Below are 72,089 nucleotides of genomic sequence, written 5' to 3'. Positions count from 1 at the left end.
CCTTCCTTGCTTACCTCTGTATCTGTGTCCCTCTCTGTCTTTCTCACTCTCAGTTTACTTACACTTTCTTTTTCCTTTATCCAACACACATTTAAGCTTCTTAAATTGAAGCTGAAAAATTGACTTGATAAACTATGACCTAACATTTCTCACAGTTTTCCAAAAATGTAAAATAGTATTTGAAATCTTGCATTATACAAAATATGAGATTTTCTTCTTAAGAAATATTTTCATATTTCTTAAAAATTGTGCTTTCTAGTAAATTTAATTAAATTTTATTAAAAAGAAAATTGGGGTTTAGTGAAATCAAGCAATGTATTCCGATCTTACTGAGTTAATCATTCACTTATACAAAGATTATTTATTATAACAACTAAGATATTTCAGAAAAGATACTAATTCTCATTTAGAGAAAAAAAGAAGGCTATGATCCCAGATATTTTCAGATTAGTTGAGAGGACAGAAAGGTAATTAAAAATTTAAAACTTTGTGGTAGTGCAATGATAAAAGCTTTAAAAGATTCCATACAATATACAGGAGAAAATGTGACTAATTCTACTTTAAAAGATCAAAGAATACTTGAGGTAAAATCTGGGTCAGTTTTGAAGGTGAATAGAAATTCATTCAATATGTAAGAGACAGAAGATCTGGTGATCCAGCCAGAGAGCTTGGCATGACCAAGGGAATGTATATATACAGAGCTATAATTTTTTTTTTTTATAAGGTATAAGGAGAGAGCTCCACGCACATTCAGAAACACTGAACAACATATACAGCAGAAGGTGATGACTTAGTGGGATGAGAGAAGGTGATGAGCCCAGAGAAGCACGCAGGGTTCAAGTCATGAAAGTCTGTGTCCCATAATAAGGGAGAAAAAGGGATTAACTTTATTTTGTAGGTGATGGTGAAATATTGAAAGGGTTGTGATGGAGTCAGACTGACATTTTAGAAAGTCAATATGAAGAATACATGGACAATGAATTTATGGAGAAATACTTGAGATAGAGATTTAAGATGAAAAAAAATTTCAGGGTTTGTTTAAAGCAACAATGATTAAGATGAAGACTGGAATAGATTTATTATAGTAGCCTCTCCTTAAACAGTGTTTACTATACTGAGGCAACATTCTGAGTTATTTCTCTTTGAACCCTAGAGAGGGTCACCAAAAAAAACCAAACCCATTGCCGTTGAGTCGATTCCGACTCATAGCAACCCTATAGGAAAGAGTAGAACTGCCCCATAGAGTTTCCAAGGAGCGCCTGGTGGATCTGAACTGCTGACCTTTTGGTTAGCAGCCATAGCACTTAACCACTACGCCACCAGGGTTTCCATAGATGCTAATACTTCCATTTTACAAATGGGGAAGTAGACACACAGAGATTAAGTTACTTGCCTGAAGTCAAATTGCTATCAAAGGATGGGGCCAAAATTTGAACCCAGGTAGTGTGTCTCCTAATCCTATGCTCTTCAAAACTTCAATACTAAGAGTGGAATAAACCAAAATAAACAAACAAAAAAATCCTACTGTCATGAAGTGGATTCCATCTCATGGTGACCCCATATATTACAGAATAGGGTTGGTCCATGAGCTTTTCTTGTCTGTAATCATTAAGGAAAAAGATCAACAGGCCTTTCTTCTGCAGCTCTTCTAGGTAGGTTCAAACTGCCAACCAGCAGAGTAGTAGATGAGCACAAACCATTTGCATCAACCAGGAACCTTAAACAACAGACTTTAAACAGATGATTGTCTCATAATATAGGTAGCAATGTGTAGGTATCAGCTGAAAAAAACATATATATATATATATATATATTCAACATCTGAGAAAAATAGTTAATCAAAGGCTTGAGAGTTGCTCAGATTGCCAAGAATTTTGTATGAAGGAAAAAAGAAAAGAATGAGCAGAAATAAATAAACTAGGGAGAAACACAGCAGATACACATTTTGTCCAAAGGAAGCTTTAAATTTGTAAGGAAGAGGGAGTGTTAGGGGAGTTGGGATACTTTGAATGGAGAAAAAATGAGAAAGGCACTGTTGACAAAAATGTTGGCGGCCATAGCGCTGTTTTATTTATTAATTGTTGCAGTGTGACCTGGGGGTGATTTCTATGGGAAGTAAACGAGCAAATTATAAAATACAACAGCCTGGAACTCATTCTAGATGTAATGAATTTCTGTTATTGAAAATCAAGGTATTTAATAAACTAAAGGGGTGTTTCCTTTATAAATTAGTTAAAAGGAAGAAATTATGGAAGATATCTCAAAAGAGATACATTTGACTACCTGTAGGTTTAGTTTAAGAAGTCACTTTTCAGACAAAAAAAAATTCCTTTCGGTCAGATTTATAAAGACACAATATACATACAATAAAATTCACCAATTTTAACCTTACAAGTTTAAAAAAAACTTATGAAGTCGTGCAATAACTACATCAACCATGATATATAACATACTCATCTCCTAAAAAAGTTCATTTGTACCCTTTGCAAACAATTTTTTCACAACCCCCATCCCACCCTCACTTACCCCTTCCAGAATCCTCTGATCTGTTTTCTGTCATTGTCATGTTGTTGTTTTTAGAATTTCTTATCAATAAGATCATACAGTATTTGATTTTTTTGTATTTATCTTCTTTCATTTAACATATGTGACCCATTCATACTGTTGCATCTATCAGTGCTATGTTCCTCTTTAAATTAAATTATATGGATATGCCACAGTTTATTTATTCATGAGTAGATGTATATTTTGTTTCTTTCTGGTTTTTTGCTATCAGGAATAAAAGTGCTATGAATAACTGTGCACAAGTCTTTATGTGAAGATATGCTTTCATGTATCTTGGGTAAATTCCATAGAATTGCTGGGTAGTATGATAACTGTGTGATAAGTGCATATTTAACTTTGTAAGAAACTGCCAAGCACTTTTCCAAAGAGGCTGTGCCACTTTGCATTCCATCAGCAATCATGAGAGTTCCAGTTCCTTCACATCTTCGCCTACACATGGTATTTTCAGTCTTTTTAATTCTCTTCATTCTAATGGTATCTTATTGTAGTTCTGATTTTTATTTCTCTAGTAAATAATGATGTTGAATGTAATTTCTTGTGTCGAGAAAAATCCTAAAGTTATAAGTATAAGCTCAATTTTTACTTATCCATATTTTAACTGTATAGCTACATGTACAAATAATATTTTTACTTCTCATTTGGCTTTTCAACTCTTCTGATAGACAATTTCTCTTTTATAGGCCTGCCTTAACTACAGTCCACCCTGCATCCAACCATGCTGGCTTTTAATGACACTGTCTCTGATTGGCCCACCTTCTCCTTCATTGGGATGCCTGGATTGGAGACTGCACATATATGGATCTCAATCCTCTTCTGTCTCCTGTACCTGGGAGCCCTTGCAGGCAATGCTCTACTCCTCATCCTAGTTAGAGCAGAACAGAATCTTCATGAGCCCCAGTTTTATTTTTTGGCCATGCTCGCTCTCTCTGACCTAGGCCTTTCCTTGACTACAATGCCTAGTGTCATGGCTATCTTTTGGTTTGATGTCCGCCACATCAGTCTGGATGCCTGCCTGACTCAAATGTTCTTCATCCACACCCTTTCCTCAGTAGAATCAGGTGTCCTGGTGGCCATGGCTTTTGACCGCTTGGTAGCTATCTGTGCTCCACTAAACTACACCAGGATCCTGACCCACTATACTGTTGCCTGCCTTAGTGGAGCTGCTCTTATACGAGGTGCCACTTTGCTGGCCCCTCTGCCTTTTTTCCTTAGGAACTTTCCTTTTTGTGGGCCCAATATCCTCTCGCACTCCTACTGCTACTACCCAGATATGCTGAACCTGGCCTGTGGGGATGTCACTTTCAGCAGTGTCTATGGATTGGTTTTTGTGCTCTGCACATTTGCAGTGGATGTTGTCTTCATCCTAGTGTCTTACATAAAGATATTGGGCAGTATTATGAAGCTGGGGGCCCCGGACAGAAACTGGAGATCACTGCAGACCTGTGCCTGTCACCTGTGCACAGTGTTTGTGTTTTATCTGCCCCTCATCAGTCTGTCAGTGCTGCACCGTTACACCCAGGACACTTCCCCGATTCTATACACCACCATGAGCAATGCCTACCTCCTCATGACACCCCTTCTTAACCCTCTGGTCTATAGTCTCAAATCCCGACAGATTCAGGCTGCTCTGTGCAAGCAATTTTGGGTGCAACGTGTCATTGCTGGAGAATGAGATTTTCTCTGCATCAAAAGAAACAATCAATTTAAAAAATATTATTCAGAATCTACTATATGCCAAGTAGTATGCTAGGCACCACGAACTAAGAAATGAAAAATATCCAAGTCTTCCCTCAAGAAGCACATAATCTAACCAAGGAGGAGAAAGGGAAGTGGAATATTTGAATGGTCAGAACTGTGATGATGAATGACAACTGCTTGTTGATGATAAGGAGAAATGGCAGTAGGAACCCGTGCTCAATGGTTTTTTGGAAATGTGTTGGATGAGAATTATTCTAAAGGATTAAGATGAGGAGCTTGACGCTAGACTGTAGAAGATCAATGAGGGACTTATTTTATAGAGAAACCAAGATGTTACTTGACTCTTGGTTTCCCATGCTGTTTGAGCTGAGGCATCAGAAATCCATTATTGATGATAAATTTACGAATATATGTTTGATATTTCTGACTATTTCACACAGTTGGATACAGGTTAATGTTATGAATATTCCAGCCATTAACAAATGATGAAGAAGCTCTCTGAAAAGAAATGATCTAATTCCTAAATGATAGTACGAGTAATCGTTCAAACCCAAAACAATCAAACTCGTTGCTATCGAATCCATCGAGACTCATAGTGACCTTATAGGACAGAGTAGAACTGCCCCATAGTGTCTCCAAGGGTGTAAATCTTTATGGAAGCTGGCTGCCACATCCTTCTCCATGGAGTGGCTGGTGGGTTCAAACCACAGACCTTTTAGGAAGTAGCTGAGCACTTTAACCACTGTGCTACCAGGGCTCCTAATCAACCAGAGCATATTTTAAATGTCACTCTGACATACTTACTAGGCATCAAATCATACAGAAGACATAAGCATAATACTCACATAGCTTACATTCTACTAATGAAAATCAATGACAGCAAACCATGTACCAAAACATATATAATCAATGATATTATGGGACTTGGTTAGAATTGTTACACTAGTACAGAGAAAAGTAACATAGTGAAGTCTGGCTTTGTTAGGATGTGTGACTTGGAAGAATGAGAAAGGACCCTGAGGAGAAAAACCACAGAAGCTTGAAATTTATCTCAATTCCAAAAGCATTCATTTAGATATGATTTGTTGCACATAAAAGTGATGGAGGATGTTAATTAAAAAAAAAGAATAGTATGGTCTTTGTCTTCAGTGAGACATCATTCAGGAACTGTAATGAATACCCTTAAAAAAATAATATTCTGACTCATAAGCTGTTTTACCAATTTTAAAATCTGATTTAACCTTTTTTTTTTTTTTTAAATGGTCATTTCCAGTCAGAAGCCATTTTAACTCTGACTTGCCCAAACATGAGCATAGAGAACTGTAGACAATTGCTCAGAAATTGTTCCATTTTTTGCAGATAGAAAACAGTTTTCCTTTGGGGAACTTCTCACTTATCTGTATGGTTTGGGTAAAACTAACAGTATCAGTATTCTACTATATCCCTCCTCTAATCTTTCAGCTACAGAGACATTACCAAACCAAACCCATTGCCATCAAGTCAACTCCAACTCATAATGACCCTACAGGGCAGAGTAGAACTGCCCTATATTCAAATGCCAGCTTTTTGGTTAGCAGCCTGAGCTCTTAACCACTGAGCCATCAGGGCTCCTACAGAGATTAACAACTGAATAAACAATTTTCCCCTGGAATTTTTATGCTAATGTGAAATATTTTCCACTGTACCTGTATTGTAGTCTTTCTGACTCAGAAACACTCGTGATCATCTTTCCTATCTGTATGGAGGAAGCTTGTCTACATGAAGAAAAAATGACCACAAAACAGAAATAGAAGCAAACATGAGAGACTACTGCAGAAAGAGGCATGACAGCATTGAGTCCTTAAGCTCAGGGTCTCTGGAGTCCCTTCTTTGATTCCATGAGTTATGACTTATCCTGATATTCCTCTCAAGCATGTACGCCCATAAATTTCATCTTTTTTATATACACTATTTTAGTTTGCATTTTTTCCTTATAAATAAAATAACGAGACATCTTAAGGGAATGTTCTGATTGATATGTGGTTGATTGGGACATTTATTTAGATCTGTATGGCAAATATCTTTCATCTCCTTTACCAGACAGTAGGTCTCTAAAGGGTGGCATCTTTGATTTTTCTTCATAATTGTAGCATTTGGTTAATGCTCAGAATAATTGTATAAAGAACAAGAGAAGGAGGAGCAGAAAAATATATTAGAAAAAAAGACAAACTGAGAAAAAAAAAGGGTTATACATGCTTAATGAATCAATACTTTAATGATTTATGAATTAATGTCTACATATTTTGATTAAAAATGGATGGAATAATGATTTAATATAGTGTCTAGCTCTCCCTATGGCATCAGTATGCGGAAAGAAATTGATGCCTATCCCTGAAGTGCAATGACAATATTGGGCAGATAAATAAATATAATATGCCCAATTACAAAATGGGCAAACCTAGCCTAATTTTTTTTTTACACATTTGCAAATACACACATTCCAGGAAAAAATATATAGTGAGGAAACTCTAAATATACTTTTGAACCAGAGATGGTTACCTTTGATATCACCATCTGTGTGATACAATTTACTTTTCTGAGTTTATCTTTAAATTGTCTTGTTTTTTGTCCTCTACCATGCCTTTGGCTTATAATAATAATGGCTAATATTTATTGAGCATTTACCATGTGTCAGACACTGTTGTAAACATATGACATAACATATCACATTTCTTCTTACAACAACCTTAGAAAATAGATATCATTAACTCCATGTCACTGATGAGAAAACCAATGCACAGAGAGCCTGGATCACTATTTTCCTTAGATTGTACAGTAGATAAATTACTAGTCCTGATTTTAATCGACATGCTTGTCTTTAACTATAAAACCTAACTGAACATAATATGAAGAGCTGAAATATACTTTGCATGGAAGGGCAAAGTTTAGGCGCACTGCATTGTTATATTTTTACTTTAATTTCTCACTTATTTTTAGGTTACATCAGGCTTATATATGTGGAGTCACAGAATAAATATTGTAAACAGATACATTTAAGTAAAACTTGGAAGAAAATAAACCCTCTTTTTCTCATTTGGAATATTTGCTCATACACTATATCAAACTCCCAATCAAATGTAAATATCTGTAAAACAATATAAATATTTGGTTTTATTCAGATTTAAGCCATAGCTATGTATAAGGGATTCTCACATAGAAAATATTTAGACTGCTATTTGGATTGAAATGAGCTACCATAAAGTAAATGGTATGAACCCTAGCAAAGATAAGCATGGAGTGAAAGGGCAAGAAGTTTTATAACTCTCTTTCATGGTATAATATTTAAAACTAGAAGAAAATTTCACATTTCCAGAAGTTTGTAGCAGAACCATGCAGAGACATACTAAAGGTACTACTTCAGCTGTACAGGAAAAGAATATCTGCTCCTCCTTCTTTTCTCAGCATCCCTAGTACATTTCAATCAATTCCTCAAAGAGACACACTCTTCCCTTTTATCCTACCTTAAGTGCAAACAATCTACACAGCACATTTCTAATCTGTTTTGTTTTCACACTGTACACCAGTGGATTCAGGACAGGAGTAAGAAAAAGAAAAATGTTGGACATGGTGACATGGGGGAGAGGGGAGCGGTACCTGCCTATCCTGTGGATCAAAGCTAGAGCGATAAGTGGGACATAGAAAATGAGGACAGTGAGAATATGGGAGACACAAGTATTGAGTGCTTTAAGCCTTCCTTCCCTGGATGCAATGCCCAAAACTGTCTTCGAGATTAGAGCATAAGATAAAACAATAAAGACAGAGTCAACACCAAAGGAACAGAGAACCAAGGCCAGTCCATAGATGATGTTGACACGAATAGGCCCACAAGCTAGCTTCATCACATCGGGGTGGAAACAGAATGAGTGGGATAGGGTGATGCTTTTACAGAAGGGAAGCCGTTTGAGCAGGATAGGCAAGGGGGCCATCAGTGCCACTCCTCGTGCCACAGCAGCCAACCCCAACTGAGTAATGCGGGAGTGGGTCAGGACTACAGTATAGTGCAGTGGGCTTCTTATGGCCACAAAGTGGTCAAAGGCCATGGTCAGCAGGATGGCTGACTCTACGGAAGAGAAGGTGTGGATGAAGAACATCTGAGCCAGGCAGCCATGGAACTCAATCTCTCAGTAGTTGAGAAGAAAGACATTAAGTACAGTTGGCAGTGTGGATGCTGGCATGCCTGTGTCGGTGGCTGCTAACATGGACAGGAAAATATATTGGGGTTCATAAAGGCTGGAGTTCTTGCGTATTATGTGAATGATGACGCTGTTTCCAAGGATGGCAATCACGTACATGATGCTCGATGGGATGGAGATCCAGATATGAGCATCCTCCATGCCTGGGATGCCTGAAAGAAGAAAGAAGGGTGGCTGATAGTGGGTGCCATTGAACATGGACATGATGCTCGAGCCTAAAAAAGAGAACATGTGCAGGACAGTCAAGCAGTAAAGGTCCTTCAAATTTATTCAACAGTCAAAAAGAGAGTCTAGAAGAAGAGGCAAGCTAAGAATCTGCAGCATATGGAACAAATTAAGTAGCACTGATTTCAGGTTAATTTCAACAAGCCTATATAGAACAACTGGTGGCACAGTGGTTAATAGCTACAGTTGCTAACCAAAATTTTGGCAGTTCAAATCCACTAGCTGCTCCTTGGAAAACTTATGGGCAGTTTTACTTTGTCCTATAGGTCACTATGAGTCGGAATTGAGTCATCAGCAATGGATTTGCTTTTATATATATATATATATATAGTACAACGATGTTTTAGGCAATTTATTACTGCTATCTCCTATTTTTTTTTTTTTTTTATCTCCTAGGCTACCATGTTGCTTAAACAGTAGTCTCTAAGTACACTACCACACAAATTATGTCAATGGCTAATAGAACAAATTCTGTTGTACAAATCACATGGTTCATTTAGTCAATTTATAACACTTAGTGAGACCTAGGGAAAGAGAAAGAATAGGTTAACATATTTAGAATAGTGGGAAAGTGAGGTGGAAGGCCCACAGTTATTCAAACCTGAGGTTATTCAATATGTTCTTTCTCTCTCTCTGCTGATAGTGGTCAGAATGGCCAGAGTTGAGATTTGAGCGAGGGAGTCCAAAGGTCGGAAGTTAATTGGGACCAACATCACACGTGTTTATCAGATCCACAGCATCATGCAGGCATGGCCAAATCTCTAACTCACCAAGAAGACTGCTGGACACCTGTGATATTTATCTGCATTTCTAATGTTGAGAACATGTGGGGGGGGGGAGATGGAATCATAATGAGTGTCACAAATGGATGGCTGATTTAGGCATAGCATAGTTGTCATCCCAGACATGGCATGATCATACCTCATGACTTTCTTCTTTTTTTTTTTTAATCTCTTTTTCTATATAAATAACACTTTTATTTATTCTATCATGTTTTCCATGTGTTCTATCTTTAGCATGTTCTACAGTTTTCTAACTTACCTATATCTATATTTAACATAACTTATGAATTCTGCTATGTCTCACAAGCTATTTCTTTGCCCTTTACATCTATACTCGATGAATGCCACACATTCTGCTATGTTTCATAAACTACTAGCTTATTCACTATCTATATCTTCCTTATTTGTTTTTCTTGTTTTCTGTAGCAAAGTTGAATATTGTCAAACAGTGCGGCAAATATACCTTACTACTGCTAGGGATACAAAGTTCACTAAGACATGGTTTCCACCCACACATATGCCATCATTTGGTGAGAGTGATAAACAGATTAGAGCACATAAGCAAGTATGACTAATATAATGCAATGATACTGACACAAATATATCTATAAATAAAATAGGAACAAAACGAATGAATTGTAATTGTGAGTTGCAGACAGTGATCATTAGAAGACACACTAGGATTAAATATCCACAAATGCCTTGCCCCCAGAACAATAGATTACTTTATACATTTCTGTCACATAGAATTTTGGAGAAACTATTGCAGCATAGAATCACAGCAGCTGTTTTATCAAATAGTTGTTTAAAATTGCCAGACATGAATCTATAATCCCTAATGGCTGTGGCCACTAGCTATTTGCAACTTCCAAGCAAGCATTTATCCCCCATAAGTTGTAATATACCAAGAACAGAACCCACCCTCATTTTTTAAATAAAGTAATGAAGACCTAGCAGGTAGAAATGACTTATTTAAGAATTAATTGCTGGTCGCTAGAACTATTTTCAAGCCATATTTCCTAAAATGATATTTGTTCTTTATATTACATCTTACTTAAAAGAATATCAACACAAGGCATTTACATAAAAAAATTAAAAGATTTATATAAGCAAAATTGATAGAGAAAAAATAAAGACTAGCCTTTCTTGTGATCAATAACTCTTTTGTAAATGTGCAATGATAGATAGAATCATATTAAGTGAGAGACATACAGAGTTACTAAATTTTTATTGAACACATAATATATACCAAGTATTTTTTTTTATTGTAATAGGAACTGCAGATGATAAGGAAGGTATGCAATTTATGATTCTTGATGTAAAGTTTCTTATCCAAGTTTCTTATAGATTATACTCTATCTGGTAGAAAAAGCATTAGGTCAAAACTCTGAAAAAGGAAAGAGTATATATTTCGTGGTATACATCTCACAATTAACAGTACTTTTCTAAGTATTTCCCTTCAAACTGTATTTCATTTGATCATTATTTCAACCCTGTCAAGGAAGAAGCTAGGATTTACTTTTCTCTTAAAATACCACAACAAAAACAAAAGAAAATTTCCAGGACTTATAAGAGTTAAGCAAGTTCACACTATGTGACTCTGATTCAGCCAGTATTGAAACTTACTCTCTCTGTTCCTTACTACTGGAGTCTCAGCAATAGCTTTTTTTTTTTTTTTTAATAAATTACATAGAATAAATACACATAATAGGTTTCAATGAAAGGGTAGTAAATGAGGATGTGAAAAGTCACTGAAAATCCAAGAAAAAAGTAGAATGTGACCTAGAAATTGGGAGATGAATAAACTTTGAGCAGAAGAATTTAAGGAAACTTCAGATTGACTAAATCATAAAAGCTGAGGTACAGAGAAAAGAAGATGTTTTACTAGAGGAAAGGCACTGAGAATATCCTCCTGGATGGTATGAAGAGTTACATAAGAGAGAGAAATTAAAATAAGATGGAATAGGTAGTATGAAGTTCTGTTAAAAACTAGGGTAGTGGAATTATGGACTGAAGTTGAAAAATGATGTCTAGTCAAAGGGGGAAAAGGAATGTGGATTAAATAAAAGCCTACTAAATATCTGAATGAAAGAGACCTTAGATTCAGGACAAGCTCTTCAGCAATTCTTAGTCATTAGGATATCAAGTGATAAAAGGCTAAATAACAGTGTGTAATACAGTTATTGTTGTTAGGTTCTGTGTCAAGTCATTCTAACTCATAGCGACCCTACATACAACAGAAAGAAACGCTGCCTGGTCCTGTGCCATCCTCACAATTGTCATTATGCTTGAGCCCATTGTTGCAGCCACAGTGTCAAGCCATCTCTTTGAGGGCCTTCTTCTTTTCTGCTGATCTTCTACTTTACCAAGCATGATGTCCTTCTCCAGAGACTGGTCCTTTCTGATAACATGTCCAAAGTATGTGAGACATAGTCTCGCCATCCATGCTTTTTTCTAAGGAGCATTCTGGCTGTACTTCTTCCAAGACAGATTGTTTGTTCTCCTGGTGGTCCATGGTATATTCAATATTCTTCTCCAACATCCTAATTCAAAGGCATCAATGTTCTTCTGTCTTCTTTATTCACTGTCCAGCTTTTGCATGTGTATGAGGCAATTGAAAATACCATAACCTTAGGTGAACCTTAGTCCTTAAAGTAACATCTTTGCTTTTTAAAACGTTAAGATCTTTTGCAGCAGATTTGCCCTATGTAATGTGTTGTTTGATTTCTCGACTGATGCTTCCATAGGCATTGATTGTGGATCCACGTAAAATGAAATCCTTTACAACTTCAATATTTCCTCCCTTTATCATGATGTTGCTTATTGGCCTAGTTGTGAGGACTTTTGTTTTCTTTATGTTGAGGTGTAATCCATATCAAAGGCTGTAGTCTTTGATATTTATCAGCAAGTGCTTTAAATCCTCTTCATTTTCAGCAAGCAAGGTTGTCCCATCTGCATATCACAGGTTGTTAATGAGTCTTCCTCCAATCCTGACGCCTTGCTTATCATATAATCTACAACTAGGATTATTTGCTCAGCATACATATTGAATAAGTATGGTGAAAGGATACAATCCTGATGCACAACTTTCTGGATTTTAAGCCACATGGTATCCCTTTGTTATCTTTCAATGACTGCCTCTTTGTCTAAGTTCCTCATGAGCACAATTAAGTGTTCTGGAATTGCTATTGTTCAAAAAGTTATCCATAATTTTTTTTTTATGATCCACACAGTCGAATGTCTTTGCATAGTCAATAAAACACAAGTAAACATCTTTCTGGTATTTTGTGTTTTCAGCCATGAACCTTCTGACACCAGCAATGATATCCCTTGTTCTACATCCTCTTCTGAATCCAGCTTGGATTTCTGACAGCTCTCTGTCGATGTATTGCTTCAACTGCTTTAAAATGATCTTCAGGGAAATTTTACTTGTGTGTGATGTTAATGATATTGTTTGATAATTTCCTCATTCTGTTTGATAACCATTCTTTGGAATAGGTACAAATATAGATCTCTTTCAGTCATTTGGTCAGGTAGCCATCTTCCAAATTTCTTGACATAGAGGACATGTCTGTCAGTTTGTTGTACTGTGGTGGCTTGCCTGTTGCTGTGATACTGGAAGCTGGACAAGTTTCAGCTGAGCTTCTAGACTAAGACAGACTAAGAGGAAGGACCTGGCAATCTACTACTGAAAAAATTGGCCAGTGAAAATCTTATGAATAGAAGTGGAACATTGTCTGGTATAGTGCTGGAAGATGAACCCCTTAGGTTGGAAGGCATTCTAAAAATGACAGGGAAAGAGCTACCTCCGTAAAGTAGAGTCAACCTTAATGACATGGATGAAGTTAAGCTGTTGGGACCTTCATTTACTGATGTGGCATGACTGAAAATGAGAAGAAACAGCTGCAAACATCCATTAATAATTAGAACATGCAATGTATGAAGTATGAATCTAGGAATATTGGAAGTCATTAAAAATGAAAAGGAACACATAAACATTGATATCCTAGACATTAGTGAGCTGAATTAGACTGGTATTGACCATTTAGAATCAGAATAATCACGTGGTGTACTACGCCTGGAATGGCAAATTGAAGAAGAATGGCATCACTTCATTGTCATAAAGAACATTTCAAGATCTACCCTGAAGTACAGCACTGTCAGTGATAATATACTATCCATTCAAGTTTACACGCCAAACACTAAGGCCAAAGATGAAAAAATTGAAGACTTTTACCAACTTCTGCAATCTGATGCATTGATAATTACTGGCAATTGGAATGCAAGAATTGGAAAGAAAGAAGGATTCTAGTTGGAAAATATGGCCTTGGTGGTAGAAATGACACCTGAGATCACATGACAGAATTTGGTAAGAACAACGACTTCTTCATTGCAAATACCTTTTTTCAGATGGAATACTCAGGAATCAAATTGACTATATATGTGGAAAGAGAAAAAAAAAATTTTTTTTTCTCTTATATCATCAATCAGAACAAGGTCAGGGGCTGTCTCATCTGTGGACCAGACCATCAACTGCTCATATGCAAATTCAAGTAGAAGAATAATATTAGAACAAGTCCAAGAGAGTCAAAGTATGACCTTGAGTATATCTCAACTGAGTTTCGAGACCATCTCAAGAATAGATTTGATGCATTGAACACTAATGACTGAAGACCAGAAGAGCTGTGGAATGGCATCAAGGACATCATACATGAAGAAAGCAAGAGGTCATTGAAAAGAAAGAAAAGACCATAACAGATGTCAGAAGAGACTCTGAAAGTTGACCTGAATGTAGAACAGCTAAAGTGAAAGGAAGAAATAGTGAAGTAAAAAGCCAGATGGAAGATTTCAAAGGGTGACTGAAGAAGACAAAGTAAAGTATTATAATGGTATGTGCAAAGACCTGGAGTTAGAAAACCAAAAGGGAAGATCATGCTGAACTTTTCTCAAGCTGAAAGAACTGAATTAAAAATTCAAGTCTCCAGTTGCAATAGTGAAGTGTTCTACAGGAAAAATATTAAGTGATGTGGGAAGCACCAAAAGAAGATGGAAGGAGTACACAGAATCACTGTACCAAAATGAATTGATGGACATTCAACCATTTCAGGAGGTAGCATATGATCAAGAATCAATGGTACTCAAGGAGGAGGTCCATGCTGCAATGAAGGCATTGGTGAAAAGCAAGTTCCCAGAAATTCATGGAACACTAATTAAGATGTAATACAGTAAGGAGAGACATAGTTAAAAACATCTTTAAATAAAAGAACAAACAAGATTTAATTAACTGTATACAGGGAGGAAAACCCCTTTCCATCTTTTTACACAAATATTTTGAGCCTGGTTTCTTGGCTCAAAAAGAACATAAAATGATAGTTCAAAGAATTCAGAGTAGGAACTATGCTTTCTGAAGGGAGGGTTGGGAAAAAATCAATCTTGAAACTGCTTTATTTACTAGGGAACCCTGGTGGTACAGTGGTTAAGATCTTGGCTGCTAATGAAATGTCAGCAGTTTGAATCTACCAGCCACCCTTTGAAAGCCCTATGAGGCTGTTCTGCTCAGTCCTATAGAAGTGATATGATTTGGAATTGACTCAGTGGCAACCAGTTTGATTTTTGGATATTTTATCTACTAGCATTATTCTCTAATGGCTTGGCCATAGTTAGAGGCACTAGATTGGGCATAGAGGTAGAAATTAGTTTTGGTGAAGGGCCTATCATTCACATGGAAGTGATAGTTGTAATTTCAAATGAATTCTCCCTTAATGGAAAACATGGGCAAGAGGATTAAGTCTAGGGAGTGATGTTTAATAGATATCCATATTCAGGAACCCCGAATTTCGAACTTCTAGCCTACTGGACTGTGAGAGAATAAACTTCTCTTTGTTAAAACCATCCACTTATGGTATTCCTATTATAGCAGCACTAGATGAATAAGACACTGCTCCCTGGAAATTCTATGGGGGCAGTTCTATTCTGTCCTATAGGGTTATTATGAGTTGAAATTGACACAACAGATTTGGTTTTTGGTTTGCACTTTCAGCAAATACACAATATATCATATATTTCTTTGTCAGGAGCCTCATAAGGAAGAGATAGGTATGGAATCATATTTTTTCCAAGCCAATTTTAGGATGTGGAGGACTGATCCCTTTGAATTACTTCTAGAGGGTGGAGAGGGTCTTTACTGTTTGTTAAAAGGCAGCAAATGCCCAATGGTTTAGCCATGATGGGTAACTCATATCACATATGTTATCCTCAGTTATCCTCACAAAAAAAAACATGTGAGATTCTTCTATAGTTTCATAAAAGAGAATAAATAGTACTACTTTAAAGGATCTATGTTACATTTAAAATTTAGAGAATTTAGTAAAATGATTTAACTGAGTTCCTGCCATGTTAAGGAATTAACAAATATTAGCTATGCCCATTGCCTTCGAGTCGATATAGGAAATAGAAACATGTTTGAGAAAATGAATGATGAGGAGCCTGTGGAAATGGAGATGCTTAAAAAAAAAGAAAACAGAGTAGGAAGTATATCAGTTTATGAATATTTACTTCAGTTAACTTCAGGGTAGAAGGAATGAAAAGTAAAGACTAAAACAAAGACTAGAGACAGGGAAATATTCAAGATCAAATTATTTTAACAGATTGGTTACCTCAATTTCAGCCACTATAACAGCATTTCCGCTTCCATCTTTAACCAGCCTATGCCTATTTCTCATAGACTTCCCCTGAGCTGTAATAACTTACTGCTTTCATTCAGGTCTCCGCACACAGTGTCTAAAAGAAAAATCTTAGGCAGCATTTGTGGCCAAGATACCTAAGAAACTTCCTAGCACCTGGTTGGAACTGCTTGGGGCATTCATTTCTCCTCCTTGTGGAAATGTTAAAGGGCCTTTTGTCTCTTCCACATCCCTGGAGAACTGGCCTGGCCTTGCAATGTCTTAGGAGATCACAGAGCCCCTGAGGAAATAGGTTGAGAAGCTGAAAGTCAGAAAAACAACCCAGCCAATGTCCTTTATTCTATTTGCACAGAATAATTTTTTAGCAAAACCAGTCCTGTAATCAGATTACAGAAGTAGCTAGATCCATACTGAGATTTAGTATTATTCCAGTGAGGGTGTGTGTGTGCGTGTGCTTGTGTGTGTGTCTGTGTGTGTGCGAATGGTTGGAAGGATGAGGACAAGGTGAGTTAAACATTTTGTTTCTCAAGCACCTTGTTAAAAAGAAAATGTGATCTCAATCATACTCCTAACATGAAAAATACTCATGCATTTAAGAAAATGCAAGTATTTAGAATTTAACCTACTCGGGCCAACTCTGATGGAAAAGTCACAGCATACTGGTTAGTTTTGCCTTGGGCTAAATTAAAGAACCAAAAGTCTATTGAAGGAGCACCACCCAAAACGAACAAACAAAATAGAACAGTTTAGTTATCCCTGATTCTTCCTTTAGAACCATACACTCATAGGCTATTAGAACAAAAGGAATCGTATGGATAATCTTATACATTTCTTATTTTATAGATATTAGCAGAAACATGAATTATTCCAGTTAATTCAACATGTAGGTAGTGAAATTAAAAATAAATTAAGATTTTTGACTAAGTTTATTTTTGCAAATCACCGAGGGCAGTGATTGAAAACATCAATTCTGCAACAAGACTACCTGGAGTGGAAGCTCAATTTGATCATTCACCTTTGGTGTCCTTTAGCAAATTATTTAAACTCTCTGTGCCTTTGTTTGCTTACTTATAAAGTGGAGCTGGTAGTAGTATTTATCTCATAGGGTATCTAAGAGTAATAAACATGCAAATACATGTAAATAATTGAGTGCATTTCTTGGTACATATTAAACACTATAAAAACATTACTTGCTATTACTTTTATTAAGTGATATGGTTATAAAAAATATAAATTTTGCAAACTAGGCATGTAGGATTTAACCTAAAATGTTTATTGTAAAATATGTAAATTTACAGAATACTTAAATTATTGAAATAACATAATCAGTAGAACAAACTTGGGGTCAAACCCTGACATCTCAGTCTAGGATTAGTTTAGCCAAGTTACATAATCTCTTTGAAGATTATTATCTGTACGGGAGTTAATAATATCTATTCATGCATGCATAAGTGAATATAATGCATCTATTTTATAGTAAGCAGTATAACAATGCAGGGAGCCCTGGTGGCACAGCGGTTAAGAGCTCGGCTGCTAGCCAAAAGGTCAGCAGTTGGAAATCCCCAGCTGCTCCTTGGAAACCCTATGGGACAGTTCTACTCTGTGATATGGTCACTAGGAGTCAGAATCCACTTGACAGCAACTTTTTTTGAATATAACAATTTAGTATATTTTTTTTCTTATAATGCATTTAGATAATTAAAGTCTTATTTGTCTTGATTTGTTATTTATAGAGAACTCATCTTGGAATAGCAGCAAAGAATGGTTAACAGTAACATGAGAGTCATGCTCATTAACCATAAATACAAATTAGATGTCTTTGTCAGATTGTTAGCTCCATGGCCAGATTTGGAAGCCTAGTCTATTAAGGGGATTACTAAAGTGTGAAATAAAACTACAGTTCATCTCAGACTAAGTGGGAGATTGTATCCCTTCTGTTGTAGCAGTGAGACTGAGACTCTTACAAAGAGATAATTAAAAAAAAAAACTGACTACACTCATTTCAAATTAAAATAAATGCAGATAAGGTGCTTTGTACCATTTTAATATGAATATCGATAACATTAAAATTTTGTAAAGATACTAGGGGAATGGAGAAAGATCATGTTGGCTTCAGTAATTCCAATTCAAGAAACATTCCAGAAGGAAAAAATTGGAACACTATAAGCCATTTTCTTAAATCAAGGGCTCATCGCTCAGGAAGTTTCTCACAAATTTTCAATACATTTTCTATCAGGGGGAAGAGATGTGTGTATGCATTTGTATTTTTGTTTCTCACCCATAGAAGGCAATCCAAGCAGCTGCATTAGAGGAAAGTTTGGGGTTCATAGAAACGTTACAAAAAGTATCTGTGCTCCAATTAAGCTATCCATGAGGATGAATCACAACTGGGTATTCTGTTGGGTTGACTGATGCTGGGGAGCTGCTCTGACCAAAAACAAACAAACAAACAAACAAAAGAAACCCATGCCATCTAGTCGATTCCAACTCATAGCGACTCTAGCGGACAGAGTAGAACTGTCCCATAGGGTTTCCAAGGAGCAGCTGGTGGATTTGAACTGCTGACCTTTTGATTAGCAGCCGAAACGGGCTCCATCTTTCCCTAAGATCATATACTAGTTTACTGGTTTCCTAAAAGATTCCAGCCTTATCCAAAGAAAAAATTTTGTTTTGTTTTTTCACTCCCATTCTTCACCTTCCCTCCCCACAGGGTACTATCAAATCATCAAGTAGGAATATGTAAGCACAATTACAACTCCAACTCTGATAAATTCTTCATTTGGGCAAGTTTATGTGGATATATGTTTGGGCACTTAATGTTTTATAACAGTGGAAAGAAAAGAATACTAATTTGTAAATATCCTTATAAAGCCTGATATTTTAATTGATATTATCTGCCTCTATTGTGATCCATAGATCACGGACTGGAGCAAAGAGATTATTGTAGAGAAGAACATTTCATTATCCAACATTTTATATCATTCAGAAGAAGCCACGTATGAGCAGAAGTGTCAGCTCAGGCACATTCCCTTCTCTTTGATACCTAAGATTTCTTATCTTCACGAAACCTGAAAGTGGGAATGACCATTATTCAAAGTGAAAAAACTAATATTCATTTCTGGACTTTTCGCTCCCTAGTCCCTCCTCACTATGTTTAAAACAAAAGCCCTTAATCCACTGGTTTTTGACTCAAGACAATATTCATATGTTTAGGCAGAGAGGGACTCATAAGACCGATCTGTTGAGAAAGACTATCAAATATTTATCTTATAACTCAAACCTTACCTCACTGTCAGAATGCTTCAAGTGTCTTGTTAGGATCCGTAGGCAATCTCAGAGTTCAATAGTCACTACAGGTTAGCTTGTCAGAGAACATTGATCTCCATCCACACTTCCTCATTTCTTGAGGATTGAAAGTGGAAACAATAACAGTTAAAACAAAACTCATCCAATTTTGGAGAAAAGTAATTTATTTACTTGCATGCAATGTATCTGAACTTTCAAAGAAAAGGGCATCAGAATTTGTGAAATAGAGAAAAAATTGCATGGCTGTCACACCATTTAAATCAGTTTTATTCAGAAACAGAAGTTCCTAATCTCCAAAAAGAAAAACAGTGTATCACTGTTTTTCATGTCTTATCTCAGGTTACAGAGCTTTGAGATTCCCCCTACCAGTAATTTTGTTAGTTGCCTTAGAGTTCGTGCCAACTCAGAGAGATCTTATGCATAACAGAACAAAATGCACAATTTGATTGAAGCACAAAACATGTGAATGAAAGGATTTACCTTGGAATTAAGCTCTTAAACATTCAGATGACTTCATCCCCTCCTACTATCAAATTACAACTAGGTGGGAGATCTTAAGCAAGAGCTACCCAGCTGAGCCTAGTCAATCCACAGTAATGGAAATATACAAATGTGATTTTAAGCAATTCAATATGGATTATTACATAGTAATCCATAACTGAAAAGCGTAAGTAATAAATGATGGTACCAGAACTCTAATTTGGGTCATCTGACTTCAGCATTGGAACCCATTTAGTTAAATAATCTGCTACATCTCCTCTTCATGCAAGTATTTAGCACTGTTTATTGTTTATTAAGAGTGTTATTAACATTGTTTAAAATAACAAAAAACTGAGAGAAATATAAATGTCCATCAATAGGGAATTTACTGAATAAATTATGTTACTTATATGTGAAATATAATAAAGTAGAATTTTATGGAGCCAATGAAAATTCTAATTCATATCTATGTCTTGCCACACAAATGCTCAATTTGTATATTTTTAAGTCAAAAAAGCATATTAAAAACCAGTATGATTTCATTTAATTTTGATTATCTATGAGTAGTGGGATCATAGATGACTTCCAATTTTATTTTTATTTTTCCACAGTGACTTAATGTTTTATTATGAATAAAATGTAATTATAAAGAAAAGCTATTTAGTTATTTTCAAAAGTAAAAAATTCCTAGGAAGAAAATGTTACACATATAACACACAGAAAGAAATCTACATAGCACACAAATATATAGAGATGTAAATATCTTAGACACTGCATTGATTCCATTATTAAAACAAAAGAATAACATTGCAACTACAACAAAAAATAATTTAAATTAGCAAAATTTAATATATTTATGTATGTCTCAAATTTTAAAAAGAAAAAAAATCAGGGACATGGGACATGATGATGTAGGGGGAGATAATAATATTAGGACTAAAGAATCATAGTATTAGCTGTCCCTTTAAATGGACCTCTCATTTTCTTCATTATTCAATTTGTTCCTTTTTTTTTTTTCCCCCTGCAATGAAGTGTGGTAGTAATAGTCTACATTCAGTCTGGGTCATTTGGGTAACAAGCTTCAAAACGTAGATCTTTTTTTTTTTTTTTTTCATTCCCTCATTTGAATGTTCTTCTCAGAGAATGTCTCTATAGATTGATCAAAAGATTGATGTTTAGCTTCACCTGAGTTTTAAAGAGGTTACGGCAGACGGTTAGAAAGAATTTCAGCAAGCAGGAAAGGCTGACACCTTGTGTTGTATCTCACGCTGTCACTTGATTTCCCACTAAATATCATGACCCATGGATTTCTGAGTATTTGCAACCCTAATTCCTTTCCCTTCTCTAAGCAAATTAGTTCTAATTTGTGTCTAGCATATCTCTGGTAACTGACCTTCCCTGGCCTCAGTGCTTCTCTAGTTTTTCAGGTGACTTTGTTTTGCACAATGATACAGTTGTTAAACATTCCTGATTAACTCCAATTCCTAAGGTCCATTGTGCATTCATCTAATTCATAGAAATTATGGGGTATGAGCAGATTAATGTTGTATCCGTGGAGTGGAGTGTGTGCATGAAAGAGAGAGAGTAGCAAATGCCCCAATTATGAAATTTTCTGCTTGATATCACAAGTCTCCACAGGGGCTAGCAACCAAAGCAATACACATTTCTATCAGAATACAGATAATGGAGTGCTAGCTTCACCTGGGCTCTTGAATTTAAAGACCATCTCGAGAACAGATTTGGCCCATTGAACACTAATGACTGAAGACCAGACAAGTTGTGGAATGACATCAAGGACATCATACAAAAAGAAAGCAAGAGGTCATTAGAAAGGCAGGAAAGAAAGAAAAGAACAAAATGTATATCAGAAAAAGTCTCTGAAAGGTGCCTTGCATGCCCAGTAGGTAAAAGGAAAGAAGGAAATGATGAAGTAAAACAGCTGAACAGAAGATTTCAAGGGGCCTCTCCAGAAGACAAAGTATTATAATGACATGGGCAAAGACCTGGGATTAGAACACCAAAACGAAGAACATGCTCAATATTTCTCAAGCTGAAAGAAATGAAGGAAAAATTCAAGCCTCGAGTTGCAATAGTGAAGAATTCTATGGAAAAATACTTAACAAAACAGGAAGCATCAAAAGAAGATGGAGGGAATAGAAAGAGTCACTGTACCAAAAAGAACTGGTGGGTGTTCAACCATTTCAGGAGGTAGCATATGATCAAGAACCGATGACGTTAAAGGAAGAAGTCCAAGCTATACTGTAGACATTAGCAAAAAAACAGGCTCCAGCAAATGATGGAATACCAATTGTGATGTTTCAACAAATGGATGCAGCCCTGGAAGAGCTCATTTGTCTATGCTGAGAAATTTGGAAGTCAGTTACCTGGCCAACAACTGAAAGAGATCCATATTTATGCCTATTTCAAAGAAAGGTGATCCAAGTATATGTGGAAATTATCAAACAATATCATTAACACCACATACAAGTAAAATTTTGCTGAAGATCATTCAACATGGTTGCAGCAGTACAACAACAGAAATTCAAGCCAGGTGCAGAAGAGAACATAAAATGAGGGATATCATTAGTGATGGCAGAAGGATTCTAGCTGAAAGCAGAGAATACCAGAAAGATGTTTACCTGTGTTTTGTTGACTATTGAAAGGCATTAGACTGTGTGGATTACAACAAATTATGGACAACATTGCAAAGAATGAGAATTTCAGAACACTAAATTGTGCTCAGGGGGAAACTGCACATAGATCAAGAGGCAGTCATTTGAACAGAGCAAGGAGATACTGCATGGTTTAAAGTCAGGAAATGCGTGTGTCAGGGTTGTATCCTTTAACCATACTTATTCGATCTGTATGCTGAGCAAATATTCCAAGAAACTGGACTATGTGAAGAACAGGACATCAGAATTGAGGGAAGATGCATTAAGAATTTGCAACATGCAGAATGACACAATCTTGCTTGTTGAAAGTAAAGAAGGCTTGAAGTACTTACTGATGAAGATCAAAGACCTGAGTCTTCAGTGTGGATTACAACTCAATATAAAGAAAACAAAAATCCTCACCACTGGACCAGTAAGCAACATCATGATAAACAGAGAAAAGACTGAAGTTTTCAAGGATTTCATTTTACTTGAATCCATAATCAACACCCATGGAAGCAGCACTCAAGATATCAAACGATGTATTGCCTTGAGCAAATCTGCTGCAAAAGATCTCTTTAAAGTGTTAAAAAAGAAAGATGTCATTTTAAGGATTAAGGTGTGCGTGACTCAAACCATGATGTTTTCCATTGCCTCATATGCATGCAAAAGCTGGACAATGAATGAGGAAGGCTGATGAAGAATTGACGCCTTTGAATTATTGTGTTGCAGAAGAATATTGAATATACCACAGACTGCCAAAAGAAAGAACAAATCCATTTTGGAAGAAGTACAGCCAGAATGCTGCTTAAAAGCAAGGATGTTGAGAATTTGTTTCACATACTTTGGACGTGATGTCAAGAGGGATCAGTCCCTAGAGAAGGACATCATATTTGGTAGAGGGTCAGCAAAAAAGAGGAGGACCCTAAATGAGACCTATTGACACAGTGCTTGCAACAGTGGGCTCAAGCATAACAACAATCATGAGGATGATGAAGAACTGGGCAGTGTTTTGTTTTCTTGTACATAGGGTAGCTATGAGTCGGAACCCACTTCATGGCACCTAACAATAACAACACTAATGTTTCACTAATGAAGGAATGTTTATTAAAGGACCACTTCAGAATTTATTGTGAGTTACGGATTTTGATACTCATTATCTGGGATCCCATTTGTCCCAGTAGACCATGGATGATATAATTCTGCTGATATGAGTCAGTGATAGAATAGTTTTTTTTCCTTGAAAATTTGCAAAACATGAGGTAAAATTGAAGGCACCTGGCAATGACTGCACATACATTTTATTCTATTCTCCTTCTTCTTAGCCTTTTTATTGCTTTTCATGAAAGTTTTCCAAACATGTAACAATGTATTCTTCCTTACTGCAAAAGCAGTACTTACAGTCCAAAGGAATAAAGTCAAGGGCTTTTTTATCTCAGGAAAATTACCACTACAATACATCCTTCATTACTGTAAAAGTAGTACTTACAGGCCAAATAAATAAAACTGAAGGAATTTGAATCTCAGGAATATTATCACTACTATGTATTCTTCATCATAGCAAAAGTGGTGTAAACAGTTAAGAAGCAGAAACACCTTTCCTAGAATACAGCCAACCAAAAAACCAAACCCACTGCCGTCGAGTCGATTCCGACTCATAGTGACCCTATAGGACAGAGTAGAACTGCCCCATGGAGTTTCCAAGGAGCACCTGACGGATTTGAACTGCTGGCCTCTTGGTTAGTAGCTGTAGCACTTAACCACTACGCCACCAGGGTTTCCTAGAATACAACAGAACTGCTCAAAGAGTTGCTTGCATTTAACCTGCTAGACGTGGAAGCAATGATTGTGTCCTAAGACTGAATGCAGGGTAAGAATAAATCACAGGAGTTCTGATTTCTTGAAAAGGACTATTGCAATGCATTATTCCTCATTGGAAAGGCATTATTTACAGTTCGAAGACAGAAAAGAAAGGAACAAGTAGCACCTGGAAACAACGAATGACTGAATGAAGACTGGAAGTAGCTTATTTTTGTGATAAGTACATTCTCACAAGAACATAGCAACTGGGGAACATAGCGAGGAGGCTTATCTCACAGAACTAAAGGCAAACCTGTCGAAAGATTAGAAAATTCACACATTCTGGAGGGATCATCTAAGACAATGTTCAATCTACACAAAAATGAGGCTCCTACTCAGGAGTTTTGAGTTTCACGCATTTCAAAAGGCTCCCACCTTGAGGCTAAATGCATTAAAAATGTCCTATCCCCTTTCCAGTGAACACCAGAGGCATAAAATTGGGTGGGATACTCTATGCCCCACAGGTCTTGTTAAATGGAAGTGGTATATACAAGATCTGTCCCGAGCAGGACCTGAAGGCACAAGTAAGTTCCCTGAGTAAGTGTCCCAAATGTCCATGGTCAGCACTCCCATCACATTACCTGCCCTGTCCCAGTCTGCACCTATGGCCTAATGGGGAGTTCCTTACGATCAGTTGACTACGGAAGATAAAACTCCTGCCGATTTACAGATGGTGCTGCAGAATATGCAGGCACCACTCAAATCGACAGCAGCTGCCCTACAGGCTCTTTCTGGGAACTCCCTGAAGAACAGCAGTAAAGGGAAGTCTTCCCAACTGGCAGAACTATTAGCACTGCACCTAGCTGTTCACTTTGTGTGCAAGGAGAAATGGCCAGATGTGCAATTGTGTACTGATTCATGAGCTATGGCCAATGGTTTGGCTGGATAATCAGGGACTTAGAAGGAACATGAGGAAAAATTGGAGAAAAGGAAATATAGGGAAGAGTTATGGGTTTGGGTAGGGAAGAGGTCTGTGGATAGGCCTCTCTGAATGGGTCAAAGAAGTGAAGATATTTACCTCATCAAAGGGTAGTCTCGGCAGAGGAAGAATTTAACAATCAAGGGCATGGGATGATGTGTCCTGTGGAAGCCAGTCATCTTTTTTCCTGAGCCACTCCTCCCATCATTGCCCAAATGACTCATGAACAAAGTGGCCATGTGGCAGGGATGGAAGTTATGCATGGGCTCAGCAACATGGATTTCCACGCACCTGGGCTGTCTAGTCTACAGCCACTGATGAGTGCCCAATCAGCCAGCAATAGAGACCAACACTGAGTCCCCCATGTGGTACTATTCCTCAAGGTGATCAGCCAGCAACCTGGTGGAAGGTTGATTACAAGGGACTGCTTTCATCATGGAAAGGACAGTGTTTTATTCTTCCTGGAATAGACGCGTACTCTGGATATGGATTTGCCTTCCCTACATGCAATGCTTCTGCCAAAACTACCATCTGTGGACTTACAGATGCCTTATCCACATCTTGGTACCCCACACTTCATCACCTAGGATCAAGGGACTCACTTCACAGCAAAAGAAGTGTGTCAATGGGCCCATGCTCATGGAATTCACTGGTTTTACCATGTTCCCTACTATCCTGAAGCAGCTGGCTTGATAGGATGAGGAAATGGCCTTCTAAAGACACAACTACAGTGCCATCTAGGTGACAATATTTTACAGATTGGGGCAAAATTCTCCAGGAGCCTGTGTATGCTCTAAACCCACATCCAATATATGGTGCTCTTTTTCCCATAACCAGGATTCATGAGTTCAAGAGTCAAGGTGTGAAAATGGGAGTGGTACCACCCACTATTATCCTTAGTGACTCCCTTGAAAAATGTTTGCTTCCTGTCTCTGCAGCCCTATGCTCTGTGGGGCTAGAAGTCTTAGTCCCAAAAGGAGGAAAGCTTCCACCAGGAGGCACAACACTGATTTCATTGAACTGGAAGTTAATAATACCGCCTGGCCACTTTGGAATTCTCATGCCTCTGGATCAACAGGTCAAGAAGGGACTTACTATATTGACTGGTGTGACTGATCCTGATTATCAAGGGGAAATTGAATTGGTATTGCATAATGGAGGTAAAGAAGAGTATATCCAGAATACAGGAAATCTCTTAGTATGTCTCAGTACTACCATACCCTGCAATGAAAGTCAATAGAAAACTACAGCAACTCAATTCCACATGACCACATGACTACTAATGAAGGTTTGCATCACCCCATCAAGCAAAGAACCATAAACAACTAGGTGGTTGCTGAGGGCAAAGGAAACACAAAATGGGTGGAAGAAGGTAGCTCTAAATACCGGTTTCGACCACATGATCAGTTATGACTATTGTTATGACTATTTCTTCCTTGTATGCATGCACCAAATATTTGTGTCTACTTCACTTATAAAATATAAAGTATAAATGGGGCTAGTGAGTTTTAAGTTGTGCACATGTTAGTTGTACCATTTTAGGTACAAGTATGACATTGTACCATTTTAGGTGCAAGTATGACATTGTAATTGCTTTTATTTACAGATTGTGTATGGTTTAAGGAGGTATGTGCAGATGCCATGTTAACAAAGGATGGACTGTGATGGTTAAGGTTGTGTATCAACTTAGCTGGGCCATGATTCTCAGTGGTTTAGCAGTTATGTAATGATGTAGCTTAATATAGCTAGTTTATACTTCTCATGCCGTTGGTCAAATACAGACAATTAAATTAGCATTCTTTTTTTTAAAATTACTACTCAGAATGACTCCTTGGGCACAATACAGGGTGAAATTATCCACATTAACTTTAGGTCCTTTCTAAATATTTCTCTGTTTAGCTATCAGAGGCATCATTGGAGATGTGAAGATAAATTAGACAAGATCCTTTTGGGTTTTTTTGTTTTTATATGTAATTGGATACATGGTGGTGCAGTGGTTCAAAAATTGCTTAAGCAAAAGGTTGGCAGGTTGAAACCACCAGTGGCTCCTTGGAAACCCTATGGGGCAGTTCTACTCTGTCTTATAGGGTCACTATGAGTCAGAATTGACTTGACGACAACAGATTTTTTGGTATATGTAATTGACAACTGAATAGCTGTAGTAGGCTCTTCATTCTTTTCATTAAACATTTCCATAAGTGGAGTTTCTTGTACTTTCCCCCCTTCTAGAACCATCCTTCAATGTTTCTTATCTCAGTGAATATCACACCAAGTCACTGAAACCAGTAAGAGTCAGTTCAAATCACAGAGTATTTATTAAGTGCCATACATATGTAAAAAAAAAAAACAAGACACTAAGTGATAAACTATTAAATTACAAAATGTCCAGGATAAATCCCCAATATTATACATACATTTTGACATAATATAGTTTGAAAACTGTAGAAACTATTATAAATTACAAAGAATAACTCTAAGCCCAAGAGGAAACCTCAGTCAAGGCATCCTGGAAGAGATGCTGAGAAACAATTGAGTCTGGATCTGAAATACGAGGATAGTTTTACCAGGTAAGTAATCAGGGAAAGAAGTTCCATGCAGAGAAAAAATAGTAATGAAATAGGGGGAAAAAAGATAAGAGAAGTATAAACACTTCTAGGAGAGAATAATACCTTAAAAGCAAAATGAGAAGAAAGTTAAAAAAATAAATAAATAAAAATATAGCAGAAACGTCCAAAAAAAAAAAAAAAAAAATTTGGCTTTTGACAATATAGAGGTCATTGGAATTAAAAGACATTGAAATGTTATAAATGAAAACCATACAGTCTTGTATAGGACATATGAACACGAATTCTTATGAAAAGTCTAGTCTAAAACTTGAACATATTAATGAAATGGCAGTGCTACTTCAAATTTCCCTATGTTGTTTAATCATACGATAATGACACTAACTAGATTATATGTATCTCTGCAGTAGGCTGTGTGAAATATTTCGTAGGTAAAAAATGATTATAAATATATTTCAATGTATAAATTAAAAATCTCAATCTACATGGTGTTCAAACCATAATCATAAATAATTCAGGACTTTGTTGTTCTTGTTAGGTGTCATCGAGTTGGCTCCTATCCATAACGTTGCTTTAGCCTGGGTCTTTCTCACAATAGTAGGTATGATTAAGCCTATTGTTGTAGCCACTGTGTCAATCTAACTCACTGAGGGTCTCCCCTTTTTTGCCCACTCTCTATTTTGCTATATATAATGTCCTTTTCCAGGATAGCTTGTCCAAAGTAAATGAGAAGTCTGGCCATGCTTGCTTCTAAGGAGCATGCTGGCTGTACTTCTAAAACAGGTTAGGGCTTAAATGGTGATTATAATGATGATCCGCCACCTCTCAGTTTGTAATACTGTGGTGGATTAATGTTCTAATACTAGCAGAATAACCCATGGTGGACAGGTTTTAGCAGACCTTGGCAGGCTAGGAAGAAAGGCCTGGAGGTCTACTTCCAAAAAACCTTCCGAATCACAGCAGAAAATCGTGCTGGAAGATGTGAGCCCTAAATTGCAAGGCACGCAAAATACACAGCAAGTGCAAAACCAGCTCCAGAATACCAACAATCTTGAAGATGGCTCAACCTTGAAGAGGCAATGTTTCATTTTCTTTTACATGAGGTCACCATGAGTTGGAGCCAACTTGTTGGCAACTAATAACAACAATGACGACGATGAATGTGATCAGAAATGATAGTGAAAATAATTTTGATCATATACATTAGAATTACAATACATTAAACTGAATTTCTTTTTCAGGGACACCGATGCACTAGGTTTTTTAAAACAAAGGCTAACATATTAATATTTAGTTGTACTTTTAAGAAACTTCCTTCACCAAATACTAATAAATACAAATCTTCATGATCCTGCTTCTAATGTCATCTATGTACTAAATGTTATTATATCACTGTTTCCAATTATTCTGTGTCAATAAAAAACAGAAATTGTTAAATGAGGAAAGATGGCCTTTATGCACGTGAATGCAAAGCTACAACTTTATATTTCAGCATACAAGAAACCTGACATAACAGGCTCTGACTGAGTACAAGATGTTTCCATAGTGACATTTTGCTTTTTAAAATAGAATAAATGAGAAATCAAGAAGCGTCCTTAGAGTACAAAATCTTGAACACTCGATCTCGAATCTGTTTGGTCTTTACCCCATAAACTATAGGATTGAGCAAAGGTGGGACAAGAAGATAAAGGTTGGACAGAAGAATATGAATGTAGGATGGGATGTGGAACCCAAACCTGTGTGTAAAGAAGGAGAAGAAAGCCAAGAGATAAAATTCTAGGAAGACACAAATGTGGGCAATGCAGGTATTAAAGGCTTTGAGTCTTGTTTCCTTTTGAGGCAGGTTGAAGACAGTTATAAATATTTGAATGTAGGAGAGTGTGATGAAGATGATGTCAAATCCTAGTATGCTGAAAGCCACAAACAGACCATAGATCTTGTTGACGTGAACATCTTCTATTGCCAATTTTACAATGGCCATGTGCTCACAGTATGTGTGGGAGACCACAGTGGTCCTGTAGAATTTCAGGCGGCATTTGATGAGGATGAGAGATGGAGCTACAAGGAGGGCAGCTCTGAGTGTCACCGCAACCCCGATCTGAGTGAGAAGTTGGTGGGTAAAAATGGTTGCATGTCTCAGGGGGTCACAGATTGCCACAAAGCGATCCAGGGCCATGGCCAGCAGAATACCTGACTCAATACATTGCAACGTGTGAATAAGCCACATCTGCAAGAGACAGGCTTCAAAATATATCTCTTGTAAGTGGAACCAGAATATACCTAGCATTTTGGGTAGGATGCATGTACTGAGAGCAATGTCTGTTGCTCCAAGCATTGCCAAGAAGAGATACATGGGCTCCTGGAGACTGCGTTCAGTTTTGATGATGACAAGAAGCAGGGAATTCCCAAAGATGGCAATGATGTACATGGCACAGAAAGGAATTCCAATCCAGAACTGAATAGACTCCAAGCCAGGGATCCCAATCAGTGTCAGCAAAGGGGGCATAAAGATTGTGCCATTGAGATTGAACATGATGACTTAGGGCTGCCTGATTAAGGCTGACTGTTTCTGTTTGGATTGTCTCGTTTGTTTCCTCTTTTCACCTATATTTACAGGAACAAAGAATATGACTTCAAAGGGCATTTTGTTAAAATTGTTCATTAACTGATGAGAAAATTATATTTGTATTACTTAGGCAAAAATAATACAAATAGAACTTGCAATGCCAAACAGTAGACTAGGCTAATTTATATTTCACTAAAACTTTATAGGAAACCCTGGTGGCCTAGTGGCTAAGTGCTACAGCTGCTAACCAAAGGGTCAGCAGTTCAAATCCGCCAGGCGCTCCTTGGAAGCTCTATGGGGCAGTTCTACTCTGTCCTATAGGGTCACTATGAGTCGAAATCAACTCGACTGCACTGGGACTAGGTTTTGAAATTAGATAAATAGACCAAATCTTCTTATGAAAATTTAGATCTGCAAATTATACCCAGCAAACTTTACTTAATAGAACAATGGCCAATAAGCAAAAGTTACTATGCAGTTTATTTCCCCCAGGGAAATTTTCTATGATCAAAATCTGGTCAATAAATATAATTTTTGTATAAAATGTATACAGGAAAGGATTGACCTTAATTAATATTATTTTAATAAAATAAATCAGAAAATATCCAAACAAGGCAAAATAGTGCTTCAAATGTACTATTCAATATAGGATAATTATTTGAGTTCAGTAGAATTCATGTTAGGATATGATCTCAATAAGATATATTTTGTTTTTATATAACCCCCCCCAAAAAACCCATTGCCTTCGATACAGAGAGAATAAATAATAAAGTTTTCCTAGATGAAGTGATGTATAAATGAGTTATATAAAACTAGAGTTAATTCAAATTATTTGGAATTGTAGCTTTTAAAAAAGTGTGATATTTTGCACAACCCAACCCATCTACAGACAGTTCCTGGTTTATAAACAAGACGCATTCTCTAAGTGTGTCTTTAAGTCAAATTTGTAGGTAAGCCAGAACAGGTTCATATGGTTCTTATTTAGCCTTTAGTGCAAGAAAAGACTCAAAGCCTTTTCAGTGATTTAAAATCTGTGCACGCAACAAGTAAAGGTGATTGTGATGGTGAATTTGTATCTAGTAGGGTTGGTTCAATCATTTCAAAGTGTGGACAAATTTACGTAACTTTAAACGGCAAGTATGAGTTGTCCATAAATTGTACATTTGTAACCCGGGGACTCCTGTATATCCCATTTTGTCTTTCTTCAACTTTCTTTTCCTATGTAAGCCACCACTGGATATTAACATATGGCTCAGTTTTCTGTTCACTGTCAATCTGCCCTGTATGTGTTCATATTTGTTCCAATTTATATCTGTGCCTTCAAGTCAATTCTGAGTCATCACGACCCTATAGAAATGAGTAGAACTGCCTTGTAGGGTTTCCAAGAAGAGGGTGGTGGATTTGAACTGTAGACCTCTTGGTTAGCAGTTGAGCTCTTAACTACGGCACCACCAGTTGGTTGCAATTTCTGTTTTTATGACAGTACTATAATCACCTGAAAGCTGATTTTTCTCTCACATATTGGAACCTGACATACCATTTATATAGAAGTCAGTTAAGTTCCACATCTTTTGTTGATCACCTTCTGTATATGAGGCACTGTGCCAAGAGTTGCATAAACAGACATGAAAGCTGCAGAACTTGCAGCAGAAAAAGAGGCTGCACTTTTTTGACTTCTTTATTTTCCTGTTTCGCTTTCATGCCAGAATATTTGGCCCTAAGATTTGATTATACCATGCATCAGAATCATCTTTAGCCTAATAATGCTGTTGTTATATGCTATAAATACAAAATATTAGTTTATTTCATACTTGTAATAACTATTTTTTGGTCCTTTCTGTAACACTATTTAATTCTACTCCATATATATATATATATATATATATATATAGGGCCCTCAACACAAATTAGTCTCTGGGTTATGCAAATCGTTAACACGCTTGGCTGCTAACTAATAGGTTGGCAGTTGGAATTCACCCAAAGATGCCTCAGAAGAAAGGCCTGACAAACTATTTCTGAAAAATCAGCCATTGAAAACCCTACTGAATACAGTTCTTGTCTGACACACATGGGGTCATCTTGCATCGGTTGAATTTATGGCAACTGTCTTAACACAAATTATCCTTTCCTTTGAAGACTTTCAACATAAACACAATTCTGAGCCTGAACACATACTCCTTTGAAACACCCTGAAATGGACATATATGCAAAAGTTAGATGGCTTCCTCCAAGATTATCTCCAAGAGCTTCTGAAAGTACTGCCCTTTAAACCTTAACCGTTAAACCAAATATGTACCCTGATGCCTTCTTAAAACCTAATCATAGTTTAGCTTAACTAGCAAAGAACATCTGCCTGGAAAGTTGTGCTCTTTTAGGATCTATCTATATGGGATCAAATTGACAATAGTGACTTGAAAGATTAGATAGGAGACTTAGGGGGTAGTGAGTTTATGTTAGTGGGGGAGGAACAACTAGAAAAAGAAGAGTGAGAATGTTTGCACAACTCATAAAATGTAAATAACGACACTGAATCGTACATATAGAAATTGTCGCGTTGGTATTACGTTCTGCAGTGTTATTCGCAACAGCAGCAATGATGAATAAAATAAACTATATATGAAAAAGGATTATCTCTGTATTGAAGTATTGATTGATTGGAAACCCACTTTTCTAATGTCCTAAGAATTCTTTTTTTTCTTTTTGTGCATATTTACTGGGTAATATGGAATTAAGTTAACTCTGTAAACATATAAAACCAAGCTTCCCATCAGTTTAGCTCTCAGATACTCTGTATCTCCGTAGATCTGAACCACATGCAAGCTCTCTGGACTGAGGTAATTACTCTGTTCCTTGGCTCTTGTTCTTCCTCCCACTCACCACTACCTACCTAATCCTGACTACTCCATTACCATTCCATCACAAATGGACACACACACACACACACACGTAAATTACTTGAAAAATGTGTCCAGTCATGTACATTTCAGTAATCACTAATATGGATGGATTCTTTTCTCTCTCCTGTGTGAGGGGAAAAAAAAAAAATGATATCTAGGGAAACGGCTTGTCACTTGCCCTACCTCCAGTTTTTCATGCTTGCTGATGACATCTTTTTTGTGTGCCCTATTAGCTGTGGCAGGGCCACAGTGCAGGGAACAATGACGGGTGGGGGGTTAGAAAAATGGAAAACCAATTTACTAAAAATGCTAAGACTCTTAACATCTTGATGAATAAACTTTACCTGTTTTAATTAAAGTTTTATTTCCTATCTTGACCTGAGTGAGGATATATACCTATCTTAGCTGATGATTTGAGAATTTTGCTGTGGAAAAGGGAAGAAAAGAAAAAGGAAATGCTCACTAGAACAAGAAGAAAGCAGTGCTATTTGCTTATACTACCCATATCCTAGCTCAAATCCCATATGAAATATTAATCTCTTTTTCAGAATTTCTGCTTGGTGCTGACCCCTTATGCCAGATTACAGGGTGAATTCCCCACACTCCCTTTTGTAAATATTTATTTCTCTAGATTTTACAAGCACCTATGAGAACAATACTCACAAGCTTAATTCCCCAAACTTCTTGTGTGCACAGAACAGCTCAGGCTGGTGTAGAAATCCATATAAAGAAATCTGTTCCCAAGAGACCAATATTAATAAATATAGTGTCAACACTTGAGAAGGACTATGATGCAATTCACCTGAGGAATGAACAAGTGAGAAAAACAGCTTCTCTACCGGTCACCAAATTTAACTACTCTCTCCCCTTTATGTGGGTAGGTATATATGAGAGGCAATCCAATGCTAATTGGCTTTCCCTCCATGATTTTCAGTGACTCACGTTGTTCTTCCCATAAGATTTCAGGAGTATAAGTCTCAGTTCTGGGCTTCCTTTAACATTTCAGTTACTAAAAGAGAAGTCAAGAGATACAATAATCATAAACCATAGAGCATTTATCCTTGCTTTGAATGGCTCCAAAAATTGAATTCTGGATGGTGAAAAGGGTTCAACTCCAATTCCAGGACACAATTTCTAGTATACTCCAAACTTAATTTAAATTCATAAAACTCAAAGTGGTATGTGGAAATGGATTATTCTTCTGAATGAGAGCTGATCTAAAAACTCTCGATCTACTCTGTGAGTCCCATGACTTTTTTTTTTTTCACATATAACTTTTTCTTACTTCTAGAAACCACCTCTTGGGATAGTCGATTTAAAGCTAGGCAGCTCACCAGATTAAAAATCAACTACCCCGTCTTCCACATAAGCTGCCTCAAAGAGCATTTTTATTGTGGTTACAACAGAAAAATACCACTTTATGTAAAACTGAGTTGTACTGATTCATAATCCCTGTGATATCCTCAACTCATGTATTTAAAATGATTTTACCTATAATACCCTCAAGCATCAAAGACTGATTAAAAAGTCTTTGCTATTTTACATAGGCAAAGGTTTGTTGACCTGGGGATGGTTATTTCTAGTTTCTGAAGGAAGTTTTCTCCCATACATGTATTATTATTATTCCTATTATAAAATCAATGACACCATGAAGTCAGGAACTCTGCAGCTATCATACATATTTCTCTCTGAGAATAGTCCTGCTGAACAAAAAAATAACTTATTTTTCTGGGTTCCTGGATGGTAGGGGGTATTGATCTAGTCTGTGCATTCTGAGTCATTCCTAATAAAATCTTTGGTAAATATGTGTCCAATTATTGATGGTCTTTATTCATGACATCTTTATGCCTTATCTCCTTTACTGTTAAATGATGGCATTGGGCTTCTTGATCTTGAAACCCTTGGCCTGCCCTGCCTTAACTTTCCATAACTATGTCAGTTGCCTGTGGATGCATCAAACGCCCACGAATGTGTGTGTGCGTGCACGCACGCACACACACAGAACCTGAACAACCCAAACAAGAGCCTCCAGTCAGGAAGTGGGATGGAAGTCTTCAGGGGAAGGTTTTTAATCTTCACTGTAGAAGGCAAGACTGGCTGAAGGGAATTGTATATATATAATCTTTTTTTTTTTTTAATCCATGTAGTTTACAAACACCGTGGTTATTTTTTTCTAATTCCCATAATGATTTATGTAAGCTGAGAACTGCTTTCCAAATTCTGTGGCTCATTGACCTGGCTTTAGATTCTCTGTGGAGTGAGGGAATCAGAGTGGGAGAGAATAGGTCAGTCTTAGAATAAAATAATGAATTCAAGAACGGAATCTAAGGCTAGAATTCCTCCTTTAACTGTGTAAAAAATAACGTATCATATTTCTGAAGGAGATAGGTAGTAAAATTTTAAAAGATGTTATTTTTTAAATCAGTTGGAAAGTAGCTTATATCTAGGCTCTTCCTCTTATTTATGACTTTGGATAAATGATTTAAATTTGGTTTAAATATTTTTCTCATTTATGGAAACATTAATACTTAAAGTTGTGAAAACAATGCTATATAGTCTGTGAAAAGTGCTTGACATAAAGCACTTATAAATGGTAGCTATTGTGCAAGTGGGATTGAAAGTTTCCATTTTCTGGGAAGTCCTCGCCTTTAAGCTATATCCCTTACTACACTCTAACTTCGTATTTCTTCAGTAGTCAACTACCCTAGAAGATCCCTTATCTAATAAAACAGAACTCAAGTATTTTTAATTTATTATTAAAATTCAATAAATATAATCATTGAAAAACATATATATACACACATCATAGATTTTTTTAATTTTGACACATTAATGTACATTCATTTGTGAATCTTTTCATATAAAGATTGACAAAATTTGCTTTTGGATTATTTTCAGATTTCTATGTATGGATTTTTTTTTGCACAAATTACACCAAAAAGTCACTATACAAAATTATATTTCTTGGATCACCATCTGACTACTACACTTTCTATGTTCTACCCAACGTGGCCAAATTCTCAAATAAATCGTTCATCCACATCATCTCCACATCCTAAATTAAATTTCCTTCACAAATTTTAAGATGTTGTTTCTACCCCCACTACTACAAAAATTGCTCATGATGTTCTTCAGCATTTCTACATCCAGTGGATACTCTTACCAATTTGTCACATTTCACAAGGTTGGTTGTGAAATAATTGATCATTACCCTCTTTGAAATACCTTTCCATTTAGATTCATTGAAACCATACTTTCCTAGTAAGTTTGGTCATCTGAGTTTTTTTTTAGTGTGGTTATGCTATATCCTTTACTTGGTTAAGTTATTCATACCCAGGATCTCAAACACCACATTTATATCCATCACTTCCAAATTCATTACTTAAGTCTACTCTTCTCTTCAGAACTTTTAATAGGTATATTCAATCCCGGGCCAGGCATTTCCTCTTACATGTATCTTTGGAAGATCAAATTAACCACACACACACAACAAAAAGGGTTATGTCTAAAACTAATCATATTATTCTCACTTCTTTTTTATCTCATGGAGTCCCTGGGTGGCACAAAGATTAAGCACTCAACTACCAAAATATTGACTATTCATACCCACACAGAGATGTCTCAGAAGTAAAGTCTGGACATATGTTTCAGAAAGGTTACAGCCTTGAAAACCTTAGGGAGTATAGTCCTACTCTACAAAGCATGGGGGGACACCATGAGTCAAAATCAACTTGAGAGTTACTGGTTTTCCTTATCTCAATAAATGGCAATATGACCTCTGCAGTTTCTCATTCCAAAAAGCTAAACATGATTTCGAAGTTTCCTTTTCTCTTACCCATCATAGACAATAAATTGTCAAATCTTTTCATCTTACTGATTAAACATATCTCATATGCATTCACTTCTTGCAATGCCTTTAGCACACCCTTGTTCAGGCACTGCTATGTATTTTTGATATCCTTTTATCCAGTCTTCTGATGTTAACTCTTGCCCTCATCTACCCAGTAACTGGACTGATGTTCTTAACATAAATGTTTGATCATTCCACTATTCTAACTGTAATTTGTTAGAAGTTTCACATTGCCCTAATAATTAATACTAAATTAAAACCACTTTTTCTATACCTTTGTCCCTGTCTATTTTTCAGACCCTATCTGGAGCTTCTTGACCACTAATTCATCTATTTCTCATATAGTCTAATACCTTCTGAACTTAGTTCTTCAATATTTTTTTTTTTTTTTTTTTTTTTAGGCAGAAATTATTTACCTTCATTGTTCCATCCTCAATTACATATCATTTTCTCATTGAAGTTATTCCTCAAGTATTCTGTACTGGATTAGAGTTGCCTCTTTAAGTTGTCATTGCACTCCTCATTTCTTAAAAGTAACATTTCACATAGTTGTAAATACAGACACTTCTTTAATATTTTTTTAACGTCTACTATATTGTAGGCAAAAGACTTTTTTTAATCACTGCTGGTTCTCTATATCTCAGTGCCTTTTTTTTTTATATTGTAGGCAAAAGACTTTTCTTTTTTTAATCACTGCTGGTTCTCTATATCTCAGTGCCTAGCACCATATCTAGAACCCAAGGATTCTCCCTTAATATTTTTGAATGAATATTAATAAATGTTCCACAGACACCTCCCACTTAATATGTTCAAAGGCTTCATTATCTCCTTGTGTAAGAACTGCTCTTCTTACTTCGGTTACTATCTCACTGAATGACACCAAAATTCATTTAATTTCACAAATCAGAGACCTGAACATCAACTTCAAAGCCTCCCTCTCTTCACCAACCTACAGCCAATCAGTTATTACAGTGTGTTTATACAGCCTAATTATCACTCAAATATGTTTTCGTATTTCCATTCCCACAACCATTATTCTAGTTGACACCACGATCCATTCTCAACTGTGTTTCTGCAATAGTTTCCAAGTGTAACTCCTTTCTTGAAGATGTTATGAAAAAGTAAATGTGCCATAGGTAAATCCTGATGACACAATAGTAAGTGAAAAAAAATGTGGGATGAAAAATATATGTGAAGCTATAAAGCCACAAATAAACATGCAGGATCCTTAAATGTATATTTCTAAGTGAAAGAAGCCAGTCTGAAAAAGCTACATACAAAAAAAGCTATTAACTGTATCATTCCAACTATATGACATTCTTGAAAGGGAAAAACCATAAAAAAAAAAAAAAAAAAGCCCAGTGCCATCGAGTCGATTCCGACTCATAGCGACCCTAGAGGACAGAGTAGAACTGCCCCATAGAGTTTCCAAGGAGCTCCTGGCAAATTCGAACTGCCGACCCTTGGGTTAGCAGCCATAGCACTTAACCAGCACACCACCAGGGTTTCCAGGAAAAACTATAGGGAGAGTGAAAATATCATTAGTTGCCAGGCGAAAGGGCAGAGGAATTGGTCCAGCAAAGGGCATTTTTAGGGCAGTGAAACTTTTCTATATGATACTGTAATGGTGGACACAGGAGACTATACATTTTGCAAAACCCATGGAATGATGCAACACAAATGTAAACACTAATGTGAACTATGGAAACACTGGTGGTGTAGTGGTTAAGAGCTATGCCTGCTAACCAAAAGGTTGGCAGTTTGAATCCACCAGGCACTTCTTTGAAATCCTATGGGACAGTTCTACTCTGCCCTATAGGGTGGCTATGAGTTGGAATTGACTTGATGGTACCTAACAACAACAATGTAAACTATGGATCTCAGTTAATAATAATGTATCAAAATCAGTTCACCAATTGTGACAAGTGTACCACAGGAATGCAAGGTGTTGATAATAGGATAATCAGCACCCAGGGATAAGAAGGCTATATGGGAACTGTCTGTACTTCTTGGACAACTTTTCTGTAAATCTAAAACCGATCTAAAAATAAAGTCTATTTTAAAAACTTTAAAAGTATATGCAATAAGCTGACTTTTTAAATTCATGGAAAGAAATTAAAAAGCAAATCTTTGGGATCAAGGGATTATAAATCTTTTTATTCCATGATTGCTTTTAATGGACTTGCATTAAGTCACTAATAAGTAAAAAACCAAAAGAGAGAGAAAAAGAGAATAGAGTGGAGGGAAGGTTCAACATCAGAGTTTCAGATGTACTCACCTCTCCCTTAGAAGAATGAGAAAAGTCCAGTTTCACTGTATCGGGTATTCTGATCATCATTACCTTAATAATCTAAACAATAGGTGGCACATTCCACAATTGTAGGTAAAAGTGTGTGGAATGAAAGTATTGATAGACTCAGAGTAACACAATTTTCCTATGGCAACCATCATTGTATGAAAATGTAAAGATTCTTATTGTCATGCCCATAATAGTTATGATTACCCTACAGCAAACTTTAGGAAACATTTTTTGGAATGTGGTTTGACAAAACAGTTCTATTATCTCTCTTGCATTAGCAAGCCACTTAAGTTATTTATCACTTGAGTCATCACACAATAACAAAAAAGTTTTAGAAAGTAGTATTCAGATTGTAAATTGTTGCCCATATAGAAACTAGCACTATTATTTTGACCTTAAATCTTTCTTACCCATGCCAATTTAACAGTTTCACTGTATTTTCACAGAGATTCAACAGTGTCAAAACATTTTTAGAGAAAACCATTTCTTCATCCTGCTTCGAATCTGCTGAGTCTTTACACTGTAGATGATTGGATTCATCAGGGGTGGAAAGAGGATATAGATATTGCCCATTAGAACATGAACCAAAGGTGAGAGATGCTTTCCAAAGCGGTGTACCATGGTGAGACCAATGATGGGGATGTAGAAAACCAGTACAGCACAGATGTGGGAAACACAGGTCTGCAAAGACTTGAGCCTCTCCTCCCGGGATGCAATTGCCAATATTGTGTGCAGAATGAAAACATAGGAGATGAGAATAAGGACAGCATCCAACAACAAGGTACAAATCACCAGAGCCAGGGCATAAAAACTGTTGAAGCGGATGTCAGAGCAGGCCAGCCGGAGTAGATCCTGGTGCAGACAAAAAGAGTGGGAGAGGATATGAGGATGGCAGTAATGGAGGAACTTTAAACGAATGATGACAGGAAGAATAGACAAAGAACTTCTCATCAAAATGGTCATCATGAAATGAATGATTCTACTATTAGTCAAAATAGATGCATATCTCAGAGGATTGCAAATTGCTGTGAAGCGATCAAAGGCCATGGCAAGTAGAACTCCCGACTCTGTGAAAGACAGACCATGGATAAAATAAGTCTGCGCAATGCAGATACCCAGATTGATCTCCTGGCTTAGCCCCCACAGGACCCCCAGCACCGTATGCACTGTGGACAGCCCCATGCACAGGTCAATGATGGCCAGCAAGGCCAGGAAGTAGAACATGGGCTGGTGTAGGCTCGGCTCAGTACGAATTACATGGAGCACCATGCTGTTTCCTAGGAACACCATGGCATAGATTGAGGAGAAGGGAATTGAGAACCAAGGATAGTGCTTGTCCAGGCCAGGGAACCCTGTGAGGATGAATACTGAGGAATTTATAATGGAAGCTGGAGAAGAAGACATGAATATTTTAAGGGAATTTTCAAGATGAAATGAATACTACTCAGTTTTTTTCTTTTTTTTAAACCTGTCTTTGAGAACAGCCAACTATAACACAGCCACCCTGAGTATAGTACAGGTAAAACTAACTGTAGAGTTCCAGGGATGTTCAGCTCTTCAGGAGAAATTGCATCATGAAATGACTTCACAGGGAACCTCCTTGGTGTTAGAGATTACAGGAGCAAATCAGTGTCCTGATCATTTTAGGCAAATTAGATTGTTAACAGTGTTCATGGTTGGTCTCTCTGAGCCATTTGTGCCACAAATATCAGTGTTCCTAAGCTAGCCACTGATACTTTCTCCTTTAACAGCCTTTCTGTCACAGGGAGTCAGAGCACTCAGTTTTATGAGGAAGGCGTGATGAGCCTTCTGTGAGATAGGCGAACCCAGGCTCCAGGGAAACTGCTAATCCCTGGCTGGGGATGTTGCAAGTGAGTACTTCTGCCTGGCCACTTCCAGGCTACAAATTTCCTGGGATTGTGAGAAATGTATAAATGGTAGCATATTCCCCAGAGTCCAAAGAACTTCTCGAATCATCAAGGGAGGGAAACTCAACTGCACAGCTGAAAATTAATACCTAGGTAATGTTGGCCTCTATGAATGAATTAGAAAATGTTCCATCTGCTTCCATTTTCTGGAAGAGAGTGTAGATAATTGGTATCATTTTTCCTTAAATGTTTTTAGAATTCATAAGTGAAACCATCTAGGCCTGGTGTTTTCTTTTTAGGAAAGTTATTAATTATTGATCCAATATCTTTAATAGACATGGAGTATTTAGTTCTCTGTGAGTGAGATTTGGTAGTTTTCTATCTTTTAAGGAATTGGTTCTTTTCATCTAAGTTTTCAAATTTGAGGACATAGTCATTTATGGTATTCCTTTATTATCCTTTCCTGTTTATAGGATCAGTTGTGATGATATTTCTTTCAATTCTGTTATTAGTAATGTCTATCTTTTCTCTGTTACCCTGTTGTTATTTTTATTGTTGTTAGTTGCCATCGAATTGGTTCTGACTCATAATGACCCTATGTATAACAGAACAAAACATTACATGGTCCTGTGACATCCACACAGTTATAGCTATATGTTTGAGCCCATTTTTGCAGCCATTGTGTCAGCCCATCTTGTTGAGGGTCTTCCTCTCTTTCACTGGCCTTCTACTTTAGCAAGCATGATGTCTTTTTCCAGGAACTGGTACTTCTGATAACACTCCAAAAGTACATAAGACAAAGTCTTGCCATCCTTGTTTCTAAGGCGCATTCTGGCTGTACTTCTTCAGAGACAGATTTGTCCATTCTTCTGGAAGTCCATGGTATCTTCAATATTCTTCACCAACACCATAATTCAAATACATGGATTCATCGTGGGTCTTCGTTACTCATTTCCAGCTTTCACGTGCATATGAGGTGATTGAAAATACTATGGCTCTAGTCAGGTGCACCTTAGTCCTCAAAGTGCCATCTTTGCTTTTTAACACTTTAAAGAGCTCCTTTGCAACAGATTTGCCCCATGGAATACATCATTTGATTTCTTGACTGCTGCTTCCATGGACGTTGATTATGAATCCAAGTAAAATGAAATCCTTGATAACTTCTATATTTCCTTTGCTTTTTTAGGATGTTGATTACAATATGAATTTTATGGATTTTTTAAACTGGCTTTTGTTTTTATCTTTTCTATTGCTTTGTTATTTTTAATATTATTGATTTCTACTCTGATTTTTATTATTTATTTTTCTCTTCTTGCTTTTGAGTTAAATTTTTCTTCTGACTCTAATTTACTAATGTGGAAGCTTAGGTTAGTAATTTTAGATCTTCTTTTCTACTATATTCATTTAACGCTATAGATTTCTAAGTGTTTCTCTGCTTTCTCTGAGTCTCACAAATTTTCATAAATTGTCTTTGCATTTAATTCAATTTTTTTTTAATTTCTCTTGAGATTTTCCTTTGGCTATATGCAGTTTAAAAGTATGTTAGTATGTTCTTTAATCTCCAAACATTTGTCAACTATCTTTCTGTTTCTGATTTGTAGTTTAATTCCATTATGGTCTGAGGATATGGTTTATATTATTTTTTAAGGTACATTTTATGGCCCAGAATATGGTCCGTTTTGGTGAGTGTTTCATATGAGCTTGAGAAGAATATTTATTTTTTACTTGTTTAGTGGAGTTTTCTATAAATCTTAATTACATCAAGTTGATTGATTATACAGTTTAGGTGACCTATGTCTTTATTGATATTGTGGCTGCTTGTCTATCAGTTACTGAGAGAAGATTATTGAAGTCTCCAGCTATTGTAGTGGATTTGTCTATTTTTCCTTGAAGGTCTGTCAGTATATGCCTCGTCTATTTTGACACTTTGTTGTTAAGTTCATACACACCATGAATTGTTACGTCTAATTCAAGAACTGATCCCTTTATTACTAGGTTATGCTGCTATACAAAACCAAACCAAAGGCAGTGCCATCGAGTCGATTCCGACTCATAGCGACCCATTAGGACAGAGTAGAACTGCCCCATAGAGTTTCCAAGGAGTGCCTGGCAGATTCGAACTGCCGACCCTTTGGTCAGCAGCTGTAGCACTAAACCACTACTCCACCAGGGTTTCCTATGCTATTTACCTTTGTTCTGATGTCTGCTTTGTCTGAAATTCATATAACTGTACCAGCTTTCTTTTTTCCTTCTAAATTTTACTTATTTTGTTGTCATTGAGAACATACACAGTAAAACATACATCAATTCAACAGTTTCTACATGTACAATTTAGTGACAGTGACTACATTCTTCTAGTTGTGCAACCATTTTCACTCTCCTTTTCTGAGTTATCCCTCTCTCATTAACATAAACTCACTGCCCCATAAGTTTACTATCTAATCTTTTGAGTTGCTGTTGTCAATTTGAGCCCATATAGATAGTTGTTAAAAGTACATAATGTTCAAGGAAGAATTTTTTTTTTACAAGTTAAGCTAAATTATTGTTTGGTTCGAAGATGACTGCAGGGAATACTTTTGGTTTAAGGTTTGAAGATTATCTCAGAGTCATAGTTTTAGGGTTTCATCTACTCTCCATGGTTCCAGAAAGTCTAGAGTCCATGAGAATTTGAAATCCTGTTCTACATTGTCGCCCTTTTGATCAGAATTTGTCCATGGAATCTTTGATCAAAATGTTCACTAACAGTAGCTAGACATCATCCATTTCTTCTGGTCTCATGGCAAAGGAGGTAGTTTATCATAGAGTCAATTAGCCACAAATTCATATCCTCCTACTCCTGACTCTCTTCCTCTCTTGCTCCAGGTGAATAGAGACCAATTGTGACTTGAATGGCCACTTGCAAACTTTTAAGACTCCAGGCACTACAAAATGAACTAGGAGGTAGAAAAGAAGCACTAAACATGTTATTAGCCCAGTTAACATATTATTAGCCCAGTTAGCCTAGTTTCATATCCATGAAACCATGTCCCTAAACCTCCAAACCAAGAAACAAAACCCCATCACATCCTATCACATGTTTGATTGTCCATAAGCAGCCTCAGCACTACTTTTTTTTTTCTGTAGTTGTTGTAAATATATCCAGCACATGAGTTTTGCCAATTCAGCATTTTATAGGGGTCCAACTTATCAACTTATTCACAGGTATTATAATATCCAGCTGTGCAACCCTACCCATAATCAATGTAATTTTTCCATCACTATTAACCCTCCTTTCCCACTCCCCCCACCCTTGGTAACCACTAATAAGCTTTGGCCTCTATACATTTGCCTTTTCTTGTCTTTTTATATAAATGAGGTCATATAATATTTGTGCTTTTGTGATTGGCTTATTTTGCTCAGCATAATGTCTTCAAGCTCCATTCATACCTTAGCATGTATTGAGACTTAATTTCTCCCACGGGCTGAGTAGTATTCCAATGTATGTATATACCACAGTTTGTTTATCCATTCATCTGTTGATGAGCATGTAGATTGTTTACACCTTTTGAATATTGTGAATAGTACTACAATGAACATTGGCTTACAAGTCTTTGTTTCAGTCTCTGTTTTCAAGACTTTTGGGTATATACATAGGACTGAAAGTGCTAGGTCATATTGTTGTTCTGAAACTGTGGTGGCACAGTTGTTAAGAACTAGGACTTTTAACTAAAAGGTCAGCAGTTCATATCCACCAGCTTCTCCTTGGAGACACTATGGGGCAGTTCTAGTCAATCCTATGGGGTTGCTGTGAGTCAGAATGGACTCGATGGCAATGGGTTCAGTGGTTTGGTATGGTTGTTCTATTTTTAGTTTTTCTGAGGAAAGGCAACAGTGTTTTCCAAAACTGTTGTACCATTTTGCATTCTAACCAGCAATGGATAAGGGTTCCAATTTCCCCACATCCCTGCCAACATTTGTTACTTTCTGTTTTTTTGTTTTTGTTTTTTCTTAGCCATCCTAGTGAGAGTACAATGGTCTGTCACTGTGGTTTTGATTTGCATTTCTCTGATGGCTAATGATGTTGGGCATCTTTTTATCCATTTGGTATCCATTTGAATAGCCTCTTTGATGAAATGTCTTTTTAAATCCTTTGCCCATCTTATGACTGGGTTGTCTTTTTGTTGTTGTCAATATTTCATATATATTTTGTTTATTAGATTCTTGTCTGATATATGGTTTCCAAAGATATTCTTCCAGTCAGTAGCTTGTCTTTTCAATTTTTTAACAAAATCTTTTGATCAACAAAAGTTTTTAATTTTTGTGAGGTCTTATTTATTTACTTTTAGAGCCCTGGTGGCACAGTGGTCAAAAGCATTTGACTGATAACTGAAAGGTCAACAGTTCGAAACCACCAGCGGCTCCTCCAGAGAAAGATATGGTAGTCTGTTTCTATAAAGATTTACAGCCTTGGAAACCCTACAGGGTTGCTATGAGTCGAAATTGATTCAATGACAGTGGGTATTTATTTATTTTGTCTTTTGCTGTTTGTGCTTTTGTTTTTATGTAAGATAATTTATTGTTGAAAGCTAGGCCTGACAGTATTGTCCCTGCTTATTCTTCTAAGACTTTTAAGGTTTTAGTTTTCACAGTTAGGTCCTTATTTCATTTTGAATTTGTTTTTGTGTATGGTGTAACGCGTGGATACTGTTTCATTTTTCTGCATGTGGCAATCCAATTTCCTGGCACCATTTATTGAAGAGACTCTCCTCTCCCCTTCAAATGGACTTAACACCCTTGTCAAAAATCAGTTAACCATAAATGTGTGGGTTTATCTCTGGACTCTCAATTCTATACCATTGATATATGCATCTATTGTTATACCAGTACCATGTTGTTTTGATTACTGTAGCTGTATAGTATGTTTTAAAACCAGAAGTGTGAGTACTCCTACGTTGTTCTTGTCTTTCAACACTTTTAGCTATTCAGGACATCTTTCCATTCCATATAAAGTTGAAGATTGGTTTTACTACTTCTGTAAAGAAGGCTGTTGGAATTTTGATCAGGATTGCAATGAATTTATAGATCACTTTGCATAGTATTGACATCTTAATCTCTTCAGCAATGCTTTATAGTTTTCATTGTATAAGTCCTTCACATCCCCTGCTGGATTTATTCCTAGATGCTATTGTAAATTTAATTGTTTCCCTAATTTCCCTTTCTGATTTCTCATTACTGGTGTATAAAAACCCAACTGATTTTTATTTGTTGACCTTTTATCCTACAAAGTTGCTAAATTCCTCTATTAGCTCTAGAAGTTTTCTCATGGATTATTTGAGGTTTTCTATATGTACTGATGGCACTAGTTTTTTTTTTTTTTTTTATATATATATAGGATCATATCATCTGCAAATAGAGATAATTTAACTTCATTTTTTCCAGTCTGGGTACATTTAATTTCTTCTTCCTGTGGTATTGCTCTGGCCAGGACTTCTAATGCAATATTGAATAGAAGTGGTGTCATGGATTGAATTATGTCCCCCCAAAAATGTGTATATCAATTTGGCTGGGCCGTGATTCCCAATACTCTATGGTTGTCCTCCATTTTGTGATTGTAATTTTATGTTAAAGAGGATTAAGTTGGGATTGTAATACCCTTACTAAGGTCACATACCTGATCTGATTTAAAGGGGGTTCCCCTGGGGTGTGGCCTGTACCACCTTTTATCTTCTAAGAGATGAAAGGGAAGCAAGCAGAGAGTTGGGGACCTCATACCACCAAAAATGCAGTGCTGGGAGCAGAGTGTGTCCTTTGGACCTGGGATCCCTGTGCAGAGAAGGCCCTAGTCTGGGGGAAGATTGATGAGATGGCTGACAGAGACAGAAAGCCTTCCCCTGGAGCCGATGCCCTGAATTTGAACTTTTAGCCTACTTTTCTGTGAAGAAATAAATTTCTCTTTGTTAAAGCCATTCACTTGCAATATTTCTGTCATAGCAGCACTAGATAACTAAGACAAGTGGTAAGAGCTGGCACCTGTGACTTATTCCCTATTTCAAGAGGAAAACTCTCAGTCTTTCTCCATTAAGTATAATGTTGGCTGTTGGCTTTTTATATATGCCCTGAACCAAATTGAGGAATTCCTCTTCTATTATTCCAACCTTCTTTAGGGTTTTCATCAAGAAAAATTGTTGGGTTTTATCAAATGCTTTTTCTTCATCCATAGGGATGATCACGTGGTTATTTCCCTTTGTTTTATTGATGTGGTGTATTACGTTGATCGATTTTCTAATGTTGAACCATCCCTGCATTCCTGAAATAAAGTTCACTTATTCATGGTTTATGAGTCTTTGAGCATGCTGTTGGATTCTGTTCACTATTATTTTGTTGAGGATTTTTGCATCTGTATTCATAAGAGATATTGGCCTGTAATTTTCTTTTCTTGTGGTGTCTTTGTCTGGTTTGGATATCAGGGTTACGTGTGTTTCATAGAATGAATTAGGGAGTATTTCTTCCTTCTCTGTCTTTTGGAAGAGTTTAATCAGTACTGTCAATTCATCTCTAAATATTTGATAGAATTCCCCAGTGAAGCCATCTGATCCAGGAATTATTTTTGTTGGGAGGCTTTAGATAACTGATTTGATCCTTCACTTGTTATGGGTTTGTTGAGATTTTCTCATTCCTCTTGAGTCAGTTTGCATAGGTTGTGTGCTTCTAAGAATTTGTTCATTTCATCTAGGTTATCCACTTTTTTGCTGCACAGTTGTTCATAATATTCTGTTATAATTCTCTTCATTCTTGTCAGGTCAGTTATAATATTCTTTTTTTTCATTTTTTATTTTATTTGCATCTTTTCTTTTCTTTGTCAGCCTAGCTAAAAGTTTGTCAATTTTGTTCATCATTTCAAAGAACCAACTTCTGGTTTTATTGTTTCTCTCTTTTACTTTGTATTTATTTCTGCTCTCACCTTTCTTATTTACTTTCTTCTGGTAGGTTTAGGCTTAGTTTGCTCTTCTCTTCCAATCTCCTGGAGTTGATGAATTAGGTTGTTAATCTGAGATTTTTCTCCTTTTTTACGTAGACGTTTATTGCTATAAGTTCTTCTTTGACAGCTTTCACTGCATCACCTAGCTTTCTTTTAATTAGTTGGCATGGCATATTTTTCTCCATTCCTTTACTTTTAACCTATCTATGTTTTCAAATTTAAGATGGGTTTCTTGTAGACAATATATATTTAGGCCTTGTTTTAATCTCTGCATATTAAATAGCATATTTAGATCATTCAAACTTAAGTTGACATTCAATGTAATATTATTCATAGTTTGTTATGATCCACACAGGCTAATGCCTTTGCATAGTCAATAAAACACAGGTAAATATCTTTCTGGTATTCTCTGCTTTCAGCCAGGGTCCATCTGACATCAGCAATGATATCCCTTGTTCCACATCCTCTTCTGAATCTGGCTTGTATTTCTTGCAGTTCCCCGTTAATATCATGCTGAAGCTGCTTTTGAATGATCTTCTGCAAAATGTTACTTGGGTGTGACATTAATGATATTGTTTGATAATTTCCTCTTTCAGCTGAATCACTTTTCTTTGGAACAGGCATAAACATGGATCTCTTCCAGTCAGTTGGCCAGGTAGTTGTCTTCAAAATTTCTTGGCATAGATGAGTGAGTGTTTCCTGCACTGCATTCATTTGTTGAAACATCTCATTTGGTATTCCATCAATTCCTAGAGCCTTGTTTTTCACCATTGCCTTCAGTGCAGCTTAAACGTCTTCCTTTAGTACCATCGGTTCCTGATCATATGGTTGAATGTTGACCAATTATTTTTGGTATAGTGACTTTGTGTACTCCTTCCATCTTCTTTTGATGCTTCCTGCATCAAAATAAGTAACTAAATACTTAACTAAATTAAAGAGGAGTTAAATAAGTTTGTATGTGCAAAAAGCTTCTGATTCCATTTAGTTTCTTTTTTCTTGAGCTAATTTTATGATCTTCCAAATTAGATTAATTTTGCCAGTTCTCTTTCCTTTGGGATCTTATGACCTATTGGGTGTAGTAGAAGGAACAGTTGTGGTAACCAAGAAGAAAATTGCCCTTCTATTCATATTCCCCTGTGAGTGTTACAGTTCTGGCAGCAATGCATACCTTTTGTCATACATTATCTTCCTTCAGTAAATAACAGAGACTCCCAGAAGTCCAGTTCCATATCCAAATCCCAAGTCCCCATTACTATTCCTGCTTCTGCATAAAACTCCTTGCTTTTCGGGCATCATTAGTCACTAGCACTAGAAATTCTGTCTAGAAAGATTTTGCCCTAAAGAGTAATCAGTAAAATAATACATAAGCTCTCTAATTTTCTGAGTTTATGACACAAAACTAAATTGAATTATATTTTATTTTCTTCTGAAAAGCAGAACATCACTCTTAGCAATTTGAGAATCATGAACCCATCTAATTGACTATATCTCTCTAGAAATATTTTCAATCATCAATTAATATCTATGACCTTCATATCCAACTTCAGTGATTCCAGGTTTGTTCTCACTGGTTTTCCTGGCATAGAAGTTGACTACCTCTGGATCTTCATCCCTTTCTCCTCCATCTATGCCATGGTGTTCCTGGGAAACTGCATGGTGCTTCATGTTATCCAGACTGAGCTGAGCTTGCATGAACCCATGTTCTACTTCTTGGCCATGCTTGCCTTCACAGACCTGTGCATGGGGCTGTCCACAGTGCATACTGTGCTGGGGACCCTATTGGGCCTCATTAAAGAGATCACCTTGGATTCCTGCATTGCACAGTCCTATTTCATCCATGGTCTGTCCTTCATGGAGTCCTCTGTCCTTCTTGCTATGGCCCTTGACCGCTACATTGCTATTTGCAACCCATTACACTACTCCTCTATCCTAAATAATGACAAAATCATGAAAATCGGAATGGCCATTTTAGGTAGGAGTTCTTTACTCATACCTCCAGTCATTATCCGCCTGAAATTCTTAAATTATTGTCGTCCCCACATTCTTTCTCACTCTTTCTGCCTACACCAAGATTTAATTAGAATGGCCTGTTCAGATGTCCATTTCAGCAGCATCTACGGTCTGTTCCTGGTAATCAGCAACCTATTGTTGGACGCGGCTCTCATACTTATTTCCTACATCATGATTTTGCATACGGTCTTAGGCATTGCATCTCCGGAGGAGAGGATCAAGTCCTTGCAGACTTGTGTATCTCATATCTGTGCTGTTTTGGTTTTCTACGTCCCAATTATTGGTCTGACCATGGTGCATCGCTTTGGGAAACACCTCTCACCACTGGTTCATGTTCTTATGGGAAACATCTATATCCTTTTCCCACCCTTGATGAACCCTATTATTTATAGTATCAAGACTCAGCAGATACGAAGGAGAATCCAGAAAATTTTCTACCTGAAAGGTACTTAAGTTCCCTGAAATCAAATGTGACTATATTGAAAAGTCAAAAGTATGGTTCTAAAGGGTCAAAGTATATAATTAAAAATAGATTTAGTAATTTCTATATATTTTTACATGTTATAAATATATGCTTCTCCATTTTCCCACAATTTAATAAATCAGTTAAATTGATACAAATAGTATTGTGATCTATTTTACAAACCAGAAAATACATACACATTGGGCTGAAAATAGTATTTATCCTTGGGGAAAATTAGCTAGTAATTCTCACATCTTCCTATGGCTCGTTCTTATGAAAAAGGTAAATTTTGCTAATGGCGCTTTTTGAAATATTTGCTAAAAGAGTAACCATTATTTTAGTCCATTTCCACTATTGTTTATTCTCGTTTATTATTTAGCTATTGTTCAGTTACATAGTCAAGTAATGGAGTCAGCAGCGTAGGAAGATTGGACTAATTGGATCATTTACAAAACAGTGATAAAGACAAACAAACTAGGTTCTTTCCCAAAACTCACACTATGACCTATGAACTGGAGGTATAAAAACAAAAAAAAATGAACTGGAGGTATAGACAATCAGTAATTGTAGAAAGAAAGAGACTTTTGTGATAACTTAGTTAACACCAAAAAATAATACCAATAGCAACTACAATATGAAAATATTTACTATAAGTCTGTATCTATATCTTCGCTTTCTCGTTCAAACCCCCATCCCAGTTTAAGGAGCCTAAAAGAACAGGACAAACAAAATCAGATATTATTACTATGACCAAGAAATATAAATATGTATCTAGTTTAATTTATCTGCTAGTACTTGAAATAAATATAATTTTTCATTACATACATGGATACCTTAAAATACACAAAGGTTAAATGATATTGCCAATTTTTAGGCAATAACAATGGACAGGATTCGTATATGTATTTTTTAGTTTCAAATCTCTTTATCTTCTCCCTTCTTGCTGTTCTTTATCAAGAGATTATGAATTGGTTATGCAATTATTGAAAAACATTTGTATTGTAAATAAAAGTAGAAAATCACCAAAGTAACATGGGTGATATAATGTACACATTTAGATTCAATTAATATGTGTAGTTTTCCTCAAAACTTTTTAATTGTAATGATATGTTTAATTTATACCTGTTTTTGTCACTTATATTTCTATGAAAGATTTACGTAGCCATAATTGTAAATAGAAAAATTCACTCTCTTTAAAAGTATAGTTCGATGAGTTTTGAAAAGTGTTTGTAGTCATGTAACCACTACAACAATCAAAACATAGAATATTTCCATCATCCCAAAAAGGTTCCTTATGCCTCTTTTTGGTCAGTTCAATCCCACACCCCCAAGTCCTAGGCAACCACTGATCTGATTTCTGTCCTATAGTTTTATCTGTAAGAGAAGGTAATGCAAATTAAATTTTAAATAATGTAGTTTTCTGTTTTTGAGATTCAGTCTTGTAGCAAGTATTCAGAATTCCTTTCTTTTATTGTGGAGTTCTATTGTGTTGTATGATATATGACAGATTACTTATCCATCATCAATTGATAGAGATTTTATTTTTATATAGCTTTGGTTATGATAAAGCTGATATTAACATTCATACCATAAGATTATAAACATGTTTTCAGAAAAGTTGTTAGTTTTAGAGTTTATATTTAGTGTTTATATATGTTTACTACTAATAATACAATAATCACCACAGAATGTAATAGTAATAATAGCTTATGTCTATCAGATGCCTCTTATATGTTAGGAACTGTGGAAACACTCAGCAAGAATTTTTTTTATTAATCTTCAGAAGAAGCCTGTGAGATATATCATAATCTTCCCAGTTTTTAGACAACAGAATTGAGGTAAAGGGATTAAATTACTAAAAAAAAAACTTGGTGAAACAATTGGTTTCACAGTTTGCTGTTTTTATTCCTGCTACTACTATTTCATGTCATGCAACAGCTATTCCCCTACTACTCTGTTTTATTTTGTTGTTGTCCACATTGTGAGTTAAGAATTCTAAATTGTATACTGATATAAATACAGATTTTCAAATGAGTTACTGCAATGATTCATTTTATGTATCAATTTGGCTAGGCTATGGTGCCCAGTTGTTTGATTAAACACTAGTTTAGATGCTTCTTGGAATGTGTTATGTTAACGTGTCTAACATTTACAACTGGTTGATTCTAAGTAACGGAGACTACCCTCCAAGCGTGAGTGGCCCTCATGCAATCATTTGAAAGCCTTAAGAGCAAAAACTAAGACTTACAAGAGAAGATATCTTGCTGGAGCTTCCAGTCTGCCTGGCATAAGGGTTTTGAATTGACAGCCCACACCACACAATTTCATGAATCATTCCTTAAAATCTCTCTCTCTCTGTAAATATATTTATTAATCCTCAGAAAAATCTATAAGGTACATCATAATCTTCCCAATTTTTTAGGTGACACAATTGAGATAAAGGGATTAAATTATTAAAAACATTTAAAAAAAAAAAAAAAAACTTGATGAAACAGTCCTCACTATCCCTGAGACTGGATAATAAGCTTTGGATCCAAACCATGACCAACTGCAGTAATGTATTGGAAGGCCACTGTACACACCAAATTACTTTAATGAGTTTTGACCTTTATACTTGTCAAGAACTGAACTGTGTCCACCCTCAAAATGTGTATCAACTTGGCTAAGCCATAATTCCCAGAATCGTGTGGTTGTCTTCCATTTTCTTATCTGATATGATTATCCTGTGTGTTGTAAATCCTAACCTCTATCATGTTAATGAGGCAGGATTAAGAGGCAGTTATGTTAAAGGTGGAAACCATGGTGGCATAGTGGTTAAGTGACACAGCTGCTAACCAAAATGTCAGCAGTTCAGATCCACCAGGCACTCCTTGGAAACTCTACGGGGCAGTTCTACTCTGTCCTATAGGGTCGCTATGAGTCAGAATCCACTCGATGGCAGTGGGTTTTGGTATGTTAAAGGCAGGACTCAATCTACAGCATTAGGTTGTATCTTGAGTCAATCTCTTTTGAGATGTAAAAGAGAGAAGCAAGCAGAGAAAAGAAAGACATCGTACAACCAAAAAAGAATCGCCAGGAGCAGAGCATGACCTTTGCACCTGTGGTCTCTGCCCTGAGAAACTTCTAGACCAGGGGAAGATTGATGACAAGAGCCTTCCCCCAGAACCTACAAGAGTTAAAGCCTTCCCCGGAAGCTGGTGTCCTGAATTCTCACATCTAGCCTAGACTGTGAGAGAATAAATTTCTGTTTCTTAAAGCAATCCTCTTATGGTATTTCTGTTATAGTAGCACTGAAAAACTAAGTCAATGTTTTAAGGCTCAGATATGGTGAGCTAAATTTTTTATTGTTCTCTTTACCTCAAAGAGAAGGTAATGCAAATTCAATTATAAATAATGTAGTCTTTTATGTTTTATGGAAACCCTGGTGTTGTAGTTGTTAAGTGCTACAGCTGCTAATCAAAAGATCAGCAGTTTGAATCCGCCAGGGGCTCCTTGGAAACTCTAGGGGGTGGTTCTACTCTGTCCTATAGGGTCTCTAAGAGTCGGAATCGACTTGATGGCCGTGGGTGGGTTTTATTGAATGTTTACCTTGTCCCAGGCAATATTGTAAATGCATATATATATTTCTCCGTTTAAAAAAAAATGTATACATAAACAAAATAACTTTCCAAAAGTTTTATAATTAGAAGCAATGGAGCAGAGATTTGATTACTAGCAAACGACTCCAATTCCACTCTTAATCACAAGCCTGTGTCTTAATCCCTAAAACTTGTATTTTCTGATTAATGTGTAATCAATTGAGTGTACTTTTAACAAAATTATTTAAAGATCCAAGCTTTCCATCTTAGATTTTACTCTGATTTTGTATGTTCTATGAGCTATCCTGTTTTGTAATCTCCAATCACAGTTACATTTTTCTGACTCCACTGTTATAATATTTTCTTTTCTCTTTTTTTATAGAAGTAGATTACCACCCCTTCTTCAGAGGCACCTCTAGATGGACTCAAACTTCCAACCTTTCCATTATCATCCAAACTCATTGTGCAAGTGTATTTGTTTTCAATGTATATGGCTGACTACCTGAGTAGAATTTAGATTTCTGGCATAATATATGAGGGAGTGGTCAGACCTCATGAAGTAGCTTATCTCTCCACCAGAAAGACTTTTCCAAGAATTTGAAAGATGAAAAGTTTCCAAGATGGTGGTCAGCAGTGAGAAAAGTTGAAAGATTATTTGCATCTAAAATATGGACAGTTGGGGGCAAGATTTGACATTTGTGGGAAGAGAGACAAAATTCTGTTTATGAATGATATTGGTCAGCAGTTTGCTTATCTTGTAATTACATAGCCTGAGTTTGGTATTGACGTAAAGCTATCTCATAAAATGATTCGAGAAAGGTACCCTCCTTCAGCATTTTTTGAAAAAAGTTTGTATAGAATTCACCATTTCCCTTTTAATGTTTGATTGTATTCACCCAGTCAATTCATCTGGATCTGGTAATTTCCTTGTGGGAAGCATTCCAACTACAATTGCTCTAATAGACATGAACCCACTCAGATTATCTATTTTTCTAAAATGAAATTTGGTAGTTTTTGTACTCCAAAAATTTGCCCATTTTATCTGTTATCTAATTTACTGCAATAAATTTGATAAATAATTGGTAATTTGTATCTTTAATTATCTCATTCCTGACCCATTTGGCTAAAAGTTTAAAATTTAGATTGATCTTTAAAAAGAAGCACCTTGTTCTGGAATTCATATAAATTCTAAGGAGATGTATGTAATACAAACAATTGAATTATGTTAATCACTCTGTATAAATATGTAACAATATAGGCCTAAAATCGAATGTCAAATTACAAAATTAAGTTCCAGAGTGGTTAAGTGCTACAGCTGCTAACCAAAGGGTCAGCAGTTCAAATCTGCCAGGCGCTCCTTGGAAACTCTATGGGGCAGTTCTACTCTGTCCTATAGGGTGGCTATGAGTCAGAAACGACGTGACAGCACTGGGTTTGGTTTTTTTGGATACATGGATCCACAAACATAAAATTTTCCAAAAGAGTTGACTTTACAAAGAAGTTTCAGATTTACAGAAAAACTGTGCAGAGAGTACAAAAGTTTCCATATGCCCCTTCTTCCCCTGCACACCGCTTCTTCTATTATTAATATTTTGCATTCCTGTGGTTCATTTTTTTTTTTAATCTTTATTGTGCTTTAAGTGAAAGTTTACAAATCAAGTCAGTCTCTCACATAAAAACCCATATACACCTTGCTACACACTCCCAATTACTCTCCCCCTAATGAGACAGCTTGCTCTCTCCCTCCACTCTCTCTTTTCCTGTCCTTTTTGCCAGCTTCTAACCCCCTCCACCCTCTCATCTCCCCTCCAGGCAGGAGATGCTAACCTAGTCTCAAGTGTCCACCTGATCCAAGAAGCTCACTCCTTACCAGCATCCCTCTCCAACCCACTGTCCAGTCCAATCCATGTCTGAACAGTTGGCTTCAGGGATGGTTCCTGTCCTGGGCGAACAGAAGGTCTGGGGGCCATGACCACTGGGGTCCTTCTAGCCTCAGTCAGACTATTAAGTCTGGTCTTATGAGAATTTGGGGTCTGCATCCCACTGCTCTCCTGCTCCCTCAGGGGTTCTCTGTTGTGTTCCCTGTCAGGGCAGTCATGGATTGTAGCCAGGCACCATCTAGTTCTTCTGGTCTCAGGATGATGTAGACTCCGGTTCATGTGGCCCTTTCTGTCTCTTGGGTTCATAATCGCCTTGTGTCCTTGGTGTTCTTCATTCTCCTTTGATCCAGGTGGGTTGAGACCAATTGATGCATCTTAGATGGCTGCTTGCTAGCGTTTAAGACCCCAGATGCCACTCTTCAAAGTGGGATGCAGAATGTTTTGTTAATACAATTTATTATGCCACTTGACTTAGATGTCCCCTGAAACCATGGTCCCCAGACCCCTGCCCCTGCTACTCTGGCCTTCAAAGCATTCAGTTTATTCAGGAAACATCTTTGCTTTTGGTTTAGTCCAATTGTGCTGACCTCCCCTGTATTCTGTGCTGTCTTTCCCTTCACCTAAAGTAGTTCTTATCTACTATCTAATTCGTGAGTTCTCCTCTCCCACCTTCCCTCCCTCCCCCCTCTCTTAACCACAAAAGAATGTTTTCTTCTCAGTTTAAACTATTTCTCCAGGTCTTATAATAGTGGTCTTATACAATATTTGTCCTTTAGAAACTGACTAATTTCACTTAGCATAGTGCCTCCCAGGTTCCTCCATGTTATGAAATGTTTCACGGATTCCTCAACGTTCTTTATCGATGCTTAGTATTCCATTGTGTGAATATACCATAATTTATTTATCTGTTCATCCATCGACGGGCACCTTGGTTGCTTCTATCTTTTTGCTATTGTAAACAGTGCTGCAGTAAATGTGGGTGTGCATATATCTGTTCGTGTAAAGGCTCTTATTTCTCTAGGATATATTCCAAGGAGTGCGATTACTGGATCCTATGGTAGTTCTATTTCTAGCTTTTGAAGCAAGCACCAAATAGATTTCCAAAGTGGTTGTACCATTTGACATTCCCACCAGCAGTGTATAAGTGTTCCAATCTCTCCACAGCCTCTCCAACATTTATTATTTTGTGTTTTTGGATTAATGCCAGCCTTGCTGGAGTGAGATGAAATCTCATTGTAGTTTTTGATCTAATGGCTAATGATCATGAATATTTCCTCATGTATCTGTTAGCTACCTGAATGTCTTCTTTAATGAAGTGTCTATGCATATCTTTTGCCCATTTTTTAATTGGGCTATTTGTCCTTTTGTAGTTGAGTTTTTGCACTATCATGTAGATTTTAGAGATCAAGCACTGAGTGGAAATGTCATAGCTAAAAACTTTTTCCCAGTCTGTAAGTAGTCCTTTTACTCTTTTGGTGAAGTCTTTGAATGAGCATAGGTGTTTGATTTTTAGGAGCTCCCAGTTATCTAGTTTTTCTTCTGCATTCTTAATAATGTTTCTTACATTGTTTATGCCATGTCTTAGGGCTCCTAAAATTGTTGCTATTTTTTTCTTCCATGATCTTTATCGTTTCAGATTTTATATTTAGGCCTTTGAACTAGTTTGAGTTAGTTTTTTGTGCATGGAGTGAGGTATGGGTCTTGTTTTATTTTTTTGCAGATGGACATCCAGTTATGCCAGCACCATTTGTTAAAAAGACTGTATTTTCCCCATTTAACTGTTTTGAGGCCTTTGTCAAATATCAACTGCTCATATGTGGATGGATTTATGTCTGGATTCTCAATTCTGTTCCATTGGTCCATGTATCTGTTGTTGAACCAGTACCAGGCAGTTTTGACTACTGTGGCCATATAAATAGGTTCTAAAATCAGGTAAAGTAAGGCCCGCCACTTTGTCCTTCTATTTCAGTAATACCTTATTTATCCGGGGCCTCTTTCCCACCCATATGAAGTTGGTGATTTGTTTTTCCATCTCATTAAAGAATGTCGTTGGGGTTTGGATCGGAATTGCATTAAATGTATAGATCGCTTTGGTAGAATAGACATTTTTACTATGTTAAGTCTTCCTATCCACGAGCAAGGTATGTTCTTCCACTTATGTAAGTCTCTTTTGGTTTCTTGCAGAAGTGTACTGTAATTTTCTCTGTATAAGTCTTTTACATCTCTGGTAAGATTTATCCCTAAGTATTTTTTCTTCTTGGGGGCTACTGTAAATGGGATGGATTTGGTGATTTCCTCTTCGATGTTCTTTTTGTTGGTGTAGAGGAATCCAACTAATTTTCGTATGTTTATCTTGTATCCCGGTACTCTGCTGAAATCTTCTATTAGTTTCAGTAGTTTTCTGGAGGATTCCTTAGGGTTTTCTGTGTATAAGATCATGTCATCTGCAAATAGAGATACTTTGACTTCTTCCTTGCCAATCTGGATGCTCTTTATTTCTTTATCTAGCCTAATTGCTCTGGCTAGGACTTCCAGCACAATGTTGAATAAGAGTGGTGATGAAGGGCATCCTTGTCTGGTTCCTGATCTCAATGGGAATGTTTCAGGCTCTCTCCACTTAGGGTGATGTTGGCTGTTGGCTTTGTATAAATGCTTTTTATTATGTTGAGCAATTTTCCTTCTATTCCTATTTTGCTGAGAGTTTTTTTCATGAATGAGTGTTGAACTTTGTCAAATGCCTTTTCTGCATCAATTGATAAAATCATGTGATTCTTTTCTTTTGTTTTATTTATGTGGTGGATTACATTAACTGCTTTTCTAATGTTGAACCATCCCTGCATACCTGGTATGAATCCCATTTGGTCATGGTGAATTATTTTTTTGATGTGTTGGTGCATCTATTGGCTAGAATTTTGTTGAGGATTTTTGCATCTACATTCATGAGGGATATAGGTCTATAATTTTCTTCTCTTGTGGTGCCTTTACCTGGCTTTGGTATCAGGGATATGTTGGCTTCATAGAATGAATTTGGTAGTATTTCGCCCTTTTCTATGCTCTGAAATACCTTTAGTAGTAGTGGTGTTAACTCTTCTCTGAAAGTTTGGTAGAACTCTGCAGTGAAGCGGTCTGGCCCAGGGCTTTTTTTTTTGTTGGGAGTTTTTTGATTACCTTTTCAATCTCTTCTTTTGTTATGGGTCTATTTAGTTGTTCTACCTCTGTTTGTGTTAGTTTAGGTAGGTAGTGTGTTTCTAGGAATTCATCCATTTCTTCTAGGTTTTCAAATTTCTTTGAGTATAATTTTTTATAATAATCTGATATGATTCTTTTAATTTCAGTTGGGTCTGTTGTAATATCGCCCCTCTCACATCTTATTCAGGTTATTTGCTTCCTCTCCTGTTTATCTTTTGTCAGTTTGGCCAGTGATTTATCAATTTTGTTGATTTTTTCAAAAAAACAGCTTTTGGTCTTGTTAATTCTTTCAATTGTTTTTCTGTTTTCTATTTCATGTAGTTCAGCTCTAATTTTTATTATTTGTTTTCTTCTGGTGCCTGTGGTTTTCTTTTGTTGCTCACTTTCTATTTGTTCAAGTTATAGGGATAATTTTTCCTGTGGCTCATTTTTTACAATTTATGAACCTATATTGGTACCCTATGTAGGGTGTCACACCCAACTTGATTAAGGAGGGAATTTGTACTTGGGAGAGAACAGTAGCAATGTGAGATTGGTTACACACAGGGAGATTAATTAGATAAGGAAAGTTATTAAACGTAATGTGAGTCAGGTTTTTCACTGACTCTGAAGAAAGTCACAATTATAACATGTGAGGGAGGGGATTAAAATGTCTCATTAGAATAGTTGGTATCTGTAAGAACTCAAAATTTTCAAAATATGCAGTTAAATATATACCTTAATTTTGCTTAACATCTGTGTGAATATCTGTCATTTATCTATCAGCTAGCTAGCTAGTTAGCTGTCATCAATTTATTCAACCTAAAACTCCCCAAAATATTTGCATTGCCATTTTACCCTTCCAAGGTAATATATATATGCTTGGAGAGGTAAAATGGTAATAAAAAATAATATTTTATTGAGTTTTTGGTGAAAGTTTACACATCAAGTTCCCTTTTGACAATGTCCACACAAATTTTTCAGTGACATATGTTAACATTTAGTGCAATTTGTCAATATTCTCTTTCATTGTGTCCTGTTTGTTCCATTTCTACTATTCTAGTTTCCCTGCCCCCTTATCTTCTAATCTTTGCTTTTGAATAATTGTTGGCTTTTTGGTCTCATACAGATGGCTTTTAAGTAGAGCACCTTTATTTTGTTTGCCACTCTGTTAATTCCGTAAAAGATGATCTCAGTAGATAGGGCCTCAGGTCTAGGTTTAAGGAGCATCTCAGGACAATAGTCTTTGGGGGTCCTCTGCTCTCAACAGTTCCAGTTAAACAAGTTATTATTTTTTTTTTTAAATAAGAATTTGAGTCCTGCTTCACATTTTTTTCCCATTACGTCTGAGGCCATCTATTGTGACCCTGGTCAGAACTGTAGGTTGTGGTAGTAAGGCACCATGTAATTCTTCTGGTCTCAGAGTAGGTGAAGTAGTGGCTCCTGTAGACTTTTTCTTCTCTGAACTTTTGGTAACCTTCTTACTGCTTCGCTCTTGGTGAATAGAGACTTGTAATTGTGACTGGATGGCCGCTCACAAGCTTTTAACATCCCAGATGCTACTTAGTTCAGTAGGTTGCTGGTTATAAATTTTGTGAACCATTATGCCAATTGACTGAGTTATTCCATGAGACAATGGTCTTAAGTTTTCAAACCCAGAAAACAAATTTTGGAAGGTGTTTAGTTATATCTGCAGAGCATCTATATTTTTGTCTTCAATAAATATATGTGCTTGCACCCTCATATTTGTATTTACACATAATTTTTTTTTTTATAGATACAGAGGAAACCGTGGTGGTGCAGTGGTTAAGTGCTATAGCTGCTAACCAAAGGGCTGGCAGTTTGAATCCAACAGGTACTCCTCAGAAACTCTACAGGGTAGTTCTACTCTGTCCTATAGGGTTGCTATGAGTTGGAATCAACTCCGTGGCAATGATTTGGTTTGTTTGTTTTTTAATAGATACAGAAAGTGGAATGATGAATAGGGAAGATGGAAGAAGAATTGATGTGTTTGAATTATGGTGTTGGTGAAGAATATTGAATATACCATGGACTGCCAGAAGAATGAACAAACCTGTTTTGGAAGAAATACAACCAGAATGCTCCTTAGAAGCAAGGATGGCAAGACTTTGTCTCACATATTTTGGACATGTTATCTGGAGGGATCAGTCCCTGGAGAAAGACATGCTTGGTAGCGTAGAGGGTCAGCAAAGGAGAGGAAGATCCTCAGTGAGATGGATTAACAGAGTGGCTTCAACAATGGGCTCAAGCATGACAAGGATTTTGAAGATGGCACAGGACCAGGCAGTGTTTCGTTCTGTTGTACTTAGGGTTCCTATGAGTCAGAACTGACTTGATGGCACCTAACAACAACAGCATAGGTACTTATATCTGTTCTCACCTACGTAAACACCTGTACCTACCTGTGTACCAATATGTATATACTCATCCGTATGTGCTCACTCATTTTTACTTTGGTTGTGCTGTGCTTACTACATCCACAATTGGTGCCACTTTTCCCATCGCCAAAAAAAATAACATGTCTCTTTGGTCTCAAGTATACTTTCTTTTCGCCTCTCCTTTCCCTGGTAATCATCAATGAACGTTGGTCTTTCCTTATATATCTATTCTTGTCTTCTTATAAAAGAGGGAAAATACATTTATCTTCATATGCTTGACTTATTTCACTTAGCGTTATGGCCACCAGGACCATTCATGTTATGATGCAATTCTCGAACTCATAATTATTCTTTCTGGCTGTGTAGTATTCCATGGTATGTATGTACCACAATTTGCTCATCAATTAATCTGTTGATGGGCACTTCTGCTGTTTTCATTTATGTCCTTTTGTGAATAAAGCACCAATGAACATAGGCATGCATATGTATGTTCCTGTCATTATTTTTAGAACTCTGGAGTCCTAGTACTTCGAATCCATCAGCCATTTCTTGGAAACCCTGTGAATCAGTTCTATTGTATCTTATAGGATTGCTATGAATTGGAATAAACTCAGCAGCAATGGGTTTTTTTGTTCCTTTGTTTGTTTTGGCAGGGTATATACATAGGAGTTCAACTGCTAGATCATAAAGCATTCTATTTCAAGTTTTTTGAAAAAGCACCATACCATTTTCCATAGCGGTTGTGCCAATTCACAGTCCCACCAGCAATGGATAAGGGTTCTAATCTCCCCACATCCTTGCCAACATCAATTGTTATTTGTCAATGCTGTTTTTAATTAGTGCTATTCTAGCCAGTGTAAGAAGGTTTTTCATTGAAGTTTTCATTGCATCTCTCTAATAGCTCATGATCCTAAAGATATTTTCATATGTTTATTGGCTACTTAGATGTCCTCTTTGGTGAAGGTACTGTTCATGTCCTTTGCCAATTTTGTCATTGGGTTGTTTGTCTTTTTGTTGTTGACCTGTAGCACTTTTCTATAGATTTTAGAGATTAGACCCTTATTGGGTAAGTCATTTCTCAAGACTTTTCCCAGTCTACAGATTCTCTATTTATTCTTTTAATAGTCTTTTGATGTGCATAATTTTTAATTATTAAAAGGTCCCATTTATCCATTTTGTCTTCTATTTGTGCATTTTTTGTTTTTTGTTATCCCATTTTTAGAAAAGATTAGGTCCCATAGTTTTCTCCCTATGTTTTCTTCCAGGAAATTTATGGTTTTAGGTTTAATATTTAGATCTTTGATTCAAATTTAGTTTGTTTCTGTGTATAGTTTGAGGTATGGGCCCTGTTTCATTCATCCATGGGTAGACTCCAGTTTTGCCAGCACCATTTATGAAGTGTTTCTGCCCCACTGAAAGGACTTTGGCCCCTGTCGAAAATTGTTTGTCCATGGATTGCTGGGTTTAATTCTGGTTTTTCAGTTCTATTCCACTGGTCTTTTTGTCCATCGTTGAACCAGACTGTTTTGACTATGATGGCTAAATAGTATGTTTGATATCAGGGAGCATGAGGCTTCTTGGTTTGTTCTTTTTCTTCAGTATTGCTTTGGTTATTTGAGGTTTCTTTCCTTTCCATATGAAGTTGGCAATTAGTTCTTTAATTTCGGTAAAGAATGTTTTTGGGATTTGATAGGGATTATGTTGTGTCTATAGAATTGACATTTTCACTACATTAAGTCTTCTAATCCATGAACATGGTATGTCTTTCCATATTTATAGGCATCTTTTAGTCTCTTGTAATTGTGTTTTACAAGTTTCATTCTTAAATTATTTTATGCCCCTGGTTAGTTCCTAGATATTTTATCAATTCGGCAATTATTGTAAATGGTATCATTTTCTTGATTTCTTTTTTGCAGTAGTCTTTGTTAGTGTAGAGGAACCCAACTGATTTATATATGTTCATCTTCTACGCTGCAATGTTGCTAAATTCTTGTATTAGTTCCAGCAGTTTGTGTGTGTGTGTGTGTGTGTGTGTGTGTGTGTGTGTGTGTAATCTTTAGGGTCTTCTATATATAGGATCAGAAACCCTGATGGCATAATAGTTAAGAGCTGTGGTTGCTAACCAAAAGGTTGGCAGTTCGAATCCACCAGGCACTCCTTGGAAATTGTATGGGGTGGTTCTATTCTGTCCTGTCGGGTCACTGTGAGTATGAGTAGACTCAATGGCAGCAGATTTGGTTTTTATTGAAAGATTAGGTGCTTTCCTCTCGTTGGATTCTCATCAATGGTCCTCAGCTCAGGGAGTTTCCCCTCCCTGTTCTGAGACTGGGAATCTCTCTCAAGGCAGTAACTGGGGAAATCTTAGGACTTATTACATTTGTTTTCCTGTTTCTAAGAAAGAATTATCTTTTGTTGCCATATATTCAGTACCTTAAAAAATGTTGGTTTATACATTTTATTTCATTAGTTTGGTTATTTCAGGTGGGAGGGTAAATTAAATTCTTATAACTCCATTTCGGCCAAAAGCAGAATTGCCCATCCATTCACTCTTTATTGATTCAATGTATTTGAACAACAGTCACTGTTCTGGACATTCTGGATAAATTAGGAAATAAATAATAAAACCTTGAAAGAAAAGGGAAAAAGTAGTTACAACCAACAGATTTATGGGAAACAAGGAAGGGAGGAACCTAAAACCTTTAAAGAGGCAACACTAACTGAAAATAACATAAATAGTCCTATTCCTTTCCTCATATCTAGAACATTGTAATCTTGCAAAACAGTATAATAATGAGAACTAATAACAATGGTTATTAAAACCTGGATGAATTCAAAAGCTGGACAATAAGTAAAGAACACCAAAGAAGAATTGATGCTTTTGAATTATTCCGTTGGTGAAAAATATTGACTATACATGGACTGCCTGAAGAAGGAACAAATCTGTCTTTGAAGAAGTACAAATGAAATGCTCCTTAGAAGCAAGGATGGCCAGACTTTGTCTCATATACTTTGGACATGTTATCAGGAGGGGCCAGTCCCTGGAAAAGGACATCATGCTTGGTAAAGTAGAGAGTCAGAGAAAAAGAAGAAAACCCTCAACGAGACGGATTGATATGGTCACTGAAACAATGGGTTCAAGCGTAACAATGATTTTGAGAATGGCAAAGGACCAGGCAGAGTTTTGTTCTGTTGTACATAAGGTCACTATAAGTCAGAATCAACTCAAGGGCACCTAACGACAAAAACAATAACAATGGTAATGGAAGAGATAATTTCCAAATATTAGTTTCACAGAAATCAATTAGAGAATAATATTTAGAAGAGATTCACTTTAAGAATGATCCAAACCAAGTGGTTTATCAGAAACAATCACTTTCAAAGAACAGCTTATCATGTGTTTGTGGTAGACAGTAGAGATACAACTAGTTTCATGTTTAAATGTGTGGTAAATTACAAGTGTTCTGGAGTTGGAAAAGTTTTGGCATGGCCTTGGTTATAATTAATTTGTTTTTATAGCATCTTATGTACAGCATGTTGAAACTACTATCTCATGGGAATATTTTGATTAACTCTCTCTGGTCCTTTCTCTCTAGGAGACTTCATTAGCTGCAACAAATAACTCTAAATGTCAGGCATATGCACTCTCAGAGATTTCTTATATCTCTTAAGAAGCCATCCATTCTCTGCCTATTCCAAGGGTGGTGAAAGAAAAGAACTGAAAGAGAAGAACAGTACTCCTGAACTCACCGCCAACCCTTACTGCAGGTGCTGGTTACACGATGAGGAGATGGTACACTTAAAGTTAACTGTTGAAATTATTTTCATGAAAACAACAGAGATGGAGCACCATCTTTAGGAGATGATTAAATAAAATGTTCTTTAGACATGCAGCAGAATGAAAAATCATAGAATCTCAGTGTCCCTATAGAGGGAAGGTAAAGGAAGTGAGAAAATGTGAAAGTACTAATCCAGGACTGAAGAAGTTTATAGGAGTTCAAGCTTTAATGATGGGGATTCCTTGTACTAGGAGAAGGCTGGAAAAACCGTATGTTTAAGAAAACACCAAGTTGTCACCAGACAGCCAAGAAAAGGATTTAAAGGATTTTTTTAGAGATTAGAAGTAGATTATAGTCCATTGGAGTAGTTGAATGTTTTTGGATCTCCAGAAATATTCTTTGGGTAATCCACCAGACAGATAAATGGAAATCTAGTGCAAGGATAATTGGAGACCTATCAGACATAAATAGCAAAATGAATATTCCCTACCTGATGATACGACTTTACTCTTCTCCTTTAAGTTTAGTGGTATCTACTGTTCAGCTCAAAATGAACCTCATTTGGGATGAAGACCTAAACATTTCCTGCATCACAGTTTAAATGGATCCTAGGACAACCGATGAGTTTTATGTCTTTGTTAGGGGTTTAGAAAACATATGATTCAGTAGGAGTCTCTGAACTAGTATTTTTTTTTTAATTTAAACAAAATTTATTAGGTACCATCTGTACCCAAGCACTGTTGGGCTACACTTTTGAGAGATGTGAAAAATGCAGGCCCAATCTTAAAAGCATTTAAAATCAAGTTGAATAAGGGAAACTCATTTAGGTAACAGAAGATAATATGAAATCATATGTGGTAGATTGCAAATGTAGGAAAAAAGCAGTAAACTTTTTAGGGATTTAATAGTTGGTGAAATTATTAAATGAAATATTCATGGGAAGCTGTTTATAGAATTTTAAAAGTAAGCTGGTTTTTAAACAATAGATTTAATTACCATTGGTTAAGATAAGGCATGATCACATTTGAGGATTTGATTAGAAGGCATACAAATATTTTGATGTAGGAATGAGTTAGTTATACATGGTGAAATGAAGTAACAAAACTAACTAGAATGGAGAGTGAGTAGAGAAAAATCTAAATTAGTTGAAAGAAAAGGAATTCTTATTGGAGAGTGTTGGGCTATGGGGCATAAGAGATTTAAAAAAAAAACAAAATAGGCAGCACTCTGTACTAAGAATATACATGAATTTTATATTGGTAGTCACAGTGGTTTTGAAGGTGGTATTGAAGCTAGTGGTAGCACTAGTAATGGCTAGGTCAGTGCTAAAAACATAAGGAAAAGGTGAAAATAAAGGAGAAGAAAGTGAATTCCAAGATGTTCCGAAATATAGCTGAAGCAAAGGGAGTAAAGGTGATTATATGTGCGTATATGAACCTGTAGTATATTTATTTGTGTAGGTGTAAATGAAGTGTGTGATATATATACTGTGTAGAGTGTTTTGTCTTAGTGTAGTGAGCAGCAGTGTGTTGAATGACTATGACTATGTGTAGTATATGTACATGGCGAGGTTGGTTGCCCCAGCATTTTATCCACTATGCCTGTTTCTTTTCATAATGAGTGATCGTAATTTTCCATGTGTAAAGCTAAAAAAAAAAAAAAAAAAACAGAATATATTTTATTTATTATTCTAAATTCCTGGGAAGTCTGACTTTTTATTAGGGGTTGTGAATGCTGCTTGTGACTCAGACCCTTAGATAAGAGGGCACGCTTTGTATATTAATTTTTACCATTCACACCATGAAAAAATATAGGAGGATATAGTAGGCACTTGATGTCAAGGATATGTGAGTGGAAGCAAGAACCAGAATAGACAGATACATCAGTGGATGAAAATATATAAATTAAGATTTATCTGGGATTTGGTCTTCAAAGATACAATTGCATCTATAAAAAATAATATTTTGTATATTTGCATGTACAGGGTTCTAAAGCAGTACAGAAGTTATAATTTTGGCTGAGAATAAAAATTGTAGGCCCTTGTCCTTCAGAAGGAATCACTAATTTATTTCCATTTTTTTTTTGGCCATATTTTCAAAGAACACAATCCTACAAAAGATATTGTATCTTGATTTCATGTTCTTCAAGATAACAGTGTAGCTCAGTTATATTACCTGCCTCCCAAGCAACCAAATGTAGTTACACCTTTATCTTTTTTTTCTGGCATGGTAAACTCAGCAATTTTAAACAAAATACATAAAAGTTATTCAGTCCACCATAAATAATATACCTTTCCTCCAATTATGCCATTTTAAAGATGTTTACTAAGATACAGGATATTTGTGGTTTTAAACATGTTTTATTTACATTTTGATATGCAAAACATATTTCAGTTTTTTTCAAGAAGTTATCTGTTGATGTTTTATACTGTTCTAAGTCAAAATCTAAGAAGTAATGACAATACTCACTATGATTATTGTATCACTTGCTCATATTTTGATGATTATCCTCTTGAAAAGTTAACATATCACTTAGAAAGATAAATCAAATGGCTTAGAAGAATAGTGTCATATGTAAGTTTGTTTTGTTTTTTAATGACTTGTGATTTAGGTGGGCTATTGAAATATTCTGTTTTCTTTCTTCAGGTAGAAATATGCTCATGTATACAGATGCCTGAATATTTATAGGTATGAAGTTGATATGGCAGAAAGTGCAGGAACTTCTTTTAGATTTTCAGCAAAACTGACTGAATATGCGGATGAATGTATAAAAAAATTATGGTACATACCAAAACCAAACCAAACCCACTGCCTTCGAGTTGATTCCAACTCATAGCAACCTTATATGGAATATTAAGCAACACTAAAGAACAGTGATGAATCCTTAAAACGTCTCACAACATGGTTGAATCTGGATGCCATTATGCTGAGAGAAGTCAGTCAGTCACAAAAGGTCAAATATTGTATGAGACCACTATTATAAGAACTCAAGAAAAGGTTTAGACACAGAAAAATACATACTTTGATGATTAAAGGGGGAGGGGGGAGGGGAAGTCGCTAACTAGGTAGCAGACAAGTGTCAACTTTGGCGAAGGGAAAGACAACACTCAATGTAGGGGAAGTCAGCAAAACTAGACCAAAGCAAAAGCATAGAAGTTTCCTAGATGCATCCAAACACTTTGAGGGACCAAGTAGCTGGGTCTGGGGGCTGGGGACCATAGTCTCTGGGCACCTCTGGGTCAATTGACATAACACAGTTCATAAAGAAAATGTTCTACAAGTGGCCATCTAAGATACACCTATTGGTTTCACTCTTCTGGAGCAAAGCAGAATGAAGAAAACCAAAGACACAAGGAAAATATTATCCCAAAGGACTAAAGGATTGCATGAACCAGAGACCCCAGCAGCTTGAGACCAGAAGAACTAGATGGTGCCTGGCTACCACCAATGACGGCTCTGAAGGGCTCACAACAGAGTCACAGATAAAGAGGGAGAAAAATGTAGAGCAGAATTCAAATTCATTGAAGAAAGACCAGACTTACTGGTCTGACAGAGACTGAAAGAATCCCTGAGACTATCGTCCCTGAACACTCTGCTAAATCAGAACTGACACCATTCCCAAAGCCCACTTTTCATACAGATTAGACAGGTCTATAAAACAAAAATAACACACCTGAGGAATGTGCTTCTTAGTTCAAACAAATATGTGAGACCAAAAGGGCAACTCCTGTTCAAAAGCAAGACAAGAAGGCAGAAAGGGGCAGGAAGTGGATGAATGGACACAGTAAACCTGGGATGGAAAGGAGGAGCGTGCTGTCATATTGTTGGGATTGCAACTAATGTTACAAAACAATACGTGTTAAAAATTTTTGAATGAGAAATTAGCTTGAGCTGTAAACTTCCACTTAAAACACAATAAAATTAAAAAAAAAGACAATATAAAAGTAGATTCAAACATAGGTAAACTAAGCTATGAAAAAATAAAGAGGTCTGAGGATGAAATTTTTCTAAGATTTATAATACAAAAGAAAATTAGGTTCTTAATTTTCATTGTCACTTGATCAATGATTGAGTGTTCTAGGCCGAAGGAACTCTACTAGCTTTTACATTTTATAGCAGTTTTCCAAATTCTAACTCCTGATAGTTATTCAGAAAGGGTTGGAAACTTCCAAAGATGTAAAGATTAGTGTTGTCAAAGAGAAGTTAGTGTTTCTCAAGAGAAGTTAAATGCATTATCTTTAAATCTGTAATTTTTTTTTCCTTTTTTTTTCCCCATAGGAACAACTGGAAACTGGTTTGGGCTGGCCTCCGAGAAATATCTTCATGGAGCTTATAAATAGTAGCTGGTTTCAGCCACCTATTCTCTTTCTAACAGGCATCCCTGGACTGGAGACTGTACTAATATGGATCTCTTTCCCACTGGGTGTCATATACCTAATTGCCCTCCTAGGGAACTGCACCATCCTCTTTGTTATCAAAACCACTTCCAGCCTTCATGAGCCTCAGTATATCTTCCTATCTATGTTGGCAGCTACAGATGTGGGTCTGTCTTTAACAACTCTACCCACGGTACTTAATGTCTTCCTCCTGAATCACAGACAGATTGAGTTCCACTGCTGCCTAACACAGATGTTCTTCATCCATACTTTCTCTTCCATAGAATCAGCCATCCTGCTGGCCATGGCTTTTGATCGCTTTGTAGCTATTTGCAACCTGCTGCACTACACTGTGGTCTTAACCCCTCCTAGGATTACTGGAATGGGACTTGTGGCTGTGACTAGAGCTGTGGCATTGATGGCCCCATTGTCAATCCTACTCAAGCGATTGTCCTTCTGTAAGGGTATCATTCTATCCCATTGTTACTGCTACCACCCCGATGTTATGAAGTTGGCTTGTGGCCCTGTCAGAGTCAATGGCATCTATGGCTTATGCCTTGTCCTCTGCTCCTTTGGAGTTGACTCTACATTCATTATAATTTCATACATCCTAATTTTGAAAACAGTGCTGGGTATTGCCTCAAAAAGTGGTCAGCTCAAGGCACTCAATACTTGTGTTTCCCACATCTTTACTGTCTTCATCTTTTATGTGCCACTCATCGTGCTTGCCTTAATTCATAGGTTTGGTACATTTACATCTCCTCTTCTGCATGTAACCATGGCAAATCTCTTCCTCTTCTTAACCCCTGTCCTTAACCCCTTGGTTTATAGCCTAAAAACAAAACAGATAAGGTCAACATTGCACAAGATATTCAAGGGGAAGGAGAATGTGCTAAAGTAATCAAGTATGACCTTAGTGAAAAAGATACCCTAACTCTTTCTCATTTATCTGTCTGTTTCTATCAGAAATACAACACCATTTCAAGGTATGGTTTTGTGAGAATTGGTGAGGTATTTGCTCTTTGTCTGACAAGAAAACAGTAGTTTTGTAGTTATTTTCTCAATTCATCAATAGCTTAAGAAATCTTTCTAATTTTTTTTTTCTTTACTGTCTGTCCCTTTTTATATATTTAATTACAAGCGATTAAGTCGTTACCAATTCTAGATGATAAAAGCCAAATTATTAACATATTTTAGAAAGTTTTCAGGTTTTTTTTTTTTTTACCCCTGCCTGTTTGCCAGCCTCAATTCCAACTACACAATACCTCTTCTCCTCAATATATTTTTACAAACCTATACCAGCTGTTATATGACTCCAAGTTTTAACAAGCTCTGGCTTCAAAATTTAGGACACACCTTAAACACAACTACTCTATTAAGAACTATTAAGAATTTCATTTTTTTAATTTAGTAGAATTGTGTTCCATTTGTCTTTCAGAGTACCTCATAAATAAATTTATATATTTACAGCACAATTTTACTTACATCTTTATGTGTATCTTCTCCAAGTGGTTAAAAGCTACTGCTGCCAACCATTTGGATGGCAGTTCGAATCCACCAGGTGCTTCTTGGAAACTTTATGGGGCAGTTCTACTCTGTCCTATAGGGCCGCTGTGAGTTAAAATTAACTCGACAGCAACAGGTTTGGTTTTTTGCTTTTTTTGGGGCAGGGGGAAGGTACTGTTCTGATTTCTTTCTGAACTCACTAGTGGGTACTCTAACCAGTGACACAGGTCATGCTGAATTATTTACTTATTTTTATTTACAAGTAAATGAATGTTCATGTATACAGGTAGCTACCCTTGGTTGTTACAACACTTGTCACATGATAATATAACCGCTGTTTAACATATCTTTCCTTCTAAAGAACCCAGACCCTGTTTGCTGTCTTTTTCATTGCATCTTTGGCACATAACAAGTATCTGTAATATTATATACAATAAATATGTATTGATGAATAAATAGATCAATTAATAAATATGGTAACTGAGAGATATAATTGATGACAGCCTGTACCTCTAAAAATATGTATTTTTT

General features: G+C 36.4%; 5 protein-coding genes and 1 pseudogene across 5 annotated transcripts; 3 read left to right on the top strand and 3 right to left on the bottom strand.

The window, feature by feature from the left end:
* Positions 1–3,193: 3,193 nt before the first annotated feature.
* Positions 3,194–4,237, top strand: LOC100670756 (olfactory receptor 51I1-like). Its single transcript, XM_010600935.3, has one exon. The coding sequence runs from the start codon at positions 3,281–3,283 to the stop codon at positions 4,235–4,237; it is 957 nt and encodes a 318-aa protein (XP_010599237.2). The 5' UTR covers positions 3,194–3,280.
* Positions 4,238–7,416: 3,179 nt separating this feature from the next.
* Positions 7,417–8,699, bottom strand: LOC100671041 (olfactory receptor 51I2-like; annotated as a pseudogene).
* Positions 8,700–29,547: 20,848 nt separating this feature from the next.
* On the bottom strand, positions 29,548–31,821 carry LOC100671325 (olfactory receptor 52A5-like). Its single transcript, XM_003421474.3, has one exon. It carries the CDS (start codon positions 30,496–30,498, stop codon positions 29,548–29,550), a length of 951 nt encoding a protein of 316 aa, XP_003421522.2. The 5' UTR covers positions 30,499–31,821.
* An 8,118-nt stretch (positions 31,822–39,939) lies between these two features.
* Positions 39,940–41,070, bottom strand: LOC100671608 (olfactory receptor 51V1-like). Its single transcript, XM_023540585.2, has one exon. It carries the CDS (start codon positions 40,979–40,981, stop codon positions 40,037–40,039), a length of 945 nt encoding a protein of 314 aa, XP_023396353.2. The 5' UTR covers positions 40,982–41,070; the 3' UTR covers positions 39,940–40,036.
* Positions 41,071–44,002: 2,932 nt separating this feature from the next.
* LOC100671892 (olfactory receptor 51V1-like) lies at positions 44,003–50,866 on the top strand. The gene is made up of 2 exons (XM_064289500.1): positions 44,003–44,031; positions 49,900–50,866. Exons 1-2 carry the CDS (start codon positions 44,003–44,005, stop codon positions 50,864–50,866), a joined length of 996 nt encoding a protein of 331 aa, XP_064145570.1.
* Positions 50,867–68,725: 17,859 nt separating this feature from the next.
* Positions 68,726–71,284, top strand: LOC100676660 (olfactory receptor 51I1-like). The gene has a single exon (XM_003421552.3). It carries the CDS (start codon positions 70,000–70,002, stop codon positions 70,951–70,953), a length of 954 nt encoding a protein of 317 aa, XP_003421600.2. The 5' UTR covers positions 68,726–69,999; the 3' UTR covers positions 70,954–71,284.
* Positions 71,285–72,089: the final 805 nt, after the last annotated feature.

This window comes from Loxodonta africana, chromosome 7, assembly GCF_030014295.1.
Source record: "Loxodonta africana isolate mLoxAfr1 chromosome 7, mLoxAfr1.hap2, whole genome shotgun sequence".
NCBI lineage: Eukaryota > Metazoa > Chordata > Mammalia > Proboscidea > Elephantidae > Loxodonta > Loxodonta africana.
This window is presented reverse-complemented; position numbering and strand designations above follow the sequence as displayed.

Coding starts and splice junctions, on each gene's coding strand:
- LOC100671608 (XM_023540585.2), bottom strand. CDS start 40,981: ATGTCTTCTTCTCCAGCTTCCATTATAAATTCCTCAGTATTCATCCTC.
- LOC100671892 (XM_064289500.1), top strand. CDS start 44,003: ATGACTGCAGGGAATACTTTTGGTTTAAG. Junction 44,032..49,899: donor GGGAATACTTTTGGTTTAAG/GTTTGAAGATTA, acceptor ATATCTCTCTAG/AAATATTTTCAATCATCAAT.
- LOC100670756 (XM_010600935.3), top strand. CDS start 3,281: ATGCTGGCTTTTAATGACACTGTCTCTGATTGGCCCACCTTCTCCTTC.
- LOC100676660 (XM_003421552.3), top strand. CDS start 70,000: ATGGAGCTTATAAATAGTAGCTGGTTTCAGCCACCTATTCTCTTTCTA.
- LOC100671325 (XM_003421474.3), bottom strand. CDS start 30,498: ATGTTCAATCTCAATGGCACAATCTTTATGCCCCCTTTGCTGACACTG.